Genomic DNA, 62,594 nt, shown 5'->3' with positions numbered 1-62,594 from the left:
CAAATTTCTTATTCCACTCACAATCGAGTGTGTCGAAATCGATTGTAAAGGGGCGCTAAAAAAAAATTAATTAAATATATTTAAAATAAATATTCTCTACAAGGATACCTACCGCTGCAAATAGCAACTTTGAAAGATTGGCTACAAAAATAGTTGTTAATATATATCGAAGGCACACCATTTGTATTAACTAATGATTAATGCTGTAGCAAGGCTTTAGTTTCTCCAACTAACTACCATTAAAGATTTTTTTTAATATTTCAGAATTTTATGGATGATGAAGTCTGCATACAAATAATTAGGGGATAGTAATTTTACGGCATTTGCACCCAAAGTGGGTATTGAAATCAATTTGATATATTTAATATGTAATTAATGGAAATGTTAATGGCTTAATGAAAGCTTTAACGAACTGTTGGCATTAATGGCCGTATGGCCGTGATTGATGACTGTTGGAAAATATACATATAACTTTTTTTTAAACCACCCACGCTTTTGAATTTGAATTTAGTACACATTAGTACGAATTTCTAAAACTACCTACATATTTCAATCTTACACCTCCACAATGATCCTGACTCCAATTTCCATGATCCTAGCTCTATTGGTTCACCTAAAATTCAAATTGTACCAAATTTAGTACCATTTAGTACCCATAAGTATTAATTTGTGAAACTGAATGCTGACCCTAATCCTACAGCCCTACAATGATCCTAACTCCAAATTTCATTGTTCCAGCTCTATCGGTTCACCAAAAAAACAAATTGTACCAATTATAGTACGATTTAGTACTTTTCCAAAACTACGTACATATCCTAATCCTACACTCCGACGGTACTGTTACTTTATATTTTTTAGCATTCCAGCTCCATTTTTACCTTCAAATCAAATTTGTACCAAATATAGTACCATATAGTACTTTTCGTACTCATTAGTACACGTTTTCCAAACCATCTCCTCAAATAGACTCTACATCTCAATCCTAATTCGCATTCCAAATTTCAAGTTTTTAGCTCAATCCATTCACATGCTACGAAATTGTACCAAATTAGTACATTTTAGTACTTCTCACATACTTATAGTTCGAATGCGCAAAAAAAAAACCTTTGCTACATCTATTCTGCACTTCATCAATGACCCTCAATCCAAATTTTAGAGTTCTAGTTCTAATGTTTCGCCAAATACAAATGGTATCACATTTGGTACTTTTCGTACCGTTCTAGTACGAATTTCCAAAAACCCAGCCGTATCTGTCACCTTTGGACCAAAGGTGAATCCGCACCTAAGATTCCAGCTATATATTTTCGTCCGATTTAATGTAAATGCTGCACCAAAGTTCCTATATATCATCCGATTTGCACGAAATTTGGCACAGCGTAATGAAATAGGTATACAATGATGTGTAATAAGTTTCCTGAATATCGGTTCAGATTTAGATATAGCTCCCATATACATTTTCGTCTGATTTCATGTCAATGGTGTACCAAAGTCCCTATATATCATCCGATTTGCACGAAATTTGGCACAGCGTACTGAATTAGGACTAGAATGATGTGTGCTAAGAAATTGGTCCAGATTTAGATATAGCTCCCATATATATATTTTCTTCCGATTTTATGTAAATTGTGCACTTGTGTGTCCGATTGCCACACAATTTTGTACAATGAATTGTAGTTAATCTCTGCCAAGTCTCATTGAAATCGGTTCAGATTTTGATATAGCTTCTACATATATATTTTCGTCCGATTTAACGCCATATTGACACACATTTTGCACAACGTACTGAAGTTAGTATAACCTAGAGGTAGGATATAAATGCTTCAACAAGGTGGGTCCAATCGGCACAAAATATTGCTCTACGTACTGAAGTGACTATAACATAAGAAGCAACCCTGTATCTGACCAAATGAAAAATTTAGTATTTTTTTCATGTTAATGGTCCTTTAAAAATTCGACGTCTGTTGGGATTTATCTGTTGAATATGCCAAAGTGGTGAAGGATATCACATAGTCGGCGCTGTCCGACTTTACTACTTTCCTTACTGGTTTATTTGTATAGATTATATACCATACACGCACACATAAACGTATTCCCACACTCCATTACCAAAAAATTTGCTTCTAATTATTATGGCTTTTTAGACGTTTGATTTCCCATCCTTTTGCCGATTTTCGATTCAACATGGGCACTCAGTTTAAGATCAAAAACCAATTCCCGATAATTTAACATAATAAAGGAGGTTTCAAATTTTATATTCGACATATAGACTGGAAACCGTTCTTCGTCCAAATACAAATTTAACAAAGGATATTCAACTCCCTGCAATAACAAAAAAAAAAAGCTTGTAACTCAGAAGAAAAAATAATTGTTTATATGGAAATTACCTTATTTAAAGGACATTTGCTGGGCAGCCCTGGCATTGATTGTTTTATCCTTTGGATCACTGCCTCCGTTATTACATTCAGTTTATTGTATTTATTGATCAAAATATCACAACCATTTACCGTGACATTGTAAATTTTCCAATTCCAATTCAAAATTCGTATGCCATTAACGTCCGTGCGAAATAACATTGTGCCATTGATGGCCTGATGATTTTTATACGGTATCAATTTGAAATCAAGGTTTTTAACGATTTTGTTATTAACCTCATAGTCGAGGGTGTCGAAATCAATTGTAAAAGGGCGCTGTAAAATATATAATAAAAAATAAAATATATATTAACGACAAAGTATTAAAATATATGTTATTAATTTTTTTATTTGAAGAATACCAACCGCTGCATAAATAATTTTTAAAAAAGTAACCGCAAAAATTATTGCCAATATATTCCGCAGGCAAACCATTTCGACAATCTAATGAGAAATAATAATGAAAATTTTTTCGATTTTCCTCAAAAGATTTATAATTGAATTTTTTAATTTTTTATTTTTTAATATAACTGAGGGGCCATTAAAAATAAATCAGTGGACTGCAAATTAGCGGCATATTAGTAAAATTTAACAAGGAAAAACAAATAATTATAATTTTGGGTAATTTTTGGCTCATAACAATTTTAAAAAGTCCATGAGAAATATAAAATATTTTTAAAATATCACCTGCTGATGTAACTGTTGAAATAAAAAAATTTAAAAAATGTAGGTCATGAAAAAAATATTTTTTTAAAAAATTCACGTTGTAATGAAAAAATATTTTTAAACCAGTGAGCGGAGCAGTATAGTTCGACGGGGCTGACCATATGATACCCTACACAACCACCACGGAACTCTAACTTTCTGTGGATTTTTATTCCGGGTCTAGGACATATATAGTGATAGTTGCATCCTCTTGCCCGATTAGAGGTCATTAATATTATTAATATTCAGTATAGTTATTTTAATTATATGTCCATATTCCCTTCACCGTGGGTTGTGTTGTTATCTTGTGATCTACTCGAAAAAAAAACACAATAAATGAAAAATATGTCGGTCCACTTCATCCCAATATTATTATCTGATCATCATCGAAAATTATAGGCGTTGACCATACCTGGATTCTCATGGAAAATTTCAGAGCGATCAGCACAAAAAAAATATAATGTTTTTGGTCCATTTCATTGCCTAAATATTAACTGATCTTTACCAAAAACAATAGGGGTCTTCATTGGCCAGGGCCAGTCCTACATGCAAAATTTCTTGAAGATTGGTGCATAACTGTGGCCTGTATCGCTTTTACAAATTATAATGGACAGACACAGACACACACATGTCTAGATCGACTCAGCTAGTCGAGATATTGTGATCGGTATACTTAAAGGTGGGTCTAGGACCAATATTTCGCGGCGTTACAGATTCTTGGGGCTGCACAAAGCTATAATACCCTGACAACATAGTTGTGTAGGGTATAAAAATCACCAGCTAATGTAACTGTTGAAAAAATTATATTTGAAAAAATATAGGCCATGAAAAAACATGTTCAAACCAGTGAGTGGAGCAGTATAATCAGACGCGGCCTACCATACTATACCCTACACAACTACAACGGAACTCTAACTTTTTACGGATGTTTTTTCCGAGCCTGGGCAATATATCGTTATACCTGCACCCACTTGCTCGATTAGAGGTCAACAGCACCACTTCCTTACACTTCCGAATATTACTAATATTCAGTACAGTCCTTCTAATTACTTGTTCATATTCCCTTCACCGTGGGTTGTGTTGTGATGTTCGGCTTATAATTGCGACCTATAGATCGACTCGAAAAAAACACCAAAAATTAAGTTTTTTGTCCAATTCATCCCAATATTATTACCTGATCATCACCGAAAATGATAGGCGTTATCCTTGACCTAACTGGAACATCATGGAAAATTTCAAAGGGACCAGCACTATATTTCCGCCCTTTATTGTGGTAATGGGTTACTAACTAGCATATGAATACGTAAACATTTGTGAATATTTAAGTGCAACTCCCACATCCGAGAACATACGACAATTTAATTGGTATCAATTTAAAGGTCAACTACACCTCTTGGATATACTTTCAACTTCTCGGGTCTATGTCCTTCAGGGGCAAATATATACACCTTATAATGCAGATTTTGTAATTTTTCACACAAACGTCAGGGTCCATTTGACCCGCTAAATATTGACCGATCGTTATCAAAACATGCATGCTTATATTTTGGCCCGATCCCCTTCTCCATGTAAAAATTCGCGATGTTTGGGCCATAATTGCGGCATCTGAAGCGAACTGAAAATCACACAAAAATATTAACCGATCTTTACCAAAAACAATATATAATTTGTAAACACGATACAGACCACAGTTATGGACCAATCTTCATGAAATTTTGCATGTAGGAAAAGTTTTTTCCAATGAAGACCCCTATTGCTTTTGGTAAAGATCGGTTAATATTTAGGTTGCTCTAGAGGCCGCAAATATGACCCGAACATCGCGAAATTTTACATGAAGAAGAGGATTGGGCCAGAGAATATGCATGCATGCTTTGATAAAGATCGGTCATTATTTAGCATTTCAAATGGACCCAACAATAAGCATGTCTGTTGAACCGACAAATGAAGGTTCTGTTTAACAATTTACTACTTTCGAATGTTTTTCCATAAAAAAACACCCAACTAATTTATTTTCACACTATCCAAATAAGGTTCACAGCTGTCACTGTCAAATTAGTAAATATTTCTCTGTCACATTCAGTCATTTAGGCAATAATGTTTCAATTCTTAATTGTAAAACAAAAAGAAAAAATTACAAAACATTGTTTTTTTTTCATTTTGGCAGTTTTGTTTTCACAACAAAATTACGCTACCATTTATTAGATCAATTGCAATTAAATTTCCATTAAAATCTCAACAATACAGTATTTGCAAACTACAAATTGCAAAAAAAAACTCAGCAATGCATTCAATTTTTTTTTCTGCTAATGAATAAAAATTATATTCACAGTATTATCTGAAAATAGAAAACGTGCTTTTTAAATGAAGATAAATTAGTCAAGTTATATATTTATTTAATATGTATTAACACGATTGTTAAATAATAATAATAATAATAATGACAGTATGGTCAATATGCATATATCAGCTGGGGCACAGATGCAAAAAAACAAAAGCTTGGACCATGTAATCGGTGACTGAGAGTTCTATAATTACAGATGATTTATTAGAGTTGTTGTTGTTGTTTTATTCTTTCTCCAAAAATGTTTAGGTATGTGTGTTAGGTGCTAGATTACACCTGTAGCTGTCTAACTGCCAGCAGTCTCTGGTGTTGAGATATTTCTGTCCATCCATCCATCACGAATGAAATGCAAATGGAATGCGTGCGAATATTTCGGTCTATTAACAACTTCATTTCTACAAGGATAACAACATTGTTGTTGTTGTTTTTGCTTTGGCATGATATTTGCTAATATAATATTTAGATCAACATATGTAGATCAATGAAATTTAATGACAGCTAGTCGATCTAGACATGCGTGTCCGTCCGTCTGTCCATCATAATTTGTAAACACGATAAAGGCCACAGTTATGGCCCAATTTTCATGAAATTTTGCATGTAGGATGGGTTCGGCCAAATGAAGACCCCTATTGTTTTTGGTAAAGATCAGTTAATATTTATACCCTACACAACTATGTAGTCAGGGTATTATAGCTTTGTGCAGCCCCAAGAGTTTGTATCGCCGCGAAATATTGGTCCTAGACCCACCTTTAAGTATACCGATCGTCATGTCTCGACTAGCTGTGTCGGTCTAGACATGTGTGTCCGTCCGTCTGTCCATTATAATTTGTAAACACGATACAGGCCACAGTTATGGACCAATCTTCACGAAATTTTACATGTGGGATGGGTTCTGGCCAATGAAGACCCCTATTGTTTTTGGAAAAGATCGGTTAATATTTAGGGGATGAAATGGACCAAAAACTTTATTTTTGTCTGATTTTCTGGTCGCTTTAGAGTCCGCAATTATGACCCAAAGGAGATTGGGCCACAGAATAAGCATGCCTATTTTGATAAGGATCGGTCAATATTTAGCGGGTCAAATGGACCCTGACTTTTGTGTAAAAAATTACAAAATTTGTATTCTATAGCGTATATGTTTACCCCTGAAGGACATAGACCCGAAAAGTTGTTGGTATATTTAAGGGCAGTGGTTGACCTTTAAATTGATACCAATTATACGGTTGTATGTACTCAGATGTGGCAGTTACACTTAAACATTTACAGGTGCTTGTGTATTCGGATATTATTTAGTAACCCTTTACCACACTAGAGGGCGGAAATATAGCGCTGATCGCTTTGAAAATTTCCATGAGATTCCAGTTATGGTCAAGGATAACGCCTAAAATTTTCGGTGGCAATCAGATAATTGAATTGTGATGAGTGAACCGAAATTTAATTTTTTGTATTTTTTTCGAGTCGATCTATAGGCTCCAATGGGAATAAGAATATCACAACACAAAGGAAGGGAATGTGGACAAGTAATTGGAAGGACTGTACTGAACATTAGTAATACTTGTCGGCCTCTATTTGGTCCACATGGTTCAAAAATCGCCAAATATTGCCCAACTCAGAATATAGATCCATAGAAAGTTAGTTTTTCGTGGAAGTTGTGTAGGGTATCATATGGTCGACCCCGTCCGACTATACTGCTCCGCTCACTGGTTTAAAAAAGTTTTTCTTGGGACGAACCATAATAGTGGCTTTTTTAACATTTTTTAACAAGGGTCATAGACTGATGTGGATTTTTATACCCTACACAACTATGTTGTCAGGGTATTATAGCTTTGTGCAGCCCCAAGACTATACCGATCGTCATATCCCGACTAGCTGTGTCGATCTAGACATATGTATCCGTCCGTCTATCCATTATAACTTGTAAAAACGATACAGGCCACAGTTATGGCCTATTTTTCACGAAATTTTGTATGTAGGATGGGTTCGGCCCAATGAAGACCCCTATTGTTTTTGGTAAAGATCGGTTAATATTTAGTTAATCTCCTAACTACATATACTTATTTTTTTCTGATTTTCTGGTCGCTCCAGAGGCCGCAATTATGGCCCAAACATGTCGAATTTTTTACAAGGAGAAGAGGGCGGAAATATTGCGCTGATCGTTTTGAAATGTTTCATGAGGTTCCGGGTATAGTCAAGGACTACGCCTATAATTTTCGGTGATGATCAGATAATAATTTTGGGATGAAGTGGAGCGAAGAATTTAATTATACCCTTCACACACTCGATTTAGATGAAATTTGGCACAAGTCACTTGCTTGGCCTAAGGACGAACCCTATTGAAATTGGTGAAAATCGGTTCAGATTTAGATAAGGCTCCCATATATATTTTCGTCCGATATAGGTACTAAAGTCCCTATATATATTTTGATTTGTACGAAATTTTGCATAGGTCCAGAATGATGTGTGCTAAGTTTCTTGAAAATCGGTTCAGATTTCGATATAGCTCCCATATATATTTCCGTCTGATTTTATGTAAATGGTGCACCTAAGTCGAAAGATATATCGATTTGCATGCAATTTGGTATAGCGCATTGAATTGAGTCTAGAATTACATATGTTAAGTTTCGTGAAAATCGGCTCAGATTTAGATATAGCTCCAATATATATTTCCGTTCCATTTTATGTAAATAGTGTTCCAAAGTCCCTATATATATATTCTTCGATTTTCACGAAATTTGGCACGGCGTAATAAATTAAGTTTAAAATGATGTGTGTTAAGTTCCGAGAAAATCGGCTCTGTTTCAGATATATCTTCCATATATATTTTCGTCCGATTAAATGTAAATGGTGTACTGAAGGCCCTATATATCTTTCGATTTTCAGGAAATTTGGAATGACATACTAAATTAAGTCTAGAATGATGATGAACCTGAAAATCGGTTCAGATTTTGATATAGCTCACATATACATTTTCGTCCGATTTAATGTAAATGTTCCACCAAAATTCCTATATATCTTTCGATTTCTTCCAAATTTGGCATAGCTTTACTGAATTGAGTATAGAATGAGGTGTGTTTAGTTTCATATGTACAATATACATAAAGTGGTGAAGGGTAGCATATAGTCGGCCCAGTCCGACTTTTTTGTGTTTTTCTCGAGTCGATCTATAGGCCGCAATTATAAGCCGAATATCACAACACATCCCACGGTGAAGGGAATATGGACAAGTAATTAGAAGGGCTGTAATGAATGTTGGTAATATTCGGAAAATATGTAAGTGTAAGGAAAAGGTGCTTTGGACCTCTAATCGGGCATGAGGCTGTAACTATCACGAAATATTGCCAAGGCTCGAAATAAAAATCAGGCTCGAAATAAAAAAAATATAAAAACAACAAACTGGGATTCAGCCTGACTTCAGCCTGCAAAAACAATCTGCTGAATGTTAGAGTTCTATGGTAGTTTTGTAGGGTATCGTATGTTCGGCACCGTCCGACGATACTGCTCCGCTCACTGGTTTAGAAATATTTTTTCAAACTCTTTCAACAGACGAGGATTTCTTAAATATTTTCTCATAGATTTTTTTTTCAAATATTTTTCAAAGTTCTCAAGAGGAGTGGATTTTTTAAAAATAGTTTTTCAAGTGGAGATATTTTTTTTTTGCTCATAAATAAAATTCGAACAATTATTACAATTTAGTTGTTGTTATAAAATTAAATTATTATTTTATTTAATTTCATGAACAGATAGATATATGCCAATAGTTTACCGGGTCATAAACCTGCCATTTAAGTCTTGTTAGCCGCATGCCTAGTTAAATATGGCCACAAACAAATTTTTTATTTTGAGCTAGCGAATCTTATGACATAATAAAACAACAACATAACATGGGCATTTACCAGATCCATGATTGTCGGTCATAAATACCAACATACATAAGAGTGTGAGTACATATTGACGTCAGTACATTACTGATCGTGGGGCTATGACTGTAACTTATGTCGAGTTATGTCAACAGCACAGAATCTGTTCTACAATATTTCAAATTATATTAAAGTTTTATTTTTTGCTATTGTTAATGAATGCAGTGTTTATAGGGGGGACAAAGCAAAGAACACGGGCAAAACCACTATTAAGTTTTTTTTTCGTTTGTTAAAACACCTTGACAAAGTATAGCCCAATGTCCGTATCCGTTTCAATGTTCAGACAATCGAATTTCAATTGAAATAGGTAGCCGTGTTTCGAGAATGTACTCATTTCAGAATGAACTCGTGTATGTCTGTCAGTCTGTCTGTCTGTTGGTACAATTGGCGGGTTATACGCATGCGTGTTTTTTGTACTTACAAAAAAAGGCCATAACAATTTATGAAACTATATAATACATATTTAAAATAAGAACAGTAGCAACAACAACAAGAAGTAAAATAATTACTTTTGTAGACAAATTTAATTCATTTTTTTTTCAAACAGAATAGAAGATAATTGCAAGGTTGTGATGTTGTAGGAATTTCGTTAAAATTTTTGTTAAACAGACTTATTTATAATTTTCAAAACTAATTGACCCACTAAAATGTTTTTATAAACGGAAGATGTTAACAAATAAAGTTGTATTTTATATTAAAATGTTTGAGTGACACGTTTTATGTTAATATTTAGTCCTTGAAAAAATATGTTTAACAAATTCACGATGCTCGTCCTCGAATTAATATTTTCCAAAAAAAAAAAAAAATCAAAATATTTTGGTCATAACCACGGCTCTCAATAGTCCCTAAAATATTTATTATATATATATATATATATATTATTGTTATTATTTTTATACCCCACACAACTATGTTGTCAGGGTATTATAGCTTTGTGCAGCCCCAAAAGTTTGCAACGCCGCGAAATATTGGTCCTAGACCATCCTTTAAGTATACCGATCGTCATATCTCGACTAGCTGAGTCGATCTAGACATATATGTCCGTCCGTCTGTCAATTATAATTTGTAAGCACGATACAGGCCACAGTTATGGGGCCAATCGTCACGAAATTTTACATGTATGGTGGGTTCTGGCCAATGAAGACCCCTATTGTTTTTGGAAAAGATCGGATAATATTTAGGGGATGAAATGGACCAAAAACTTTATTTTTGTCGGTTCCTCTGGTCGCTCCAGAGGCTGAAATTATGGCCCAAACACCGCGAATTTTTGCATGGAAAAGGGGATTGGGCCAAAGAATAAGGATGCCTGTTTTGATAAAGATCGGTCAATATTTAGCCGGTCTAATGGACCCTAACTTTTGTGTTAAAAATTGCAAAATGTGTATTCTATAGCGTATAGGTTTACCCCTGAAGAACAAAGACCCAAGGAGTTGATACCATATCCAAGAGGAGTGGTTGACCTTTAAATTGAATCCAATTATAATGCCGTATGTGCTCAGATGTGGAAGTTACACTTAAATATTTACAGGCGGAAATATAGCTCTGAACGCTTTGAAATTTTCCATGAGATTTCAGTTATGGTCAATGACAACGCCTATAATTTTCGGCGATGATCAAATAATAAAGTGAACCGAAAACTTAATTTGTTGTGTTTTTTTGAGTCGATGTATAGGCCACAATTGAAAGTCAAACATCACAACTGAACCCACGGTGAAGGGAACTGGACAAGTAATTAGAAGGACTGTACAGAATATTAGTATTCCTGGGAAAATATGTCAGTGTATGAAAGAGGTGCTGTTGACCTCTAATCGACAACAGGGTGTAGATATCACGAAGTAATGCCCAGGCTTGGAATAAACATCCACAGAAAGATACAGTTCCGTGGTAGTTGTGTAGGGTATCGTATGGTCGGCCCGTCCGACTACACTGCTCTCAATGTTTTTTTTTTTTTTTTTTTTTTTTTGAAAATTCCAAGACTGCCAAATTTGTTAAATCCAAGAAAAAAGCCTCTGAAAAATTGTAACAAATCTTCGCTTATAGTTGGTTAAATTTTTTCATAAAATCCAGGCTTGTTGATAGCCCATAATTTTGTTTCTTTTAATACCCTCCATCATAGTAACTCATCGAAATATTCTTTTCCGACCCTATCAAGTATATATATTCTTGATCAGGGTAACATTCTAAGACGATCTAGCCATGTCCGTCCTTCCGCCTGCACGTCAGTCTGCTGTAATCAGAAGGATTAAAAATAGGGTGCTGAAATTTTGCATAGGGTTGTCTTTTGTCTGCAGGCAGTTCAAGTTCGAAGATGGGATATATCGGTCCACGTTTAGGCATAGCTCCCATATAACAATACCCCCCACCCCTCCCCCCAATATTCAGTATTTCGAGGTTCTTGAGCGCGGTTTTCAAATGAATTCGCTGAAATTTGCTGCATTAGATTCTTATTGGGTAGTAAATGTCTCCACAAAAAAATTATAAATATAGGTCCACTTTTTCTGGTAGCTTCCATATAACAGTACCTCCTAATTTCCAGTATTTTGGTGGTTTTGATCGTATTTTTCCACGGAATTGGCTGTAAATAAGTATTTTGAGTTCTTAATAGATACCAAATCTCTCCACAAAAAATTATGAATATTTGTCAATTTTTTCGGATAACCCCCATATAAGGGTACCGCCCAATTTTTGGTATTTTGGGGTTCTTGAGCGCGTTTTTCAAACGAATTCGCTGTAATTTGGTACATTGGGTTCTTTTTGGCTACCAAATGTTTCCACTAAGAATTATAAATACGGGTCCATTTTTTCGGCTAAGCCCCATATAATTGCACCCACAATTTCCTGTATTTTGGGGTTCTTGAGCGCGTTTTCAACCGAATTCACTGAAATTTGGTACATTGTTATTTTTGGGTACCAAATGTCTCCACTACAAATTATAAATATCGGTCCACTTTTTCTTGTAGCCAGCATATTACGGTATTTTGGGGGTTTAAGCGCATTTTTAAACCGAGTTCGCTGAAATTTGGTACAATGGGTTCTTATTGAGTCCCAAATTTCTTCACTAAGAATTATAAATATAGACCCAATTTTTCGGGTAGCCTCCATAAAAGACACCGGTAGCCTCCATAAAAGACACCTTCTTCACTAAGAATTATAAATATAGACCCAATTTTTCGGGTAGCCCCCCATAAAAGACACCCTCAATTTTCGGTATTTTGGTGTTCTTGAGAACGTTTTTCAACCGAATTCGCTGAAATTTGGTATTTTGTAGTCGCATATGGTAAAAAATCTTCCTACCAAAAATTATTAATTTTCACCCATTTTTGTGGTTATTCCTATATAACCCCCTTCTAATATTAAAATAGTTATCTGATCAGTTCCGTGTGTAGGGATTTTCCCCATATAGGCGTTTTCTACCATAATACAGGGGATAGTCGTTACTTCAAATAGTCAATTTTACCCAACAAATTATAGAATTCTAAGACGATTTAGCCATCGGTTGTAATCATTCCGCTTTCTAAGGAAATCGTGATAAAAAAACTCGAACCTGACGTTAATGTAATATATCGGCCAGCATTTAGGCATCATTTAGCATTTAGGCATTATACCTCCCGATGGAAAAAATTGAGACACAAAACAAAAATATTGGGTTCGAAATTGACACATGTCGGTCATTAATTAGGCGTAGTCCTCATATAATTATAAACCCAAATATTCGGTAATTTCTACACTATGTAATCTAAATTGCAGTAGTTTGATTATTGTATATTCTACCATGCGTTATTAGTATCAGTCCACGTTTTGGGGTTTTCATTAATTCATTTGTATTTGGTGTGTACAATGGTTTACATAAACCGGTTTGTATATTTCGGGTCTATGTTCTTTAGGGGTAAATCTATACGCCCCAGAATACAAATTTTGTACAAAGTCTGGGTCAATTTGACCCGCTAAATATAGACCAATCTTCATCAAAACAGGCGTGCTTATTCTTTGATCCGATCCCCTTCTCCATGTAAAATTGTGTGATGTTTGGGCCAAATTGTAGTGGTCTTCATTGGCCAGAACCCATTCTATTTCTTGAATTGGTTCTTGAAAATTGGTCCATAACTGTGGACTGTATCGTGTTTACAAATTATAATGGACAGACGGACGGACCCACATGTCTAAATCGACTTCGCGAGTCGAGATATGACGATCGGTATACTTAAAGGTGGGTCTAGAACCAATATTTCGCGGCGTTAAAAACTCTTGGGGCTGCACAAAGCTATAATACCCTGACAACATAGTTGTGTAGGGTATAAAAAGCCCACACATGTGAATAGTCCTGGAAAAAATATAAAAAAAAATCCATGCTTGCAAATTCTACCAAAAAGAAAATATTTTTTTTTAATGATATAGTTTTGGATTGTTTTTAAAAATATAAAAAAACACGTTAAGTCCTGGAAAATATTTTTACAAAATTCAAACTTGTTTATGTTTTAACGTGCATAGTTGTCGATAGCCCTTGAGCAAATATTTTTAGAAAATCCATGCCACCGAAATGTTTTTATTAAATACAGGCAAACTGAAAAAAATAATTTTTTTTTTTTAAATTTAAACTTCTATTTGTTGTTGAAAAATCGGTTTTATTTCCATAAGTAATCATTCTTTGAAAACATTTTCAATGAATCCAATTAGCTTCTTAAGAAATCTTACACAACAATTAATGCAGATATTTCTCAATTCGCCATTTCACAATAATTTGAAATGTATTGAAACTGCAAGAAAATTGAAATTAATTACCAAGCAATTATCTTATTATTAACTAATTAATTTCAAATATATTTCATATAAGAGTAATTTATTGGACATTTTAAAATTATGTATAATGTATTTCATTAGCAACTAATCAAATAATTTAATTAATTTAATGTATTGCTATAATAATATTAATTTAATTTAATTCTGTAATAATATTAATAATAAAATAAATTCCTATTTGATATTTATTTCTTGTTTTTTTTTTCAAGAAGTATTCACCCATATATATATTTTTAATCTATACATTTCTATCAAATTTAATATATAATCGAATTATCATTTCTCTTTGGTTTTTATTTTCTTTTTTGCTTACTGTCACCCCAGTCTGCATGGAGATAATGATTCCTTTTGTGGATTAAATTTCTTACGAATTGAAATGTTAATTTTATTTTTGTTATTATGTTTTGGCGGGGAAAAGTTGTAGCATTGAACATTTATAGACAAGAATATGAATATTTTATTCAAATAACAATTTTCAAAATTTTGTGCACAAATTAGTGTGCAGATCATCTGTGTGTATGTGTGTTACCATAAATTAAATGTCGCATCTAGTTCGTTTCTTAAGTCCTTTGTTATTTGCTTTGATACTCATAAATAAACTGTTTACTAAAACTTATTTTTATGTCTTCTTTTTAAACAATGACAAATTGTTTTCGCATGCCGCCGAATGGCTTATAAAACGCTTATTAAACCCAATATGCTAATCATGTGTTGACGCTGAGGATGATTTGCAATTTTGTGATTGACAAAATGAAGACATTTCTTTCACGTCAAACGACTTTAGAAATGCTGTTATAATTTTAATGGCCTTATTATTTGTGGTATATGTTAATATAAGATTTAGAAAAAATAATATTTTTTGTTTTATAAATTTTCAGAATGGTAGCCATTGATCACATATATTTTGCCATTCTTGTCAAGAACTAAAACCAGTTTCTAAATCCACAGAGAAAGTAGTTTTAGGGACAAGACAAGCAAACACTTTCTTAAGCTCTAGGGCTTAAGAGAATAATCTAGACAAAAATGAAGACCCCTATTGTTTTTGGTAAAGATCGGTTGATATTTAGGGGATGAAATGGACCAAAAACTTTATTTTTGTCTGATTTTCTGGCCCAAACTTCGATTTTTACATGAAGAAGGCGATCAGGCCAATATTTAGCGGACAAAATGGACCCCGACTTTTGTGTGAAAAATTACAAAATTTGTACAGGTGCTTACGTATTCAGATATTATTTAGTAAACAATTACAACAATGGCGGAAATATAGCGCTGATTGCTTTGATATGTTATGGTCAAGGACAACGACTCTAATTTTCGGTGATGATGAGATAATAATTTTGGGATGAAGTGGACTGAAAACTTATTTTTTTGTACCCTTCACCACACGGTGGTACAGGGTATTATGTCTTTGTGCATATGTTTGTAACAGGCAAAAATAATCGAGATAGACCCATGGTTCCTTTTGAGAATATGCATAGAATCACTTTCTGAGTCGATTTGTGCATGTTCGTCTGTCCGTCCGGCCATGTATATTTGGATGACATTTTTCGTCCGATTTATGGTATATGGGGTACCAAAGTCCCCATATATCTTTTGATTTGCCCGAAATTTGGCATAGCGAAATGGATTAGGTCTAGAATGATGTGTGTGTTAAGTTTCCTGAAAATCGGTTCAGATTTAGATATAGCCCCATATATAAATGGTGTACCAAAGTCCCTATATATCTTTCGATTTGCACGAAATTTGGCATATCGTACTTAATTAAGTCTAAAATAGTGCACGTTAGTTTCGTAAAAATCGGTTTGGATTTACATATAGCTCCTATAAAAATTTTCGTCCGATTTAATGTAAATGGTGTACCAAAGTCCCTATACATATTTCGATTTGCAGAAAATTTGACATAGTGTACTAGTGTACTGAAATGAGTCTGGAGTGATGTGTGTAAAGTTTCCTTAAAATCGGTATATTTGTTCTTCCGATTTTATGTAAATTGTGCACTAAAGACCCAAAGTTTGTCCGATTGTCACACAATTTTGTACAATAAACTGTAGTTAATATAAGTTAATCTCTGTCATTCTCATTGAAATCGGTTCAGATTTTGATATAGCTTCTATATTTTCGTCCGAGTTTACACAAAATTGACACAAATCGTGCACAACGTACTAAAGTTTTGAAATCGTTTCAGATTTGGATAGAGCTTCTATACATATTTTCTCCCGAGTTTTGGTAATTTTGTCCCTATTTTGTAAGAGTATAGGTTGCAGAATTCGACGTCTGTTAGAATTCTTTTGTTGAATATACCCAAAGTGTTGAAGGGTATCATATAGTCGGCCCCGCCCGACTTTACTACTTTCCTTACTGGTTTGTTTTTGTTTTTTTTTCAGTCGATCTATAGGCCACAATTGTAAGCCGAACATTACAACACAAACCACGGAGATGGGAATCTGGACAAGTGATTAGAAGGACTGTACTGAATATTAGTAATATTTATTGACCTCTAGCCGGAGGCTGCAAATATCATGAAATATTTCCCAAGCTGGAATGTAGAACCACACAAAGTTAGTTTTCCTGGAAGTTGTTTAGGGTTCCATATGGTCGGCCGCGTCCGACTATACTGCTCCGCTCACTGGTTTTAAATCTTTCCATTTAAACAACAAATATATATATATATATTTAAAAAAAAACATGGTGTGACATTTTTGTTTAAAACCATTTCTTTATTAATTTGTCAATATCGAATAAAATCGAAATTTATTTCTTTCTCATATTACTTCCTCAAGTTACATTATTAACATATGAATTACAAACAGAAATAATTTTTTTACAAAATAAAATCGCTAAATGTCCATAGAAATAGTTTAAGAAAATAAATTAGCAATATTAAGGGGTAAATGGTCGATTAATGATCGACACATTGTTGGCCAACTAAAGATAACCAATAATTTCCGGTTTCAATTTGTTTCATAAATGTTCAATATTAATAAACTATATTCTGAATGGACAACAACAACAACAATAACCAAATATAACTAAGGAAATCCACTCCCTTCTATTTGGTTTTACTTCTCAATTGTTGTTGTTGTTGTTTTTATATTTTTAGCATTACTGGCAATTCACTGAATTGTTTCAATTCATTTCACATTTAAAATTAGCCATAATTAGAATGTAAATTATTCACCAAAGGCAAAGGGGGTGGGCGGGAAGGGTTTGTTGTGGACCACAAAACAAACATTGTTAGTAATGAACTCCTCCATAAGAAAAAAATAAAACATTTTTGTTCTTGGCGAAACAAAAAAAAAAAAAAAAGAAACAACAATAACAAACTAATGATTGATCATTTATTTCATTGTTAGCAACCCCAAAACAAAACAAAACTTTTAATTCTTTTTTTTAGTTTTTGGACATTTAATTCCGTCTTATGTAAGAATATTCAAATATTTCAAAGATTTAGAACATTTAGTTCGGAGGTTCATTGTTGAAACTTCAACTTCGACCACAACAACTATTCAACTATTTCTTCAAAATTTGAAACAATGACTACGAATCCGGTACCCCGTACTACAATACAGAAAATAAACAACAATAACAACCATAACAAAAAAGCCAAACATCGAAATTTCGTTTGTCTGAATCTGTCTGCCTTAATTGGGCCATCATCTATTTGTTCCATTACAATTTTTAATTTTTCTTTGTTAACTAAACATTTGACATGTGTCACAAATTTGAAGTTTCTAAAGAATTTCAATAAAAATCACATAAAAACAAGAAGTTTATTGGCTAGGAACTGATTTCGTTAATTTATTATTTATTAAGAATAAAACGGAGCAGAGAAAATAATTTTTATATCCTACACAACTATGTTGTCAGGGTATTATAGCTTTGTGCAGCCCCAAGAGTTTGTAATGACGCGAAATATTGGTCCTAGACCCACCTTTAAGTATACCGATCGTCATATCTCGGCTAGCTGAGTCGATCTAGGCATGTGTGTCCGTCCGTCCGCCCGTACGTCCATTATAATTCGTAAACACGATACAGGCCACAGCTATGGACCAATCTTCACGAAATTTTGCATGTAGAATGGGTTCTGGCCAATGAAGACCCCTATTATTTTTTGGCAAAGATCGATTTATATCTAGGGGATGAAATGGACCAATTACTTAATTTTTATCGGTTTTCCAGGTCGCTCTAAAGGCCGCAATTATGACCCAAACATCGCGAATTTTTACATAGAGAAGGGGATCCTTATCAATATTTAGCGAGTCAAATGGACCCTGACTTTTGTGTGATTGAAATTACAAAATTTGTATTCTATAACGTATAGATTTACCTCTGAAGGACATAGACCCGAAAAGTTGCTGGTATATCCAAGGTCAGTGGTTGACCTTTAAATTTATACCAATTATATGGTCGTATGTACTCAGATGTGGGAGTTACACTTAAATATTTACAAATGCGAATTTATGGTCAACTGGAGAATAAAAGACCTCGTCTCCATATTCACTTCAGTAGATGAGCGAACTGCTATAATCCGTATAAATCCGAAGTTCTTCTACATCAGTCTTATTTGCGCCCATGCTCCGACCGAAGACAAAGATGAACAGACCAAAGACATATTTTACGAGCGCCTAGAAACAGCATTTGATCGCTGCCCTGGCCATGACATTAAAATTATGCTAGGAGATTTTTAATGCAAAAATCGGAAGGGAAAATATGCTTGGCCCCACTGTCGGAAAATTTAGCCTTCATGAAGAAACATCCGACAACGGCATGAGGTTGATTGACTTCGCGGCAGCAAAAAACATGGTAGTTAGCAGCACCAGATTCAAGCATCTCAATATACACAAGGCCACCTGGATTTCTCCTAATCAAGCAAGGATAAATCAAACTGATCATGTTGTGATAGATGTAAGACATACGTCCAGTGTATTAGACATACGGTCGATCCGAGGATCGAATATCGATTCGGACCACTACCTTGTGGCAGCCAAGGTTCGCACTCGCCTTAATGTAGCAGCAAAGGTGCGATCTAATGTAACACGGAAATTTGACATCGAAAAGCTGCAAACACAACAGTTAGCAGAGGCCTACTCCGCTCAACTTACCGATCTGCTTAACGAAAGCACCCCTTGTCCCGATAATAATATAGAAGCACAGTGGCAGAAAATTGCCCATCCTCTATAAACTGCAGCAAAAGCAACACTTGGGTACCAAAGGCCACCATCAAGAAATCCGTGGTACGATCAAGAGTGTCGTAATGCTACTGATACGAAAAACGCAGCGTATAGGGCAACCCAGCAGACAGTATCAACACGTAATGTGATGGAGAATTATCGGGAGAAAAGGAGAGAGGAGAAATGTGTTTTCAGAAAAAATAAGAAAGAACAAGAAAAACGTGAGCGTGAGCATATCGAGATGTACATGAGTCAGAATGAAGTCCGAAAATTCTACCAACCGGTAAAACACCAAACCGAAGGCTTTGGTGCAGGCACATCCTCCTGTAGAGATGAAGAAGGAAACCTAGTGACAGATACAGACAGCGTGTTGAGGATATGGAAGGAGCATTTTGAAAAGCTTCTGGCATCAAATAGATGATATAAGAGATGATGGTATAGAGTGTATACCACCAAGCCAAGATAAGGTCATAACAGCAATTTATCGGCTCAAGAATAATAAAGCAGCAGGAGCCGACGGGTTACCAGCCGAACTATTTAAGACTGATGTTCAGATGCTGGTCAGGAGCATTCACCAGCTGATTAGTACAATTTGGCTAGAATAATGAGTGTCCAATGATTGGAACCTCAGCATCCTGTGTCCCGTTCATAAAATAGGAGACAAGGCAAAACAGGAGACAAGATATGTGCCAACTATAGAGGAATAAGTCCCATCGCTTATAAAGTGCTATCCAGTGTGCTGTGTGAACGACTGAAGCCAATGGTCAATGACATTATTGGACCATACCAATGCGGCTTCAGACCTGGCAAATCCACCATTGAACAGATTTTCACTCTGCGCCAAATCCTGGAAAAGACCCACGAAAAACTCATCGACACATACCACCTATTCGTCGACTATAAAGTCGCATTCGACCGCCCTATCCGTTCAGAGGTGTTTAAAGCCATGTCTACGTTCCGCTTTCCTGCAAATGCAGGATATGTTTAAGTGGCACAAGGTCTGCAGTTAAAGTCGGAAAGGACCTATCGGAGTCCTTCAATACTGAAAGAGAATTCAGACAAGGTGACAGTTTGTCGTGTGATCTTTTTAACATCCTGCTGGAAAAGGTCATACAAGAGGCAAAGATGAACAGAAATTACACTCTGTACACCAAACAACACATGTTACTCGCCTACGCCGATGACATCGATATAATGAGTCGAACATTGAGAGCGGTAACAGCCACCTCTGAACAAAATGAGAAGGAGTCTGCTAAAGTGGGTCTGGCAGTAAACGGCGAGAAGACCAAGCTGATGGTATTAACGCGCAAGACGTCCAGTAGACTCCGACCAACTGTGGAACTTCGAGGTAGTTAACGATTTTATATACTTTGGTAACGCCATAAATAAAACGAATAACATCAATTTTGTAATTCGGAGAAGGATTGTGATAGCCAACAGATGCTACAATGGTCTAAGTAAGCAGTTTTGAAACAAGGCCACCTCTCGTCAGACCAAACTCACACTTGACAAGACGCTGATACTACCCGTGTTGTTATATGGATCTGAAGCATGGGTACTTACGCAAGCAGATGAGGCAGCTCTTGGAGTGTTTGAGAGAAAATTTCTCCGAAAGATCTATGCATTGACGGTGAATATCGGCCTCGAATGAACCACGAGCTTTACAATTTATACACGGATATTGACATAGTCAGTCGTATTGAGCTGCAGCGACTACGGTGGCTAGGCCATGTTGTGCGGATGAATGAAAATATCCCAGCTCAAAAGGCATATAAAAACGAGCCTACTGATGGTTCCCGTAGAAGGGGAAGCCCACGAATTAGATGGAAAGACCAAGTAGAAAATAACATCTTGGAATGGGGTCTTTCAAATTGGAGGAGATGCGACAGGACCGACGCGCTTGGAATTTTTTTTTTTAAGCTCGGCTTATTAAAATCCAAGCCTTGTGGAATTTTAGGAAAAATAATTTCTTAAAAAAAACAAGCCTAAATAATAGTTGAAAAAAATTAATCTGCAATATGTTATTAATTAAAAATAATTTGTTTTTTTTCAATGCATATTTTGTCGGAACTTGAAAAAATATGCAGGTACGCATTTGTTGTACACATTACTGTTTAAAGTTTTACATTTAAAACCAAAAAGTAGGTCGGGGTAAATTGTAATAGGTTTTAATCTAATTTTCCATCATTATTAGCGTAACCGGTCGGTATCATCATGACATGAAATGAAATTTTAAATTCAATATGACATAGAGTCTAAATAGCAATTTACATATTTTAGATAATCTGCTCTAAGTACCTGTTTTGCGAATTGTCTGTTCTGTTATCGCATAGCATAAATCACCTTAACGCCCGCTCATAGTTTTGTTTATAGGTATGATTTTCACAATAAATATATATTCATACTTCAATTTTATTTTTAGTTTTTTTTTTTGTTTTCATTTTGCAAGCGGATTCTAGCAATGGCACAACCGCTCACTCGATCGCTTGGAGTTCTGGCGGGGCTCTGTAAATGTTGTTAACATTGAATTTATGTGCCGCTGCTACGATGTTGCTAATAATGCACTCACTGTAGTCTAATCGATATCAAATTGCCAATCCAACAGACAGACAGTCAGTCAATCAGTTAGTCAATTAGACGGATGGAGTGTTTGTAATTTATTTATTATAGGGATGTAATCGTTCGACAATTAGCTGGTAATGGCGGTTCTATCTTTAGCCGCCAATATCATAATTCTATGTTTCAATAAAAAAGTATTTGATTTTTTTTTGTTTATTTTCAATTCAAACCCAACTTGAGATGCAAATTATTCTGTGGTTTAGACAAAAAAAAAAAACAATTGTTTTGTTTTTATTGTTTGAAAAAAAAATAGTTATACAATTTGTCTTGAATGTCCTTGGTCTTGAACTTTGCGGATGAATGCTTGCATGCGGGGAAGGCATAGATAGACAAGCAACCAACAAAAAAAATAACTTAAAACAAAAACAATCAATAGAGCATTATGTCTATGGAGTGACAGTCATACAAACAGACCGATTGAATTTTCATACAACAAATTTGATATAAACTCTAGTTTTGAAATATATTTAATCAAAAAAATTCAATTTTTATTTATTTTTTTTTAATATTCACGCTTATTGTAGTTTGTTGAAAACATTTTTTAAATCCACGCCTTCCATAAAATTATTTTTCGATTTTCAGGACATTTTTATGAACAATACCCAAAAATTGTTAAATTAACCAGTAAGGAAGGTAGTAAAGTCGGACGGGGCCGACTATTTGATACCCTTCACCACTTTGGGTATATTCAACAGAGGGAATCGTAACAGGCGTCCCATTTTTGAATGAAATTAAACATGTCATTGTGCAACAACCTATCAGATATAGAGTTGCTTCTTACAATGGGACAAAATTATATAAATAAATTTAAAGCAAAATATCGAAATCTAAACCGATTTCATCGAAACTTGTCACATGTTAGGTTACACTTATTTCAGTATGTTTTGTGCATTCGGCCACATTTTGAGTTCTTCATTTACTTATAAATCCAAATTTCGTGCACATCGAAGGATATATAGGGGCTTTGGTGCACTATTTACATAAATCGGACGAAAATATATATGGGAGCTATATCTAAATCTGAACCGATTTTCATGATATTTAACACACATCTTTCTAAACTTAATTCAGTACGCTATGCGAAATTTCATGTAAATCGAAAGATAAATAGGGACTTTGGGGTACCACTTACATAAAATCGGACGAAAATATATATGGGAGCTATATCTAAATCTGAAACGATTTTCATGATATTTAACACAAATCTTTCTAAACTTAATTCAGTACGCTATGCGAAATTTCATGTAAATCGAAAGATAAATAGGGACTTTGGGGTACCACTTACATAAAATCGGACGAAAATATATATGGGAGCTATATCTAAATCTGAAACGATTTTCACGAAATTTAACACACATATTTTTAGACTTAATTCAGTACGCTATGCCAAATTTGAGTGCAAATCGAAGGATATATAGGGGCTTTAGTGCACTAATTATCTAAAATCGGACGAAAATATATATAGGAGCTATATCTAAATCTGAACCGATTTTTCCCAATTTCAATAGGGTTCGTCCTTGGGCCAAATAAATGAGCTGTGCCAAATTTCATCCTATTCGAATCAAAAATGCGATCTATACTTTGTTTACAATTTTACATGGACAGACGGACGGACGGACCGACATGCATAAATCGACTTAAAAAGTGATTCTATGGATATTCTCAAAAGGAACTATGTGTCTATCTCGTTTCCTTTTGCCTGTTACAAACATATGCACAAAGACATAATACCCTGTACCACAGTGTGGTGAAGGGTATAAAAAAACCAGAGAGCGAAGCAGTATAGTCGGACGGGGCCGACCATATGATACCCTACACAACTACCACGAAAAGAAACCTTCTTTTCCTTTCTATATTCTGAGACTGGGCAATATTTCATGATATTTGCACCATTTTTACCGATTATAGATCAACAACTCCACTTTCTAAGCCTGTTCTTGAAGTGAATTTTTACGTCATAAAATAAAAAATTAGTCACTCTAAGTTTTGCTTTAATTTGACCCTCGGAATATTGACCGGTCATCATCTAATCAGCCGCTCTAAGTATTTGGTCAGATCCCCTTCCCATTGTAAAATATGTGATGTTCTGCATATAATAATTGCCTCTAGAGCGACTAGAAAATCTGACAAAATTAAAGTTTTCGGTTCATTGCACCCCCTGAATGAAATCTCAACTCCACCGAAAACTATAGGTGACGTCCTTGACCATAATCGGAACCTCATGTACAATTTAAAAGCCATCAGCGCGAAAATTCCATCCTCTAATAGTAATACTATGCACATTTACCTAATTACGTATAACTCCCACATCAGAGTACATACAGCCACATAATTGGTATCAATTTGAAGGTCAACAACTCATTTTGGATATACTATCAACTCGGGTATATGTCCTTCAGGAGCAAGTGTATACGCAATTTTTCACACAAAAGTCGGGGTCCATTTGACCCGCTAAATATTGACCGATCTTTATCAAAACAGGCAAGCTTATTCTTCGGCCCAATCCCCTTCTCCATGTAAAATTCCACGATGTTCGGGCCATAAGTGCGGCCTCTGGAGCGGGCAGTATTTGGTCAATTTCATCCCCTAAATATTAAGCGATCTTTATCAAAAACAATAGGGGTCTTCATTGACCAGAATCCATCCTACATGCAAAATTTCGTGAAGATTGGTCCATAACTGTGGCCTGTATCGTGTTTAGAAATTATAATGGACAGACGGACGGACGGACACACATGTCTAGATCGATTCAGCTAGTCGAGATATGATGATCGGTATACTTAAAGGTGGGCCTAGGACCAATATTTCGCGGTGTTACAAACTCTTGGAGCTGCACAAAGCTATTATACCCTGACAACATAGTTGTGTACGGTTTTAATTATTTTTAAATTCGCCATTTTTTGAACCTTTAAAATTGTATTTTATAATAGCATATGCCCGCAACTTCGTTAGCGAATTTGGAAATACTGCATATGTCCGAAAAAGCAATCCAAACATTAATATCGACCATAAATTAAATTTGAGTACCATTTAGTACCAAATTTCATGATTCGAGCTCTAAAGGTTCACCCCAAAACAAATTTAGTTCCATTTAGCACACATTATTTCCACAAGTACCCTCCTCAACCAGCCAACAAAGCTTCCTGCATACTCGATCCTACACCCCCACAATGATTCAGAATTCAAATTTCATTTCATTTCCCACAATTTAAATTGTACCAAATTTAGTGCACAGTAGTACGAATTTCCAAAACTTGCTACTTAACCCAAACCTACACCCCGACAATTCTCCTAAATCTAAGTTTCAGGATTCTAACTCTATCGGTTCATTTACAATTCAAATTGTACCAAATTTAGTACACAGTAGTATGAATTTCCAATACCTCCTACTTAACCAAAATTTACACCCCGACAGTGATTTTAAATCCAAGTTTTCGGATTCCAACTCTATCGGTTCACCCACAATTCAAATTATACTAAATTTAGTACACAATAGTACCAATTTCCAAAACTTCCTACATACCCACAGTGATCCCAAATCCAAGTTTGAGGATTCCAACTCTATCGGTTCACCCACAATTGAAATTGTAGTACATAGTACTACCAATTTCCAAAACGTCCTTCATAAATCAATCTTACAACTCAACAGTGATTCTGACTCCAAATTTCATGATGCTAGCTCTATTGGTTCACCTAAAATTCGAATTGTACCAAATTTAGTACGATTTAGTACCCATAAGAATTAATTTCTTAAACGGAATCTTGACCCCAAACCTACACCCCTACAGTGATGATGACTCCAATTTTTATTGTTTCCTCTCTATCGGTTCACCCAAATCCAAATTGTACCAATTACAGTACGATTAAGTACTTTTCGTACACTTAAGTAAAAAATTTCCAAAACTACGTATATATCCCAATCCTACACTCCGACGGTAATGTTAATATCAATTTCCAGGATTCCAGCTCGATTTGTACCTATAAATTAAATTTGTACCAAATATAGTACCATATAGTACTTGTCGTACACATGAGTACACGCTTTTATAACCATCTCCTTATATCGACCATACTTCCCAACTAATTCGCATTCCAAATTTCAAGTTTTTAGCTCTATCCATTCACATGCTACAAAATTTAATACATTGTAGTACTTTTCGCACACTTATAGTTCGAATGTCCTAAAAACCCTTTGTTATATCTATTCTGCATTCCGTCAGTAAACCTCATTTAAAATTTAAGAGTTCTAGCTCTACCGGTTCGCATTTAGTACTTTTCGTACCGTTCTAGTGCGAATTTCCAAAAACCCAGCCTTATGTGTCACCTTTGGACCAAGAGTGACCCTCACCCAAAATTTCAAGATTCTAGCTTCAGCCGTTCTGACTATCTCTCTCTCTACTCTTCCACTATATTTTCTTCTTTCTCTTTATAGGTACACCTATACATAAAGGATGATCACAATGGACATAGTTTCCGAGTGGACGGTTGTTACAACAGCCGTACATCCCTAACCTAACCTAGCTTCAGCCGTTTCGTCTGGGCGTTGATGAATAGTTAAATCAGCCAGTCAGTCAGTCAATCACATTACTCTTTTATTAGTATGGATATACGCTTTGGAAAGTTTTTAAATAATTTTTTAACTTTTCATTTATAAAATAAATTGTTTTGAATCTTTGCCATTTTGGATTTTCCTATTTCTAATATAATTCGTTTCATAACCACAAAATTTAAAACCCAACGATTAAAATGTTGGATATTTTTTTCAACTTTCAAAAGAATTGACCCACAATTTTAAGATTTGTTTAGTTTCAAAAAAAGTATTTTTAAAACAATTATTAAATTGTTAGCCACAAAAATTAAAACGTAGTTTCAAAAAAATATTTATTGTGGAATATTTTCAAATAACCAATATTAGGAATTTTTTGAATAATTAAATAAAAAACAAAAACATCCCAATTTAATTTTGATTAATGAAGTGAAGTGAAAATTGATTCATTCGTTTTGAGTATGATTAATTTCCGAATGCTTTATTACACAAAGGATTTAATTTTTTTTTTCAAATAATTTAACTGACCTGAATATGACACATTAAGCAAATTGAAATTGAAAGCTTCATACGTCATATTTTAATTAGTTAGTGGTAACGGAATTTTATGAACCCATTTGACAGCATAATAAAACCCAGTAAGGAAAGTTCAAAAGTCGGACGGGGTCGACTATATGATACCCTTTACCACATGGGGTACATAAGGAGATGTTAATATATACAATATCCTATAGATAGAACACACATAGAATCTTTGGAGGACCATTAAGATGGAATCGGACGAAATTAAGTGTGCTAAGTATGCTATCTAGATATTTGAATCGTTCTGAAATCAATGAAAACTTGCATGTCAAACGGGCTGACTTGGATTCTTTGGTGTATCATTTGTATGAAGTTGAGTAAAATTATGTATGGAACAAATATTGGGAGTTGTGTGTATCATTCACAAAAAAATCGAACGAGGCTATATGTGGGAGCTATATCTAAAGCTGAACCGATTTTATCAACACTTCGGACCTAATTCAGTAATCTGTGCAGAATTTTGTCCCAATCGGACAAATATTTGGAGTTTGATGCATCATTCACCTAAAATTGGACGAAACTATATATGATAGCTATATCTAAATCTGAACCGATTTTATCAAAATTTCGCAAACATTAGTCTGGACCTAATTCAGTACTCTAGGCAAAATTTTGTCTCAATCGGACAAATACTGGGAGTTTTGTGTATCATTCACAAAAAATCGGACGAAACTATATGAGAGCTATATTTTAATCTGAACCAATTTTAACAAAACTTCGCAGACATGAATTTGGACCTAATTCAGTTCTCTGTGCAAAATTTTGACCCAATCGGACAAATATTGGAAGTTTCGTGCATCATTCACAAAAAATCGGACGAAACTATATATGGGAGCTATATCTAAGTCTGAACCGATTTTATCAAAACTTCGCAGACATCAGTCTGGACCTAATTCAGTACTTTGTGCAAAATTTTGACCCAATCGGACAAATATTGGGAGTTTGGTGCATCATTCACCTAAAATCGGACGAAAATATATATGGGAGCTGTATCTAAATCTGAACCGATTTTCACAATTTCAATAGAGTTCGTCCTTGGGCCAAATAAGTGAACTATGCCAAATTTAATCCAATTCGGATCATAAATGCGACTTATACTTTATTAACAAAAATACATGGATGGACGGACAGATGGGCTGACGGGCAAACGGACATGCGTAAATCGACTCTGAAAGTGATTCCATGCATATTCTCAAAAAGAACCATGGGTCTATCTCTATTCTTTTTGCCTGTTACAAACATATGGATAAAGACATAATACCCTGTACCACAGTGTGGTATAAAGAGGGTTGGGATTTTTCCTAATTATAGAATGGAATGAATGATTATTTAAAAACAATGATTGACATATTTTTATAGCAACACAAAATAAGTCAATGGACATGGATTTTGACTCATTGCTAAAATAAGGATTTTTTTTGGTTTTGATTTTTTTAATTATTTTTCATCCACAACAAGGCAACAATGTTTAAACAGTCAATAAGGCTTGGAATTAAAAAAAAAATCCGATTTTTATTTTTATACCCTACACAACTATGTTGTCAGTGTATTATAACTTTGTGCAGCCCCAAGAGTTTGTAACGCCGTGAAATATTGGTCCTAGACCCACCTTTAAGTATACCGATCGTCATATCTCGACTAGCTGAGTCGATCTAGACATGTGTGTCCGTCCGTCTGTCGATTATAATTTGTAAACACGATACAAGCCACAGTTATGGACCAATCTTCACGATATTTTGCATGTAGGATGGATTCTGCCCAAAGAAGACCCCTATTGTTTTTTGTAAAAATCGGTTAATATTTAGCGGATGAAAAGGACCAAAAACTTTATTTTTGTCTGATTGTTTAGTCGCTCCAGAGACCGCAATTATGACCCAAACATCGCGAAATTTTACATGGAGAACGCGATGGGCTAAAGAATAAGCATGCCTGTTTTGATAAAGATCGGCCAATATTTAGCGGGTGAAAAATGACAAAATTTGTATTCTATAGCGTATATATTTACTCCTGAAGGATATAGACCCGAGATGTTGATAGTATGTCCAGGGGGAGTGGTTGACCTTTAAATTGATACCAATTATATTGTCGTATGTACTCGGATGTGGGAGTTACACTTAAATATTTACAGGTGCTTACATATTCATATATTATTTAGTAACCCATTACCACACTAGAGGGCGGAAATATAGCGTTGATCGCTTGGAATTTTTCCATGAGGATCCAGGTATGGTCAAGGACAACGCCAAAAATGTTTCGTGGTGATCAGAGTATACTTATGGGATGAAGTGAACCGAAAACTTATTTTTTTTTCGAGTCGTTCTATAGGTCACAGTTGAAAGCCGAACATAACAACACAACCCACGGTGAGAGGAATCTGGACAGGTAATTAGAAGTAATATTTGTTAACCTCTAGTCGGTCAAGAGGGTGCAAATATCGCGAAATATTGCCTGGGCTCGGAATATAGAACCGCAGAAGGTTAGGTTTTAGTGGTAGTTGTGTAGGGTATCATATGGTCGGCCCGTCCGACTATACTGCTCCGCTCACTGGTTTTAATAATTTTTTATCAACCATCAAAGCTTGGATTATTTCAAAATTATTATTCAAAGATTTAGGAAGTGTGAATGCTTTTAAAAATTATTTCTCCAGTTACTAAGAAAGCATAAAAAATTAAACCAGTGAGCGGAGCAGTATATTCGGACGGGGCCGACCATATAATACCCTACACAATAACACTGTCTTTTTGCGGATTTTTATTCCGATCCTGGCCCGATTAGAGGCCAACAGCAACTCTTCCTTACACTGACATATTTTCCGAATATTACCAATATTCAGTATAGTCCTTCTAATTACTTATCCATATTCCATTCACCGCGGGTTGTGTTGTGATGTTCGGCTTATAATTGTAGCCTATAGATCGACTCGAAAAAAACACAAAAAATAAGTTTTCGGTCCACTTCATCCCAAAATTATTATCTGATCATCAGCGAAAATTATAGGCGTTGTGCCATAACTGGAACCTCATAGAACATTTCAAGCGATCCGCGCTATATTTCCGCCCTTTAGTGATAATGGTTTATTAAGTAATATTTGAATACGTAAGCACCTGTAAATATTTACATGTAACTCCCACATCAGAGTACATACGACATATAATTGGTATCAATTTAAAGGCAATCACTCCTCTTGGAAATATCAACTTCTCGGTTCCATGTCCTTTAGGAGTAAATATAAACGCTGTAGAATACAAATTTTGCCATTTTTCAGACAAAACTCAGGGTCAATTAAACCAGATAAATATTGACCAATCTTTATCAAAACAGGCAAGCTTATTTTTTGGCCCAATCCCCTTCTCCATGTAAAAATTCGCGATGCTTGGGCCATAATTGCAGCCTCTGAAGCGACCAGAAAAACCGACAAAAATTAAGTATTTGGTCCATTTCATCCCCTAAATATTAACCGATCTTTACCAAAAACAATAGGGTCTTCACTGGCCTGAACCCATCCTACAAGCAAAATTTCGTGACGATTGGTCCATAACTGTGGCCTGTATCGTGTTTACAAATTATAATGGACAGACGGACGGACGACGGACGCACATGTCTAGATCGACTCAGCTAGTCGCGGTATGACGATCGGTATACTTAAAGGTGGGTCTAGGATCAATATTTCGCGGTGTTGCAAACTCTTGAGGCTGCACAAAGTTGTAATACCCAGACAACATAGTTGTGTAGGGTATATAAAATACAATACTTTTTTCAAAAATATATATTTTTAATTCCTTATTTCTAAATCTCATAATTTAATGTGAATCAAAATAAATGTTAACAAAAATTAAAATTATTCTTCTTATTATTTATTATATACTGTAATTCTATTGTTGGTGATAGCCAACAATAGCAACCACTACACCAACAAAATATGTTGTCCATAACGACTGGTTGGTTAATTTTAACAATGACAAACGGAAAATACGTTCTTAGGGGTATGACCCGACAGGGCCATGAGTTTATTGAACTGATCTCCAGCTGATACTTGCACTGATTCGTATCAGCATCACCATCATCGATCGATTTCAAATTAACGGAAGGTTGGGGGTAAAAATTATTCTGATTGCTGGCTTAATTAATATTTAAAAATATTTCCAGAACACAAATTTTTCGTAGGAAAAACCACAGAGTTATTAGCTTCGTAGATGAAATGACAAATCACATCAAATAGAAATATCCCCCAACAAAGTGGAATTTATTTATTTATTTTTTGTTTACACAACAAAATCTGCGTCAATTCGATGGTTCCGATTAAAAAGTTCTAAAACCAGTATCTATTTCACGCACCTCACACATCTGTTAGCAACATGACAACTTTATCTGTTATGTTAAGCACAACAACAACAACAACAAGATCAGAACTGATAGTTGCTTTGGGAAATACCCCTGTTATTCGGTTTTTGGTTTCATTTCTTTTTTTATTCTTGTCTTCCTTTGACGCCGTTCAAAAGTTCAAGCGAATTTGACGCATGTTTTGTCGTTGTTCTGCATCGCTTGACGCAAGCTCAAATCACTGTTGAGGGGGTTTTCTGCTCTTGGGAAACAGGTTCCACGTCATGTACTTCTTGGCAACGCATGACCAATGATAGATTATTTACAATTTTATTACAGTTTTATTTCTTTTAATGGGGGAAACCCAAACAATTTGTATGACGTATGTTGCGTATCTTGTGATTATAAATTTGCAGAAAAGAAAATGAAACTTTAATAATGGAAAAAAATAAAAATTACCCATTGATCTTGTTTACCACTTCAAATAAAACAAAAGACTTAAGAAACAAGTGCGTGTGGTGATCCTTTCACAAAGCCATGAAAAGAAAGCAAAATATTCCATAGAAAAATTACAAAGAAAAATATTCTATAAGAAGACATACATTTCCAATAGAAACCAGTAAGGAAATTAGTAAAGTCGGACTGGGCCGACTTTATGATATCCTTCCAACTTTGGGTATATTCTACATATTTAGGTACAGACGTCGCATTTTGTTATATTTCAATATATGAACTGATTTCAGGGAAACTTGCCAGAGACTAATTTATATAACTTCAGTACGTTATGTCAATCGGCCTAGCTATTGATATTTGCACGATGCTTAGCAACATTATTCTAGACTTAATTCAGTACCCTATACCAAAATTTGTGCAAATCAAAATATATATTGGAACTTAGGTGCACCAATTACATAAAATCGGACGAAGCTATATATGGGGGCTATATGTAAATCTGGACCGATTTTCTCGAAACTTAGCACACGTCATTCTAGACTTAATTCAGTACGCTATGACAAATTTCGTACAATTCGAACGATTTTCAGGGACTTTGGTGCACCATTTACCTAAAATCGGGCGAAACTATATATAGGAGCTATATCTAAATCTGAACCGATTTTCACGAAACTTTGCACACATCATTCTAGACTCAATGCAGTACACTATGCCAAATTTCGTGCAAATCCAAAGATATATAGGGACATTGGTACACCATTTACCTTAAATCGGACGAAGATATATATGAGAGCTATATCCAAATCTGAACCGATTTTCACAAAACTTAACACACATCATTCTTGACTTAATTTAGTACGCTGTGCCAAATTTCATGCAAATCTAAAGATATTTAGGGACTTTGGTACACCATTTACCTTAAATCGGACTAAAATATATATGGGAGCTATATATAAATCTGAACCGATTTTTCCCAATTCCAATATGGTGAAGGGTATAAAAACAAAAAAACGAATGTGATACCAAAGATGTTATAATGTGGACCTCTATATATGTATATGTTATGGACCAATCGTCGCGGAATTTTGCTTGTAGGATGGGTTCAGGCCAGTGAAGACCCCTATTGTTTTTGGTAAAGATCGGTTAATATTTAGGGGATGAAATGCACCAAATACTTAATTCTTGCTTTTTTTTGTCGCTCCAGAGATCGCAATTATGGCCCGAAGATTGCGAAATTTTACATGGAGAAGGGGATCGGGCCAAAGGAAAAGCATGCCTGATTTGATAAAGATCCGTCAATATTTAGCGGGTCAAATGGACCCTGATTTTTGTGTGAAAAATGACAAAATTTGCATTCTATGGCGTATAGATTTACCCCTGAAGAACATAGACCCAAAAAGTTGTCAATATATCCAAGAGGAGACGTTGACCTTAAATTTGATACCAATTATAATGTCGTATGTACTCGGATGTGGGAGTTACACTTAAATATTTACAGGTGTTCAAGTATTCATATATTATTTAGTAACCCATAACCACAATAGAGGGCAGAAATATAGCGCTGATCGGTTTCGAATTTTCCAAGAGGATCCAGGTATGGTCAAGGACAACGCCTACAATTTTCGGTGATGATCAGATAATAATTTTGGGATGAAGTGGGCCGAAAACTTAATTTTTTTTCGAGTCGATCTGTAGGCCACAATTGAAAGCCGACACAACACAACCCACGGTGAAGGGAATCTGGACAAGTATTAAGAAGGGCTGTACTGGATATTAGTAATATTGACTGACCTTTAGCCGGTCAAGATGTTGCAAATATCGCGAAATATTGCTCAAGCTCAAAATAAAGAACCACACAAAGTTAGATTTTCGTGGATGTTGTGTAGGGTATCATATGGTCGGCCCCGTCACCTATACTACGCTTGTGCTTAAAAATACTCCTTAGATATATCTTTTGAATACTTTTTTAAAAACCACACTTTATTTTTTTAATCCACGGTTTTTAAAAAAATAAACGCTTCAAATATTTTTTTAATCCACGCTTAAAATATTCTTTAAAAAAAATCCACGTTTGCAATATTTTTTTTTTATATATTCTTAAATTTATTTTATTTTTTTTTAATCCCCGCTTGAAATATTTTTTTAAATCCACGCTTGAAATATTTGATTTTTTAATCCGCGCTTAAAATATTTTATTTTTTTAATCCGCGCTTGAAATATTTTTTTTTAAATCCACGCTTGAAATATTTAATTTTTTAATTCGCGCTTAAAATATTTTTTCTTTAAATTCACGCTTGAATTATTTTATTTTTTGTTAATAGGCACTTAAAATATTTTTTTAAATCCACGATATAAATATCAGTGGTGTACCAAAGTCCTTAAATATCATTTGAAAAAAAATCCACGATTTGCACGAAATTTGGCACAGTGTAATGAAAAAATTAGGTCTAGAATATTTTATGTGTGTCAAATTTTTTGAAAATCAGTTCAAATTTGGATATAGCTCCCATATATATTTTCGTCCGATTTAAGGTAAATATTTTTTGTACCAAAGTCTCTATATATATTTTTGCACGAAATTTGGCATAGCGTACTCAATTAATTCTAGAACGATGTGTGTTAAATTTTGTGAAAATCGGTTCAGATTTAGATATAGCTCAAATATATATTTTCGTCCGATTTTAGGTAAATAGTGCACCAAAGTTCCGTTATATGCTTCGATTTGCACGAAATTTGGTATAGGGTACTGAATTGAGTCTAGAATGATGAGTGGTGAGTTTCGGGAAAATCGACTTAGATTTCGACATGTACAATATATTTTTTTCAAAGTGGTGAAATATCATATGAAAAAAATCAACGCTTGAAATATTTTTTTTTTCCAAATCCACGCTTTAAATATTTTCCTTCACTGTTTTTTTTTTTTTAATCCCCGTGTTTTTTTAAATCCACGCTGAAAGTTTTATTTTTTTTTTAATCCACAATTGAAAACCGACACAACACAAATCCCAAATATTTATTTAATCGGTGTCCTCAAAAATTAATTAATCCTTAAAAATATATATTTTCTAGAAAAGCCACGCTTGAGATATATTTTTAAATCCACGCTAAATATTTTGTAAAATGTGTGTATGTATAAAAAGTGAGCTTGAAATATCTTTTGGCCACGCTAAATTTTTGTACAAGAAAAAATCATGAAAAAAATCAATGAAAATTTATTTTTTTTTTAATCCCCGCTTGAAATATTTTTTAAATCCACGCTTGAAAGTTTTATTTTTTTTAGTTCGCGTGGTAGTTTTTGTAAATCGTATCACTTGTATTTTTTTTAATCCACGCTTGAAATATTTTTTTAGAAAAATCCACGCTTGGAATATTTTTAATCCACGCTTGTGTCCTCAAAAATTAATTAATCCTTAAAAATATATATTTTTTAGAAAATCCACTCTTTTATAGTCCTTCATAATATTATTTTATAAACCCACGTTTTCATATATTTCAGAAAAAATCCACAATTCATTTCCGAGAATTGTATCGGCAGCTACGTCAAATGCATTTTTGGCTTACAAATTTCTTCCCAAAAATATAGAAAATTTCCATAACTCATATTAAAAGAAGAAATTACTCTGAAATATATTTTTTACGATATTGATGGTTTTGGAACCAAAATTCTAAGAATATTCTGAACAGATAATTTGGGTATGTGAGTGAGTGGAATTTTTCAGTTGAGTGGAGTTTATTTGAAGATCCAATTTTAAAAAATGATTTGCTTTATTTGCAGTTACAAAGAAAGCTATAATAATGTGATTAAGAATTTTCGCTTTAAACCAAAACACATCGTATTGAAATTTATTAAATCCGTATTGATTTAAATACTTTTAATTTCTACCCTTTTAAAATGTTTCATAACCAAGTTTTTATTTTCTTTAAATTTGAAGTAACTTATTTTAAATTTCGATTTTTTTTTTAATTCTCGTTCAAAAAAAAAAAATATTCAGTAGTAGTTTCCCCTAAAACCACTTGAAATATTACGAAACACTTAATAAGCCCATAAAACTATTAGTCTCATCGAAGGCACTTCATTACCACGATGATGATGAGGAGGAGGTTGTTGTTGTTGTTATTTTGACATGACATTTAAATAGGCTACTTCATAATTATGTTGATGGGGAAATTGAAAGGGTTGGGGGAGGGGGGAGCTATGCCACTACTGCCACTCTGTACAGTAATTTGTAAAGAATGTAGTTTGTTGAAATGATGTGATACTTTAATGCGTCCAATCAACTAATGGCTTTAATTTCACACCATTATAAAATTATCGAATATTCCACAAAAAATACATTTCCTTGAAACATGGAAAATTTAACCATTCCAAATAATCAAACATCAACACTCCCTTTAAATACAGTTCAATCTGTTGTCGATAACAAATTTTTAATAAAGAGTCATAAAAAGCTTTTGTTTATCAGGCAATCGCACAGACACACACGCACACATTGGCCCTTGTGTGTATAAGTGGTTGCAAGCTACATGTACTATTATGAAAGGCTCAAAGTATCAACGGCCCATACCTGTTGCCCAACACCGACACCACCACCACCCCACATGTCATTCATTGCGTCGAGAACAAACTCAAGTGCCAGATGGTGTTTTTGACATCTCTGTGACATACATTTTGACCAGCAGTTGTGTAACGTTACTGGCCGTAAGGCTTGAAACAAATAATAACCTTAAAACCATATCATGATAAAGAGGATGGACTCGAATCGTATGATGTAAATTTTGATTATAAAAAATTTAAATTTAAATGTTTGAAATTGCAAATAATATTCTGTAATTTTATCATCAGTTGAAAGGAATTACAAAATTTGTGGACAATGTAAAAATAATTGTCAAATTATTAAAAAAAATAACTAAATGGGATCACAAATATCGAACCATATAAAAACCAGTGAGCGGAGCAGTATAATCTAACTGTCTGCGGATTATTATTCCGAGCCTTGCAATATTTCGTGATAGTTGCACCCTCTTGCCCGATTAGAGGTCAACAGCACCTCTTCCTTACCCTGACATATTTTCCGAATATTACTAATATTCAGAACAGTCCGTGGGTTGTGTTGTGATGTTCGGTTTATAATTGTGGCCTATAGATCGACTCGAAAAAAATACATTTTCGGTCCACTTCATACCAAAATTATTATCTGATCATCACCGAAAATTATAGTCGTGTCCTTAACCACTACTGGAACCTAATGGAACATTTCAAAGCGATCAGCTCTATATTTCCGCCCTCCAGTGTGGTAATGGGTTACTAAATAATATCTCAGTACGTAAGCACCTGTAAATAGTTAAGTGTAACTCCCACATCTGAATACATAAGATATAATTGGTATCAATTTAAAGGTCAACCAATCCTCTGGGATATGCTATCAACTTATCGGGTCTTTGTTCTTCATGGGCAAATATATACGCTATAGAATACAAATTTTGTCACCACACTTAACTTTCTTAACTCTTTTAAAAATCCACGCCTTTTAAAAAAAATTCCATTTCCAGTGAATCTTTTGAAAATACTGGTTGTTTTAAAGTCCTTTTTATACCCTTCACCACACTGTGGTACAGGGTATTATGTCTTTGTGCATATGTTTGTAACAGGTAAAAGGAATCGAGATAGACCCATGGTTCCTTTTGAGAATATGCATAGAATCACTTTTTGAGTCGCATTTACAGGTCGCATTTATCATCCGATTTGGACGAAATTTGGCACAAAACGGTTCAGATTTAGATATAGCTCTCATATATAGTTTCGTCCAATTTTATGTAAATGATGCACCAAACTCCCAATGTTTGTCCGATTGAGACAAAATTTTACACAGAGCACTGAATCAAGTCCACACTTATGTATGCGTAGTTTTGTTGGAATCGGTTCAGATTTAGATATATCTCACTATATAGTTTCGTGCGATTTTATGTTAATGGTGCACCAAACTACCAATATTTGTCCAATTGGGACAAAATTTAGCTCAGTGCACTGAATTAGGTCCAGATTGATGTCTGCGAAGTTTTGTTGGAATCGGTCCAGATTTAGATATAGCTCCCATATAGTTTGTCCGATTTTTTGTAAATGATGCACCAAACTCCCAATATTGATTTGATTGAGACAAAATTGTGCACAGAGTACTGAATTAGGTCCGGACTGATGTCTGCGAAGTTTTGTTAACATCGGTTCAGATTTAGATATAGCTATATATATATAGTTTCGACTAATTTTTTGTGAATGATGCACCAAACTCCCACTATTTGTCCGATTGGGACAAAATTCTGCACAACGCACTGAATTAGGTCCAGATTGATGTCTGCGAAGTTTTGTTATAATCGGTTCAGATTTAGATATAGCTCTCATATATAGTTTCGTCCGATTCTTTGTAAATGATGCACCAAACTCCCAACATTGATTCGATTGAGACAACATTTTGCACAGAGTACTGAATTAGGTCCGGATTGATGTCTGCGAAGTTTTGTTAAAATCGGTTCAGATTTAGATATAGCTCCTATATATAGTTTCTTCCGATTTTTGGTGAGTGATGCACCAAACTACGATTGGGACAAAATTTTGCACAGCGCACTGAATCAGGTCCAGATTGATGTCTGCGAAGTTTTGTTGGAATCGGTTCAAATTTAGATATAGCTCCCATATATGGTTTCGTCCGATTTTATGTGAATGATGCATCAAACTCCCAAAATTGATTGGATTGAGACAAAATTTTGCACAGAGTATTGAATTAGTTTCAGATTGATGTCTGCGAAGTTTTGTTGGAATCGGTTCAGATTTAGATATAGCTCCCATACATAGTTTCGTCCGATTTTATGTGAATGATGCACCAAACTCCCAATATTTGTCCGACTGAGCAAAATCTTGCATAGCGAATGTAATTGAGGTAAAAATGATGTGTGATAAGGTTTGTTGAAATCGGTTCAGATTTTGATATAGGTCTTATATATATTTTCTTCGATTTGATGTAAATGGTGCACCGAAGGGCCTATGTTTGTTCGATTCACACGAAATTAAGCAGGGGGTATTAAATTGAAAATAGAATGATAACCAGAAACAAATGGTGTATGCAACGGTTGCCCAGTTAGGTCCATGTGTTTATATATAGTCCCCATACATAATTTTAAGCGATTTCATATAGATGGTGCACCAAAGTATCCAAGTCGGCCCGCTTGACATTTAATTTTTCATTGATTTCAAAATGGTATGTTTATGGGGTTTTTCAATAGATAGCACATTTAATTTCGTCCGATTCGATTCCGAACATCTCTTGTATGTACCCAAAGTGGTGAAGGGTATCATATAGTCGGCCCCGTCCGACTTTTGAACTTTCCTTACTGGTTTCGAATGTCTTTTACCCATATAAAGACCTTCTAATTGTTATTTGCGCATGCCTAATCATGTTTTATCATAACAAGTCATATTTTTTGTCATTTGTTTACTCTTTCCCAATTCAAAACGTTTAACTGCAGAACAGAAAAAAAACAAATATTTATTTTTGGCGAATTTAATTTGCACAAATTAGCATCTATTTTAGGTATTGAATGAAATTAAGTAATAATACAAAATTAAAAAAAACACAAAAATTGTGTTAATTATATACGGACGGGTATTGGACGCAGTCTACATAAATATGCTAAATTTGACAGTCTTTATTAAATAAATTAATCCGTTATTTCCTTTATGAAAATTATTAAATTTTATGAGGGGATTTTTTTTTGTATTTTTTTCACATTTTTTGGTTTCAAAATGGTTTTTTTTTTTAAATTCAAATGAATCATTTTGATTGGCCTAAAATTTGGGGGGGGGGGGGGGGGGAGTGTATGGTTATAAACTATTTTTTTTGCACCCTACAAACAAAGAAACATGTGACACATTCTTATTGGAATTTTTTTCTATGTAATATTTCCGCTAGATTCCTTTCTGGAATTAGGGGAGTTTTTTACAACTGTTCGTTCGTGTTAATCACTCAGAATTTTTTAATTGAAATTGTAAACGTATTTTGTAATTACACATATGAGCCATATTTTTGTGGTTTGAGATTAGCGAAATGAATTTGTCATAAAACCAGATAATATTTGTCATAAACTGTTGCTTTGGGGCTTCTAAATAACTGGAATATTTAGTTGTTCTAGATTTTCAACCTTGTTAATTACAAGCACTTCTGTAATATTGTATTTGTAGTTGTAGTTTTTGAAATTAAAATAAATAAAATTGTAGTCCAGCGATTATTTGTAATTTGTGCAACAAGGTGTTTCCAATTAGAAAAAAAATCTGTTCAGGGGATTCCAAAGGTTTTTCGTGTGTAGGCAATTAAACACGTGATCAATAAGTGTTTCTGTGGCATTCTCAATAAATCAATGAATTTGAAATAAATAATTGAATGTCAGACTTCAATTGATGGGAAATTCTAAGTGACTTCCCAATAAGATGTTTTATTAAAAATTGACTGATTTTTCCCATCATTATCGCATTTCGAAATTATCCTCCTACACAAAAAAATATTTCCTGAATTTTCAAAATTTTGAAAAGTTAAAAGTTGATTCACATTAAAAAAATATTTCAGTAGCCATAAATCAACTAAAAATACAAAAACGCACTAAATGTTATCCCAAAATGAAGGCTGGTGTTTTTGTGTGTTTCAAACATCGTAACTTATCTACAAACAACCACACACATCATTGAAAAAGTCTTAAAATGTGGGGGATTTTTAACTTACATTCACCTCAGTCATATCCGTTCAGATGCGTAAAAATAAAATAAAAATTTAAAATTACGTACGCATGTATACATACATAAATATTTTCAATATAATTTTAAAAGAAATAACAGGGTGGTTTAAATATTTTTTGTTAAGAAACTAAAAACTTAAAAAAAAAAATTGAAGTCCATCCCATGTTGGATCTTTTGATACCCTACACAACTATGTTGTAAGGGTATTATAGCTTTGTGCAGCCCCAAGAGTCTGTAACGCCGCGAAATATTGGTCCTAGACCCACCTTTAAATATACCGACCGTCATATCACGACTAGCTGAGTCGATCTAGACATGTGTGTTCGTCCGTCCATTATAATTTGTAAACACGATTCAGGCCACAGTTATGGACCAATCTTCACGAAATTTTGCATGTAGGATGCGTTCGACCCCTGTTGTTTTTGGTAGAGATCGCTTAATATTTAGGGGATGAAATGGCCCAAAAACTTTATTATACCCTCCACCATAGTATGAAGGGTATATTAATTTTGTCATTCCGTTTGTAACTCATCTTGATCAGGGTAAAATTCTTAGACGATGTCCGCCCGTCTGTCAGTCTGTCCGTCCGTCTGTTGTAATCACGCTATGTTTTGAGGGAATTGAGATGGGTTGCTGAAATTTTGCATAGGTTTGTCTTTTGTTTGCAGCAGATCAAGTTCGAAGATGGGATATATTGGTTCACGTTTCGGCATAGCTCCCATATAACAGTACCCCCCAATTATCGGTATTTTGGGGTTCTTGAGCGTGTTTTCCAACCGAATACGCTGAAACATTGAGTTCTTATTGGGTACTAAATGTATCCCCAAAAAAATTATAAATGTAGGTCCACTTTTTCTTGTAGCCCCCATATAACGTACCCCCACAGGATTTCATATTTTGGGGGGGGGGGGGGGGGGCCGCTTTTTACAAAAATGAAAAATTTAGTAATTTGAGTTCTTTGCAAACATACATTTACTGTGAAAAATTTTCATTTCGAGGGGGGCCCGGGCCCCCCGGGCCGCCCCCCTGCGTACGTCCCTGGTCCCCATATAACGGTACCTCCTAATTTTCAGTATTTTGGGGTTTTTTTATCGTATTTTTACACCAAATTGGCTGTAATTTAGTATTTTGAGTTCTTAGTAGGTACCAAATCTCTCCACAAAAAATTTTAAATATAGGTCAATTTTTTCGGTTATCCCCCTATATAAGGGTACCCCCCAATTTTCGGTATTTTGGTATTTCTTGAGCGCGCTTTTCAACCGAATTCGCTAAAATTTGGTACATTGGTACATTATTGGGTACCAAATATCTCTATTAAAAATTATAAATATCGATCCACTTTTTCATTTCAAATACCTGTCAGTATACCTGTGGTGGAGGGTATCCAAAGTTCGGCCCGGCCGAACTTAATGCTTTTTCACTTGTTTTTTGTCTGATTTTCTGGTCGCTCCAGAGGCCGAAATTATGGCCCAAACATCGCGAATTTTTACATGGGGAAGGAAATGGGGCCAAAGAATAAGCATGCCTGTTTTGATAAAGATCGGTCAATATTCAGCTGGTCAAAGGGACCCTGACTTTTGTATGAAAATTTGTATTCTCCAGCGTATAGATTTACCCCTGAAAGACATGGACCCGAGAAGTTGATAGAATATCCAAAGGGGGAGGTTGACATTTACTCGGATGTGGGAGTTCCACTTAAATATTTACAGGTGCTTACGTATTCAGATATTATTTAGTAACCCATTATCACACTAGAAGCCGAAAATATAGCGCTGATCGCATCGAAATTTTCCATGAGGATCCAGGTATGGTCAAGGACAACGCCTATAATTTTCGATGATGATAAAATAATAAAATTGAGATAAGGTATATCGAAAACTTAATTTTTTGTGTTGTTTTCGAGTCGGTCGATAGACCACAAATGAAAGCCGAACATCACAACACAACCCACGGTGAAGGGAATCTGGACAATAGTTGTACTGAATACTCGTAATATTCGGAAAATATGTCAGTATGAGGAAGAGGTGCTGTTTACCTCTAATCGGGCAAGAGGATGCAAATATCTCGAAATATTGCCCAGGCTCGGAATAAACATCCGCAGAAAATTTGAGTTCCGTGGTCGGCCCCGTCCGACTATACTGAACATGGATAAGGGGATCGGGCCAAAGAATAAGCATGCCTGCTTTGATAAAGATCGGTCAATATTTAGCGGGTCAAATGGACCCTGTCTTTTGTGTGAAAAATTACAAAATTTGTATTCTATAGCGTATAGATTTACCCCTGAAGGACATAAGCCTGAGAAGTTGATAGTACATCCAAGTGGAGTGATTGACCTTTAAATTGATAAAAATTATATTGTCGTATGTTCTCGAATGTGGGAGTTACTCGTAAATATTGGCAGGTGCTTACGTATTCATATATTATTTAGTAACCCATTATCACTCTAGAGGTCGAAAATATAGCGCTGATCGCATCGAAATTTTCCATGAGGATCCAGGTATGGCCAAGGACAACGCCTATAATTTTCGATGTTGGTCATATAATAATATTGGGATTGTGTGGACCGAAAAAGTAATTTTTTGTGTTTTTTCCACACTGAAGGGAATCTGTGCAAGTAATTAGAAGGACTGTACTGAACATTAGTAATATTTGTTGACCCCTAGACGGTCAAGAGGGTGCAAATATCGCGAAATGTTGCCCACAGAAAGTTATATTTTCGGGGAAGTTGTGTAGGGTATCATATGGTCGGCCCCGTCCGACCATACTGCACCGCTGACTGGTTTTAAATCTACGCCTTTTTAGATCTTGAAAATAAATTTTAAGCCACGCCTTGTTGAATATTTGAAAAAATATTTTTTAACCGCACCTTGTTGGATCTTTGAAAATAATAATTTTTAAAAAATCTTGTGGGTTTTTGAAAAAATCATTTTTAAAAAAACCCAATGATACAACTTTGAATGAAGAAGCATTGCCTCAAGATTTTGCTCGCCACAGAGAACGAAGATTACCTGGCAAACTTTTGAACTACATCACTGGATTCGAAAAACACCGTTTTGTCAAAAAGAATACCGGAAAGTTATAAAGATGTTTCTGGACTGGAAGATGCTGCCAAATGGTATGATGCAGTTGCTGATGAAATATCGTCTTTGAAAAAGAACCAGGTATGGGAAGAGGTTGAAGCTCCGAGAAATCTAAAGTTGCTACAATCCAAATGGATTTTTCGAATAAAGGAAGACGAAAATGGAAATCCAACTAAATATAAAGCTCGTTTAGTAGCTAAAGGATATCTTCAAGAAGAGGGGGTAGATGTATTCGAAACGTGTGCACCCGTCGCAAACTTAACTACCATACGTTTGTTACTTGCTGTTGGCATGAAACGGAATTACATATTTCATCAGCTAGACGTAGAAACAGCATTTCTACATGGAAATCCTAAAGAAGATGTATATATGGAAATTCCTGATGGCATAACCACAAAAGTTATGGCCGTAATGTTAAGAAAATCATTATATGGACTCATACAGGCACCACGTTGTTGGAATATAAAATTCAATGACCATATTATTTCGCTGGGGTTCATCAGATCTAAACATGAACTAGGCAATTCTCACAAAGATGACTTGGTAATTATTCTATACGTCGATGACTTGATTATTGCTGGGAGTAAACTGTCCTCAATTGAAAAGGTTAAAAGGGACCTTCCCATCAAATTTTAAATGACCGATTGCGGAGTTCTCAAATGTTTCTTAGGTAGGAAAATTGAAATTAACAAAACCCAAATATCAATATCACAAGCAGCAAGCGTAAATATGGTTTTAAACAAATTTGGAAATACAAAGTGTAATTCTGTGAAAAGTCCTTTGGAGAAGGGATTGCAATTGCAACGTGAAAGTGAAAATAATTGTAATCATCCATATCGAAATCATCCATACCTGATGCTGTGTTCAAGGCCAGATAAATGTTTTGCTGTTGGATATTTGGCACGCTATCAAGAAAATCCGACTGAATTGCACTGGCAGCACTTGAAAAGAATTGTAAGGTACCTCAGGGGAACAAACTGCAATTTAAACCTAATGATGAAACAATAATTGGATTCGTGGATGCTGACAGGCCTTCAGACGCAACTGATAGAAAATCTGTAAGCGGTTACGTCTTTAAAGTTTTTGTTTGCACAGTTTCATGGTGCAGTAAAAAGCAACAGACTGTTGCAATATCATCCAGCGAAGCTGATTACTTTGCACTAAGCTTGGCAACCACAGTAGCTATATGGTTGAAAGGGTTAGATCTTGATGATATTAAACAGGATCAACCAGTTACAATATTTGAAGACAACCGTGGATGTATTGGTATGGCATCAAATAAAGAAAGTAAGCGGGCTAAACATATCGATATAAAGCACCATTTCGTAGAGATAATGTTGCAGCTGGTAAAATAGAGCTGAAATCAATTAATACTATAGGAGGTGATGCAAATGTGGTATACCCATTTGTTTTTAGATTGCCAAATTTTTATTTTTTTATCCGATTAAATTGAAATTTTACACATAACATGATACATGTGTTGTCTTTTCATGTATTAATTTGAAAATAATATTATTCTAACAATTTAAGAGATATTTGAGAAAATATTTGAAATCCCATAAAATGTGATTTAAAAAAAAGTGCAGGTAATGTGGTATACAACATGATGTTAATGTGGAATAGTATAATTTTCACTTCCAATTGATATCTTATATAATTTATTGTTTTTAATGAATGCGAATTAGCTCGAGATTTATGTCTTTTAAGATTTTTAACGGATACATTGAGTGCAACTTTAATTTTTATTATATAATAATGTCGACACATGGCAATGGATGGAGAAGTTGTTAAAACTCATAGCCTTTGTTTTTCATCCTTGTGATTCAAGGTAGACTCTCGCATAGTACGAATGTTTCACATAGTAATGAAATTTTGAGTAGTGCTGGCCTTTTTTCATGCAGAATCAAGGTATACCACATTACCTACACTTGTGTTTACTGAAGAAATGTCTAGTTTTTTTTTCCTAAATTGGTGATTATGTGGTGCAATCGCGCATATTATTTGATTTTTAGTTCATACTAATTATTTTAATGCTTTAGTAATAACGATTAAATTACATCCGTAAAACAAAAAATTATTTTTAAACTTCAACCGAAAAAAAGTCAATTTCTTGAAAAATTTTATTTTTGGTACTGATTCTCAACGTGATTTAAATAAATTAAACAGGTCATTGCTATCTTTTTTTTTTTTGAGAACAGCAAACTATAGAACATGTTTCAGTTATTCTAAAAAAAGTTATTCTAAAAAAGGATCAACTGGCTGATACATTTACTAAGGAAACAGACCAAAAACAATTTAATAAACTAAAATGTTCTGAACTTATAGGTATATCCGATAGAGAGGAAGTGTTGAAGAACAAGCTATTCTACAATAATTGAAAATAAGCAATCGGAGAAATTTATTTCAAGTTGAAGAAAAACTTTTATAGAACATTTTTTCTTAGTCTATCCAGAATATTCGAACATATCATTTGTTATTTCTTTAAAATATAAAATAGTTTTTTTTTGTCCTATTATTTTTTCCATGGAGTTTTCCCTTTTGTGAAAAAAAAATCATTTTAAAAATCCACGTTTTGTTGGAGGTTGATTTTATTTTTATATGTATATTTTCTATTTTTTGGAAATGTGATTCTTTGAAAAATAAATTATTTTCATTTACGCATTGTTGTCGGATTACTGCAAAAATATTTTTTTTGTTTTAAATCCACTTTTTATTGGACCTTTCAAAAAGTTAATTTTTAATTTTCATTGTTATCACTGTAATAAATTTTTTCATTGGAAAACATCCTTTTGGTTTGTGCAAAAATAAATATATTTCTGTTATTTTCTTGCAAATAAATATTAGCCATTTTAGCACTCCAATGTTTGGTTAGCAAAAGGAAAGGTTATTTTTGCTGCTGTTGTTAAAAGGTCCCTTTAATTGCCATCATACGACCACCAAAAATAAATGATTCAGAAAAGAAAAAGGTCCTCTTTCTTTCTGGTTAATTTCCTCGACAGGTTATTTTTAATGCATAAACAACAACAACAAAGTAACGAAAAACTCTTAAACATCGTTAATTTTTATGTCACATTATTTACTTAGTGTTTCATCTTCATTACCTCTCCCTCCCCCCATCGGTGCGGAAAAAAATCCCCAAACCTTAATTAGTAAGTTTGGAAATATTGATCCAGAATGACACTTAAAGTGAAAGGCAAAAATACCAGATGACAATGTTTAATTTTAGTTTTTGTTTGTCTGTAATAATAATCACACAACAACAACAACAAATAAAACAGCAACAACTGTAAAGTATTAATTGCCCTTCATTCGTTTCTGGCCGGTGACAAAAAAAACAGCAAACATTTTTATTATAACTTTAAATCGCTGCTGCTGTCCACATATTTTCACGAGAATTATTGACTTGTGTGAGCAATTTTTTTTTTTTTTGTAATAATCGATTCGAATATCGCGCAATATAAGAATGTGACATAGTCATTTCACCATTTGACGGTTAATTGTCGTCACAATTTTTTCATTTTTTTCTAAATCCATAGCCCATAAATCGTATTACAGCTGAGTTTTGACATTTGTTGCTGCAATGACAACAACAACAATAAAAAATGCAATACCAAACAAAATAATTGAAACAGCAAACAGATTTCAATCAAAAAAACACCAATTTAATTACGTGAAAATTGCATAACTATCGTCTGTTTGTATTACTGTATTATTTCATTGCTTTGCTGAATTGAGTAATTAAAAAAATAAAATTTAAAATATTTCTCACGAAACAATGTAATATTACAAAAGAAATTTCAAATAATTATTTTTTTTATTATTTTTAATTGAAGATGTTGCTGAAAACTAAACCCTTTTTCTTAAATCTTATTAAAAATAATATTAACATCCACTTCTTTTTGTATTTTTGAAAAAAAAAATAATTTTTAAAAAATTCACGAATTTTTGATTTAAAAAAAAATTGTTTTAAAACCAGTGGACGGAACAGTATAGTCGGACGGGGCCGACCATACGATACCCTACACAACTACCACGGAACTCTAACTTTCTGCGGATGTTTATTCCGAGCCTGGGCAATATTTCGTGATATTTGCACCCTCTTGCCCGATTAGAGGTCAACAGCACCTCTTCCTAACACTGACATATATTCCGAATATTACTAATATTCCCAGATTCCCTTCACCGAGAGTAGTGTTGTGATATTCGGTTCATAATTGTGGCCTACAGATGGACTCAAAAAAAAAAAAAAAATAAAAAAATAAGTTTTCGGTTTATTTCATCCCAAAAATATTATCTGATCGTCACAGAACATTATAGGCGTTGACCTTGGCCACAACTGGAATCTCATGGAAAATTTCAAAGCGACCAGCGCTATATTTCCGCCCTCTAGTATGGTAATGGGTTACTAAATAATATCTCAGTACGTAAGCACCTGTAAATATTTATGTATATCTCCCACATCAAAATTTGTATTTTTTGTATTTTTTACACAAAAGTCAAACCCATCTTTATCAAAACAGGCATGCTTAATCTTTAGCCCGACCCCGTTCTCCATGTAAATTTTCACGATGTTTGGGCCATAATTGCGGCCTCTGGAACGACCAGAAAAACGGACAAAAATTTTCATCACCTAAATATTAACCGATCTTTACCAAAAACAATAGGGGTCTTCATTGACCAGAACCCATTATACATGCAAAATTTTGTGAAGATTGGCCCATAGCTGTGGCCTGTATCGTGTTTACAAATTATAATAGACAGACGGGCGGACGGACGGACACACATGTCTAGATCGACTCAGCTAATCGAGATATACTTAAAAGTGGAACTAGGACCAATATTTCGCGGCGTTACAAACTCTTGGGGCTGCACATATTTGTTTAGGGTATAAAAATCCAAGATCTTTTAGTTTTTTGGAAAAGAACATTTAAAACAAAAACTACGCCTTTTTGAATTTTTGAAAAAAATATTTTTTAAAAAAATTTACGTCTTTTTGGATTTAAAAAAAAATATTTAAAAAAAAATTACGCCTTGTTGGGTCACTAAAAAATATAAATATTTTTTTCTATGCTATCATAAACTCTCTTCCTCATTACAAACCAGTAAGGAAAGTAGTAAAATCGAACTGGGCCGACTATATGATACCCTTCACCACTTTGGGTATATTCTACATAAGTATCTTAACAGACGTCGTGTTTTTGTTATGTATCTAGATCTGAACCGGTTTCAGGGAATCTTACCAGATACTAATTTATATTACTTCAGTACGTTGGGTCAATCGACCTAGCTATGGATCTTTTCACGAAGCTTACCAACATCATTCTATACTTTGCTGCTATATCTAAATCTGAAATGATTTTCATGAAACTTAGCACACATTATTATAGACGCAATTCAGTGCGCTATGCCAAATTTCGTGCAAATAGAAAGATATATAGGGACCGTTTACCTTAAATCGGACTAAAATATATATGGGAGCTATATCTAAATCTGAACCGATTTTCAGGAAACTTAACACACATCATTCTACGCCTAATTCATTACGCTGTGCGAAATTTCGTACAAATCGAAAGATATTAAGGGACTTTGGTACACCATTTACATTAAATCGGACGAAAATATATATGGGAACAATATCTAAATCTGAACCGATTTTCAGCAAACTTAACATACAGCATTCTAGACCTAATTCATTACGCTGTGCCAAATTTCGTGCAAATCGAATGATTTTAAGGGACTTTGGTGGACCATTTACGTTAAATAGGACGAAAATATATATGGGAGCTATATCTAAATCTGAACCGATTTGACCCAAATTCAATAGGGTTCGTCCTTGGGCCAAATAAGTGTACTGTGCCATATTTCATTCAAATCGGATCATAAATGCGACCTGTACTTTGTTTACAATTTAACCTCAACAGAGAGACGGACGGACATGTATAAATCGACTCAGAAAGTGATTCTATGCATATTCTCAAAAGGAACCATGGGTCTCTCGTTTCCTTTTGCCTGTTACAAAAATATGCACGAAGACATAATACCCTGTACCACAGTGTGGTGAAGGGTATAAAAAGTTTTCGGTCCACTTTATCCCAAAATTATTATCTGATCATCATCGAAAATTATAGGCATTGTCCTGGACCACAACTCCCATGGAAAATTTCAAAGCGACCAGCGCTATATTTCCGCCCTCTAGTGTGGTAATGGATTACTAAATAATATTTCAATACCCTAAGCACCTTTAAATAGTTAAGTCTAACTCCAAGATCTGAGTAGGGGAGACTGGGGCACCTTCGGCATCGGGGCACCTTCGGCAATCGCGTTTTCGATATGAAGTTCTCACCGTACATCACTAGTTTCGATACATAGGTATCGAATATCGAAATAAATAACTGACACAAAGTTTGAAATTTTTAGCTAATAAGCTTATTTAGATACATCGGTTTTTGTATTTTTATAGATGTTTCTGTAATATTTCAATTCCATTTCGTAAGTATTTCGTGTATAAAACTTTTAAAATTTTTAAGACAATATTATTAAAAAGTGGTTAACTACGATGTGTGTTATTATAAAAATATTTAAAAATATAATCTTTTTACAAATCTGATCGAAAAAAATGAAAAAAACTATAAAAAGTACATTCGGGGTACATTCGGCATTTCAAAGTGGGGCACATTCGGCCATATACAGATTGTGCAATATTATTTCCGTAAAAGGCTTTTGAGTTTGTTTTTAAAACTAATCCTTTAATATGGTTCGAAATTGCATATATAAGATCAAACGTGCTTGTATTGACGAAAATGCGATAGAAAACCCCTATTTCTGATGGTGTGTGCGACCTTGAGATGTAAACGTCCGCCGCTCGAAAATAAAGCCATATAATTCAAACATTGTGTGGCGTATTAAAACCTAATAGAGCCTTTAGAGGATCAGAATTTCAACCAGACTGATAGCGATGACAATTACCCGGCTATGACTATGGTGCCGAATGTGCCCCATCAAATGCCGAAGCTACCCCGGGTTGGGGCACATTCGGCGAATTTGACTTTTTTTAAAAAACTGTAAAATTTTTTAACTAATACTATTTTTTTATATCTTTTTGGTACTATTTTTTATAATTAAGTGTCAGAGGACAAAAATCAGCCATAAATTTGTTATATATGTTGAATAAGTACTGAGATATAGAGCTCTGAAAAAAAAGTGCCGAAGGTGCCCCAGTCTCCCCTACATACGACCATATAATTGGTATCAATTTAACGTTCAACCACTCCTATTGGATATACAGTCGAATTCTGGTCTATGTCCTTCAGGGGATAATAAATTTTGCCATTTTTCACATAAAAGTCAGGTCCATTTCACCCGCTAAATATTGACCAATCTTTATCAAAATAGGAACTTATTCTTTAACCCGATCCCGTTCTCCATGTACATTTCGCAATGTTCGAGCCATAGTTGCGGCCTTTGGAGCTACCAGAAAATCAGGCAAAAATAAAGTTTTTGGTCCATTTTATCCCCTTAATATTAACCGATATTTTCAATAGGGGTCTTCATTGGGCAGAACCCATCCTACATGCAAAATTTCGTGAAGATTGGCCCATAACTGTGGCCTTTATCGTGTTTACAAATTATAATGGACGGATGGACGGAAGGAAACACGTGTCCGATCTACTCTACAAACTCTTGTGTCTGCACAAAGCTATAATACCCTGACAACATAGTTGTGTAGGGTATAAATATCGAAGCCTTTTTGAATTTTTGAAAAAATACTTTAAACAATCTACGCCTTTTTAGATTCTTAAATAAAATATTTTTAAAAAAATCCACGCCTTGTTGGGTCTCTAAAAAATATAAATATTTTTTATCTATTATTAAACCTTTCTTTCACATTACAAACCAGTGAACAGAACAGTATAGTCGGACGGGGCCGACCATATGATACCCTACACAACTTCCACGAAAATCTAACATTCTATGGTTCTATAGATCGACTCGAAAAACAAAAAATAAAGTTTTCGGTCCATTTTATCCCAATATTGCTATCTGATCATCACCGAAAATTATAGGCATTGTCCTTGACCATAACTGGAAAATTTCAAAAACGATCAGCGTTATATTTCCGACCTCTAGTGTGGTAATGGGTTACTAAATAATATATGATGACATTTTTCACACAAAAGTCACGGTCCATTTGGCCCGCTAAATATTGACCGATCTTCATCATGCTTATACATTGGCCCGATCCACTTCTCCACGTGAAAATTCGCGGTGTTTGGGCCATAATTGCGGCGTCTGGAGCGACCAGAAAATCAGACAAAAAAAGTTTTTGGTCCATTTCTTTACCAAAAACATTAGGGGTCTTCATTGGCCAGAACCCATCCAACATACAAAATTTTGTGAAGATTGGTCCATAACTGTGGCATGTATCGTGTTTACAAATTATAATGGACAGACGGACGGACACATATGTCTAGATCGACTCAGATAGTCGAGATATGACGATCGGTATACTTAAAGGTTGGTCTAGGGCCAATATTTCGCCGCGTTACAAACTGTTGGGGCTGCACAAAGCTATAATACCCTGTCTACAGAGTTGTGTAGGGTATAAAAATACAAGCCCTTTTGGATTTTTGAAGAAAAAAAAAATAATTTTTTAAAAATCCACGCCTTGCTGGATCTCTAAAAATATAAATATTTTTTTCTATGTTATCATAACCTCTCTTTCTCATTACAAAAAATCATACTGATATCTAAAAAAAATTCCATTAGAATTTAATTTAAAATTCCATAACAGAATAAAAACACGTTTAATTTGTATATTTGTGATTAATTGAAATCGCATTACAACAAATTTGAAATATGCGACAAATTCAAAACATATTTCATGTGTATTATGATGACATTGTCACATTTAATCTCCTGCCCGAAGCTGTTTCATAAAATCGAACACCTGTTGTTAAAAAAAAAAAACAGCGATTAGAGAAATAGTTCTAATCTAAATTAATTTTCATCTAATTTATATATGAAAGGCTAGTTAAAAACAACGACAGCAACAACTTGTAAGCAAATGGAGGAAGTTGAAATAAATACAGATGTTGTGTGACTTTATTGGAATAGCGATAAGTGGTAGCCAATAAAATAGAGCAAAATTGAATTAAATCGTGCCTGAGCCTGGGTCTTAGTCGCTGTTTAGTCGGCATATTTATAAGCAAGGCTAATGGAACGTTTGAACAAAACATGCGTTTTTATGATATGTTTTTAGTTTAGTTTTTGTTTTTATTTTCATAAATTATTTATTAACGATAATGCGTCTTAATAAACAGCTATGGTGAGGGTCTTCAAATCAATCGCCACACGCACTTTCACTTTATGTTGATTAGCATGTGTGGGGCGAACAGAGAGGCCACAATGAAACAGAATGTCCTCGTAAATGAGGTTGATTTTGAATGTATTGCTTTAATATTTAAAATATTTAATATTGTATTTTTGATTACCTTGTGATCTTTAAAAAAATATTTTTTTTCTTCTGCCTGTAAAATTTCATAAAAAAATTTACCAAGACCTTAACAGAAGCTATCAATCACATCACAACGAATTGCAATTTGCACTTAACATTGAAATATTTATGGCTAACCCAATTTCGAATTGACCACATTTTTTTCTCTTAGCATTTCTGAATACCACAATATTTTTTTATTAGCTGTCTTATCGAACTCAAATATCTGCCACCTGTCAAAAAAGGTGTACAACCTATGATAGCTAATTTAATTGTTATTTGATTTTTTTTTTTTCAATATTACTTAACCCCCATGATCTTCGTAGATATGTCAGTATTCGCCCAAAGGCATTTCACTTACTTTACCGGTGAATTTGAATTTGATGTGTGACCAGATGCAAAATAGCAAATTGAATTGAATTACGAAAACATTTAGGCGGCATTGTCAATTGATGGGTTATTGAACTTTTGAACAATGGTTGTGTGGGAAATAATTCTATTTGTAAATGTTGGCTTTGAAAAAAAAAAAATATTTTTAACAAATATTACATCCAATATTTTTTAAAAAATCCACGCCTATCAGCCCTTACAAAAGATTTAAAAAACAGTGAGCGGAGCAGTATAGTCGGACTGAGCCGACCATATGATACCCTACACAATTTCCTCGAAAATCGAACATTCTGTGGTTCTATATTCTGAGCTTGGGCAATATTTCGCGATATTTGCACCCTCTTGACCGACTAGGGGTCATCAAATACTACTAATATTCAGTACAGACCTTCTATTTACTTGTCCATATTCCCTTCGACTCAAAAGACAAAACCAATAAATTAAGTTTTCGGTCCACTTCATCACCGAAAATTATAGGCGTTGTCCTTAACCATACATGGATCCTCATGGAAAATTTCAATGCGATCAGCGTATATTTCCACCCTCTAGTATGCTAATCGGTTACTAAATAATATCTCAATACATATGGACCTGTAAATATTTAAGTGCAACTCCCACATCTGAGTATATACAAAAATATTAAATATACCAATATAAAGATCAACCACTCCCCTTGGATATATTATCAACTAATCGGGTCTATGTCCATCAGGGGTAAATAAATACGCTATAGAATAAGAATTTTGTAGTGTTTCACACAAAAGTCAGCGTCAAATTGACCCGCTAAACATGGACCAATCTTTATTAAGAAAGGCATGCTTATTCTTTAGTCCGATCCCGTTCTGCATGTAAAATTTCGCGATCATTGCGGCCAGAAAATCAGACAAAAATAAGGTTTTTGGTCCATTTCATCCCCAAAATATTACCCGATCCTTGCCAAAAACAACAGCGGCCTTCATTGGCCTGAACCTATCCTACATTTAAAATTTCGTGAAGATTGACCCATAACTGTGGCCTGTATCGTGTTCACAAATTATAATGGACAGACGGACGGACGGACACACATATCTAGATCGACTCAGCTAGTCGAGATATGTAGATCGGTATAGTTGAAGCTGGGTCAAGGACCAATATTTCGCAGCGTTACAAACTCTTGGGGCTGCACGCTATAATACCCTGACATAATAAAAATCGATGCCTAGAATTGTTCCTAAAAAAAATATAAGTGAAAACCCGTAAGGAAAGTAGTAAAGTCGGACTGGGCCCACTATATGATACCCTTCACCACTTTGGGTATTTTGCACATATGTATCCTTACAATTGTACGTCATTGGTCCCTCGAAGGAACATACCCAGGTTTTTCTGAAACATATGATAAATTTAATTTTAAACGGGCAGATTTAGACTCGTCTGCGTACCATGGGACAAATTTATGGAAAACGATTTATAGCAAAATTGATACACGCTATTCGGGACGCCACACAATTGAAAATTTAATCTCAATCAGACACCCGTTCGAAATACATACAGATACTATGGCTGCATCTGCATAAATTTCAACATAACCTAATAACGACATTCAAGTCTGAATTTGATACGTTGTGCAAAATTTCGTGTTAATCGGACAAACATTAGGAGTTTGGTGCACCATTTATGTAAATCGGACGAAAATATATATTTGAGCTTAATTTAAATCTGAACGGATCTTCACACATCATTCAAGACATAATTCAGTACCCTATGCAAAATTTCGTAAAATCGAAGATTATATAGGGACTTTGGTGCACCATTTACATAAAATCGGACGAAAATATATATGGGAGCTATATCTTCATCTGAACCGATTTTCACGAAACTTTGCACAAATCATTCTCGACCTAATTCAGTAAGCTATGACAAATTTCGTGCAAATCGAAAGATATATATAGTGTCGTTGGTGCACCATTTACATAAAATCGGACGAAAATATATATATGGGAACAATACCTAAATCTGAACCGATTTTTACGAAACATAGCACACATCATTCTAGACTCAATCCAGTATGCTGTGCCAAATTTCGTGCAAATCGAAAGATATTTAGGGACTTTGGTGCACCATTTACCTTAAATCGGACGAACAAAATATATGGGAGCTATATCTAAATCTGAACCGATTTTCACGAAACTTAGTACACATCTTTCTACGCTGAATTCGGTACGCTGTGCCAAATTTCGTGCAAATCGCAATGATATTTGGGGACTTTGGTGCACCATTTACCTTAAATCGGACGAAAATATATATGGGAGCTATATCGAAATCTCAACCGATTTTCACGAAACTTAGTATACATCTTTCTAGGCTGAATTCAGTACGCTGTGCCAAATTTCGTGCAAATCGAAAGATATTTAGGGACTTTGGTGCATCATTTACATTAAATCGGGCGGAAATATATATGGTAGCTATATCTTAATCTGAACCGATTTTTTCCCAATTTCAATAGGTTTCGTCCTTGGGCCAAATGAATGAGCTGTGCCAAATTTCATCATATAAATAATAATAAATGCGACCTGTACTTTGTTTACAATTTAACAGGGACATACAGGCAGACAGACGGGCGGATATGCATAATCAACTTAAGGGGACTCCTCCCCATTCTCGGGGTCCATTTTTTTTTTGATTTAATTCGAATCTACACTAATTCAAGAATGTCCCTACAAAATTTCAAGTGAAAATCTCAATAACTTTTGATAATATAGCCGATTTATTGTGTCAGCATCAAGTGACGGCTAAAGGGCTTCTCAAACTTTAAATGCGTTTTTCTCTTTTGCGAATGGCGGGCACCATAACTCAAAAACTAATAATCCAATTGATTCCAAATTTTTACACGTTTCTCTGTGAGTGTATAGCTATCGTATGAACTAGGATAAAGTCAATCGGTGAAGATCTTCCTTATTTTTTAACTTGGTTTTTGGTCAAAAATCGGCGATTTTCCAAAAATATTTTTTTCAAAGGTCCGCCATTTTGTTAATTTTAGAGCGAGGTCAATAGGAGAGCCAGACATGTACTCTTTCTAAGACCGTTGGAATTTTCAAATTCCGGTGTTGCAGTGAGGAGTTATCATGCCCGCCATCAAAATAAGGACTTTTCTTTAATTACAAAAAACAACAACAAAGCAATAACAAAAATTTTTTCTAAATTATTTCTCTTCTCTATTAAATCTTCAAATATTTATGTGCAAAGTTACAAACCTTAACAAGCATTGGTATTTATTTACCAGCCCATTGAAAATCTTGAAAAATTAAAATCGAGAATGGGTGGGGTCCCCTTAAAAAGTGATTCTATGCATATTCTCAAAAGAAACCATGTGTCTATCTCGTTTCGTTTTGCCTGTTACAAACATATGCACAAATACATAATATCCTGTACCACAGTGTGGTAAAAGGTATAAAAATAATTTGAAAAAATTATATTTTTCCTTAAAAAAACCACGCTTTTAACAAAAATGTTAAAAAATCCAAAAGAAAATTTGGTTAAAATTTGAAAAAAAAAAAATAAGAATACAAATGTATATAATCGTTTTAATTTTTTAATATAATCCTCGCACTTTAAATTTTTGCCAAAAAAAAAAAATTGTTTTACAATATACTCACACAAATGGACACAATAAATCAAAAGACTAAAGACACAAACTTGTGTGTGTGTGAAAGGCCACACACCAACTGGGTGTGTCCTGCGAAAAAGGGGTTCTGCCATATGGTCAAATTCTGTACTAGCAACCGGGGCTAATTAGAACCCAAGGAATGTTGAAATTATCGCTTTAGATCTGGTTTAGTTTTTTTTTACAATGTTTATTATAATTATAATTTATGGCAAATAAATTTACATAGTAAACAACACAAGTAGCAAAAATAATAAATAAACAAAATACAACAACAACAAACAGCAATGGCGAAAACATGCATATATCCCACATAGTGTGTGCTTTATAATTAATAAATAATAATTACAAAAAAACAACAACCAATATGAGTATGGTGAGTGGTAGTAAAATGTGTGTGCGAGTGTGTTTGACAGCCGGTGTGATTGCTGTTCTTCAATCAATAAAGAAAAGTGATTTTGTTTTTTTTTTTTGCTTTTTAATTGAAGTTTAGCGGCTGGTCCACTAGTTTTTTTTTTTTTTTTGTAAGACCCAAACAGCTCAGTCGTTATCATAGAAAAAAACAAACACCAGATGTTACAAATTTGTTGTTTTATTTTTTTTCAAAAGTGACTGCCATTGTCACTGCCACAGCCACAGTGATCACGTGTGTTTTTATTACTAGCATTAGTGTGTATAAAGGCGAATGCAAATTATTACAGCAGCAACAACAACAGCCGCTTGTATATATCATTAAGAACAAATATGAATAACGAACGAGTGACTGACTGACTGTCCCTCCTAAGAGTGACTGCTCTAAAATAATGTCATAAAATCTTGTAATAAATGAATTGATTTTATGCAATTGACTAATTGCTTTTCAATAAAACAACAACAACAGCAACGACACTAATATGAACATTTTTATTATTGTTATTATTACCATACTAGTATTTATGCAAACCAATATTAGAAATAGTCGAAGATATTTTCTATTTGTAAACAAATAACCTAAAAGGAAAAGAAAAACAAGAGAACATCTAATCGGAATGCGGTTAGTTGCTGGGTCGATATGGTGAAATAGTGCAAGAAATAATTTACGGATTTTCAGTAGCATTCATTTCTTTTTCAACATTTTGTAAAGACTTTATATCGTCATCATAAATGCAAACGGACGTAACCACAGAAAAAATCGAAATTGACTTATTGTTTGATTATTGTTCGTCTAATCAAACTACATGTTCACACAAAAATTTAGACATCTAACATCAAAAACAGCGATCTTATTAAAACTAGAAAGACTGGAATTATTATTATTATTTGTTTTCTGTGGGAGGGCTCTTGAGTTTCCCTTTTTGAAAAAATTCGAGCGCGGACAAAATGTTCGAAATAGAGTAAGTATTTACTCTAAGAGTGAAATAGACTGGAAATATAACAAGTGAAAGAGCGTTAAGTTCGGCCGGCCCAAACTTTGGATACCCTCCACCATAGATATACTGACAGGTACTTGAAATAAAAATATAGGGAACATACCAAAAAGTGTACCTATACCGACATTCTACAAATGGTTCTTAACCCTTTCAGTGTCAAAGAAAATGTTTGTCGGAATAAAAATCTAAAAGTTTGTACTTAAAATCATATGAAGGCCCAGAGTTTAGAAAAAAAATCAATTCTTATTTTAACCCTCGGACAGTTTTGTCTATCTTTCAGCAAAAATAAAGACATCAACTGTAACGGTACATAGGATAACCGAAAAATTGCAAAGGAAGAGAGTAATTTTAAATGTCGAATATATTCGACAAAAACACTGAAAGGGTTAATATTGGTACTAGACCCCATGTTTCTTTGGACCAAATTTGTTTAAAAAATTTTTGATTTCATCCAAACTTCGGTTCACTCCTTCTGGTACCTCCCACACAGGGGCTAGGCCTAAATGCGGATTACAGTTCATATATATGAATATATATACAAGGTTAATTATCGAACCTTATGTTCCAGCTTTTTTCGTATCTTCCGCAGATGAAATGATTACAACAGAGTCTTAGAACCAAACCCAAACATGGAACAAATCATATAACTATTTTAATATAAAAAAGGGGGGTTTTATGGGGACGACCCCAAGAAGGGGGCGAATATAAAATTGTTTTGGTAGGGAGATTTGTTACCATATACGACTACAAAATACCAAATTTAAGCAAATTCGGTTGAAAAACGCGCTCCAGAACCCCAAAATACCGAAAATTGGGGGTACGCTATCCGAAAAAATGGACCTATAATTTTTTGTGAAGAGATTTGGTACCTATTAGGAACTCGAAATATTAAATTACAGCCAATTCGGTGGAAAAATACGATCAAGACCCCCAAAATACTTAACATTAGGAGGTACCGTTATATGGGGGCTATCAGAAAAAGTGGACCTATATTTATAATTTTTTTGTGGAGACATTTAGTTCCCAATAGAAACTCAATGTACCAAATTTCGACGTATTCGGTTGAAAACGCGCTCAAGAACCCCAAAATACCGAAAATTGGTAAGTACTGTTATATGGGAGCTATGTCTAAACGTGGACCGATATATCCCATCTACAAACTTGCCTGCAGTGATTACATGGCTAGATCATCTTAGAATTTTACCCTTATCAAGAGTAGATATACTTTATAGGGTCGGAAATTAAATTTTTAAGAAGCTGTGTCATAATATACACAATTATTTTTGTAGTTGAAATTGAAAAACCGCCTTCGGCAATCTAGTGTTAAATAAATTCAAACGGACGTAACTACACTCCTGTAAAAAACTAAAGCTCGCAATATTGAAGATAGAAATTCTGAACTTATGTTTATGTTGCTTCTGGAATGTTTGATATTGAAAATGAGTTATATCGGTCAATTTTTTACGGTAGCGGTATCCCATATAGCGGTATCCCAAATTTAAGGTTTTTCTTCATTTTTTTAGCTAATCAGCTATAATTAGGTATTTTTGTTTACCACTGGGTGGAAAAGTACCCTGTGCAAAGTTTTATCGCTATGGGAGAAATATTTAATGTATTTGGTGCAACATTTACATAAAATTTGTCGAAACTGTATATGGGAGCTATATCGAAGTCACACACATCACTCTAGACTCAATTCAGTACGCTATGCAAAATTTCGTGCAAATCGAAGAAAATAAATTGGCTTTGATGCACCATTTACATCAGACGAAAATATGTGTGGTAGCTATGTCTAAATCTGAACCGATTTCAACAAAACTTAACCCACGTCACTCCAGACTCAATTGTAGTCTCCATCGGATAATTATTATTCACATTGTTGCACTACAATTGTGTTGTAATTACGTCCTTTTGTTTCAGAAAATGTGAAGTCAAAAGGATGTAACTGTCATAAAACCTTTAAAAACCATGATACCCTATACCTATATGATACCCTTCACCACTTTGGTATATTCTACATATATGTCCTCATAGACGTCGCCTTTCGAAGGCTTATCGACATGAAATTGAACGAACTCAAATATGTGATCTTTATCTATATGTGAAACGACTAACATCAATCCGTACATATATTCTGAAACCTATGATTAGTTTCATTTCATTCGAACAGATTTAGAGTCGTTTGCGTACAATAGGACAAAATTATGTAAATCGATTTAAAGCAAATTTGATACACGCTAATCGGTATGCCGCACTGTTCAAAATGTAATCTTAATGAGGCAGCCGATCGAAATATACGTTGTGCAAACTTTTGTGTCAATCGAACAAACATTAGGAGTTTGGTGCACCATTTACCTTAAATCGGACGAAAATATATATGGGAGCTATATCTACATCTGAACCGATTTTTCCATATTTCTACCTCGTTTCCTTTTGTCTGTTACAAACATATGTACAAAGACATAATACCCTGTACCACAGTGTGGTGAAGGGTATACAAATATTTTTTCAAGGATATTATCAAGGATAGAATATTTTTACAAGGAGTATTAATAGAAGTGGATTTTATTAAAGAATAATTTTCAAGAGCTATCAAAAAATATCATTTCCACGACGGATGGGTCTACGGTGCGAAACGACCCGAGTCCTTCTCGGCCAACGTCTGTTACCTCAGCCCATTGTGTAAAAGCAATAAAGCTGCTTCAACAACAACAACCGTTTATTTTTTTATTTTTATTTATTTATTTAATTTTTTTTTGTAAAAATTAGTGTTCAAATGTTATACGCAATATGCGTGGATTTTTCAAACAATTTTTTTTTTAATATTTATAATCAGGATTTTTTTAAATTTTATTTTTTTACAAGTACTAAATATAAGCGTGGATTTTATAACAAAATCAAGTTTTTAAAAAATTATTTTTTAAGAATTTAAGAAGTACTTTTTTATTAATTAAAATAATAATAATAATAAAAATTCCAATAATTACACAATTATTCATTTCTAATATGTTCTACATATATTATTATTTCTTTTTTTCAGAATTTAATATATCCGTTTATGTTTCTTTGTTTCGACAAAAGCGGTTCTTTGTTATCTGACTAACGGCACAGACAGCCTGGCAGGGCGGTAAGTATATTTTATCATTAATTGAAAATGAAAAAAAAACCTAGCCAACTTCACTTGAGGTGCTTAATCACTTCACTCTAAACAAATGTGACAGACATTTAACAAAAAATTCATAATAATCAGCGGAGTGATCAAGTCAATGGAAACAAAAGCAACAACAACACCAACAGCCACAGAATAATGTTTAGCTAAATAAATACAACTAAAATTGAATTGATGTAATTTGAAATAATTTCATTTCTGTGCTATTATCCAACGATCGTTACAACAAAAGAGCACGAATTAAATTGAAATGTAAACGGATATTTCACGGCTCTACAAAATATGGGAGATTACATAATAAAAGAAGTGAAAAAATTGTATATTTTGTTTAAAAATATTTTCGTTAAATTCGTTAAAAATCTAAGCAGATGTACGATGTGGATTTTTATACCCTACACAACTATGTTGTCATGGTATTATAGCTTTGTGCAATCGCGAAATATTGGTCCTTTTCCAACCTTTAAGTATTCCGATCGTCATATCTCGACTAGCTGAATCGATCTAGACATGTGTGTCCGTTCGTCCGTCCATGCGTCTGTCCATTATAATTTGTTAACACGATACAGGCCACAGTTATGGACCAATCTTCACGAAATTTTGCATGTAGGTTGGGTTCTGGCCAATGAAGACCCTTACGTACTCAGATATTATTTAGTAACCCATTACCATACTAGATGGCGGAAATATAGCGCCGATCGATTTTAAATTTTCCATGAGGTTGCAGTTATGGTCAAGGACAACGCCTATAACTTTCGGTGATGACCAGATTATA

General features: G+C 34.2%; 1 protein-coding gene across 1 annotated transcript; it reads right to left on the bottom strand.

The window, feature by feature from the left end:
* Positions 1–2,127: 2,127 nt before the first annotated feature.
* Positions 2,128–36,472, bottom strand: LOC133332380 (uncharacterized). The gene is made up of 3 exons (XM_061540780.1): positions 36,428–36,472; positions 2,385–2,687; positions 2,128–2,319 (listed from the first exon to the last, which is right to left on the bottom strand). The coding sequence occupies exons 1-3, from the start codon at positions 36,470–36,472 to the stop codon at positions 2,128–2,130; spliced, it is 540 nt and encodes a 179-aa protein (XP_061396764.1).
* Between the last annotated feature and the right edge of the window lie 26,122 nt (positions 36,473–62,594).

This window comes from Musca vetustissima, unplaced genomic scaffold (assembly GCF_032173495.1).
Source record: "Musca vetustissima isolate MV318-11 ecotype Yass unplaced genomic scaffold, APGP_CSIRO_Mvet_v1 utg163024, whole genome shotgun sequence".
Classification (NCBI taxonomy): Eukaryota; Metazoa; Arthropoda; class Insecta; order Diptera; family Muscidae; genus Musca; species Musca vetustissima.
This window is presented reverse-complemented; position numbering and strand designations above follow the sequence as displayed.

Coding starts and splice junctions, on each gene's coding strand:
- LOC133332380 (XM_061540780.1), bottom strand. CDS start 36,472: ATGAATGACATGTGGGGTGGTGGTGGTGTCGGTGTTGGGCAACAG. Junction 2,688..36,427: donor GTGTCGGTGTTGGGCAACAG/GTATGGGCCGTT, acceptor TATATTTTACAG/CGCCCTTTTACAATTGATTT. Junction 2,320..2,384: donor GCAAATGTCCTTTAAATAAG/GTAATTTCCATA, acceptor TTGTTATTGCAG/GGAGTTGAATATCCTTTGTT.